Source organism: Hyla sarda, chromosome 11 (genome assembly GCF_029499605.1).
Source record: "Hyla sarda isolate aHylSar1 chromosome 11, aHylSar1.hap1, whole genome shotgun sequence".
Lineage (NCBI taxonomy): Eukaryota > Metazoa > Chordata > Amphibia > Anura > Hylidae > Hyla > Hyla sarda.
The window spans coordinates 87,719,501-87,791,589 of NC_079199.1; the positions used below are offsets into that span (position 1 = coordinate 87,719,501).

At 44.0% G+C, this 72,089-nt stretch overlaps 1 protein-coding gene across 1 annotated transcript; it reads left to right on the forward strand.

The window, feature by feature from the left end:
* The first annotated feature begins 9,420 nt into the window (after nucleotides 1-9,420).
* MCL1 (MCL1 apoptosis regulator, BCL2 family member) lies at nucleotides 9,421-15,647 on the forward strand. Its single transcript, XM_056546060.1, has 3 exons — nucleotides 9,421-9,959; nucleotides 13,411-13,658; nucleotides 14,366-15,647. The coding sequence occupies exons 1-3, from the start codon at nucleotides 9,536-9,538 to the stop codon at nucleotides 14,480-14,482; spliced, it is 789 nt and encodes a 262-aa protein (XP_056402035.1). The 5' UTR covers nucleotides 9,421-9,535; the 3' UTR covers nucleotides 14,483-15,647.
* Nucleotides 15,648-72,089: the final 56,442 nt, after the last annotated feature.

The window sequence follows — 72,089 nt, forward strand, 5'->3', positions numbered from 1 at the left end:
ACAGACCCCAGATGAGACCTCTCTATACTAATACAGACCCCAGATGAGACCCCACTATACTAATACAGACCTCAGATGAGACCCCACTATACTAATACAGACCCCAGATGAGACCCCACTATACTAATACAGACCTCAGATGAGACCCCACTATACTAATACAGACCCCAGATGAGACCCCACTATTCTAATACAGACCTCAGATGAGACCCCACTATACTAATACAGACCCCAGATGAGACCCCACTATACTAATACAGACCTCAGATGAGACCCCACTATACTAATACAGACCCCAGATGAGACCCCACTATACTAATACAGACCCCAGATGAGACCCCACTATACTAATACAGACCCCAGATGAGACCCCACTATACTAATACAGACCCCCAGATGAGACCCCACTATATTAATACAGACCCCAGATGAGACCCCACTATACTAATACAGACCCCCAGATGAGACCCCACTATACTAATACAGACCCCAGATGAGACCCCACTATACTAATACAGACCCCAGATGAGACCCCACTACACTAATACAGACCCCAGATGAGACCCCACTATACTAATACAGACCCCCAGATGAGACCCCACTATACTAATACAGACACAAGATGAGACCCCACTATACTAATACAGACCCCCAGATGAGACCCCACTATACTAATACAGACCCCAGATGAGACCCCACTATACTAATACAGACCTCAGATGAGACCACACTATACTAATACAGACACCAGATGAGACCCCACTATACTAATACAGACCCCACTATACTAATACAGACCCCAGATGAGACCCCACTATACTAATACAGACCCCAGATGAGACCCCACTATACTAATACAGACCCCAGATGAGACTCCACTATACTAATACAGACCCCAGATGAGACCCCACTATACTAATACAGACACCAGATGAGACCCCACTATACTAATACAGACACCAGATGAGACCCCACTATACTAATACAGACCTCAGATGAGACCCCACTATACTAATACAGACCCCAGATGAGACCCCTCTATACTAATACAGACCCCACTATACTAATACAGACCCCAGATGAGACCCCACTATACTAATACAGACCCCAGATGAGACCCCACTATACTAATACAGACCCCAGATGAGACCCCACTATACTAATAAAGACCTCAGATGAGACTCCACTATACTAATACAGACCCCAGATGAGACCCCACTATACTAATACAGACCCCAGATGAGACCCCACTATACTAATATAGACCCCCAGATGAGACCCCACTATACTAACACAGACCTCAGATGAGACCTCACTATACTAATACAGACCCCAGATGAGACCCCACTACACTAATACAGACCCCCAGATGAGACCCCACTATACTAATACAGACCCCAGATGAGACCCCACTATACTAATACAGACCCCCAGATGAGACCCCACTATACTAATACAGACCCCAGATGAGACCCCACTATACTAATACAGACCCCAGATGAGACCCCACTATACTAATACAGACCCCAGATGAGACCCCACTATACTAATACAGACCTCAGATGAGACCCCTCTATACTAATACAGACCCCAGATGAGACCCCACTATACTAATACAGACCCCAGATGAGACCCCACTATACTAATACAGACACCAGATGAGACCCCACTATACTAATACAGACCCCAGATGAGACCCCACTATACTAATACAGACACCAGATGAGACCCCACTATACTAATACAGACCTCAGATGAGACCCCACTATACTAATACAGACCCCAGATGAGACCCCTCTATACTAATACAGACCCCAGATGAGACCCCACTATACTAATACAGACCCCAGATGAGACCCCACTATACTAATACAGACCCCAGATGAGACCCCACTATACTAATACAGACCCCAGATGAGACCCCTCTATACTAATACAGACCCCAGATGAGACCCCACTATACTAATACAGACCTCAGATGAGACCCCACTATACTAATACAGACCCCAGATGAGACCCCACTATACTAATACAGACCCCAGATGAGACCTCTCTATACTAATACAGACCCCAGATGAGACCCCACTATACTAATACAGACCTCAGATGAGACCCCACTATACTAATACAGACCCCAGATGAGACCCCACTATACTAATACAGACCTCAGATGAGACCCCACTATACTAATACAGACCCCAGATGAGACCCCACTATACTAATACAGACCTCAGATGAGACCCCACTATACTAATACAGACCCCAGATGAGACCCCACTATACTAATACAGACCTCAGATGAGACCCCACTATACTAATACAGACCCCAGATGAGACCCCACTATACTAATACAGACCCCAGATGAGACCCCACTATACTAATACAGACCCCCAGATGAGACCCCACTATACTAATACAGACCCCAGATGAGACCCCACTATACTAATACAGACCCCCAGATGAGACCCCACTATACTAATACAGACCCCAGATGAGACCCCACTATACTAATACAGACCCCAGATGAGACCCCACTACACTAATACAGACCCCAGATGAGACCCCACTATACTAATACAGACCCCCAGATGAGACCCCACTATACTAATACAGACACAAGATGAGACCCCACTATACTAATACAGACCCCCAGATGAGACCCCACTATACTAATACAGACCCCAGATGAGACCCCACTATACTAATACAGACCTCAGATGAGACCACACTATACTAATACAGACACCAGATGAGACCCCACTATACTAATACAGACCTCAGATGAGACCCCACTATACTAATACAGACCCCACTATACTAATACAGACCCCAGATGAGACCCCACTATATTAATACAGACCCCAGATGAGACCCCACTATACTAATACAGACCCCAGATGAGACCCCACTATACTAATACAGACCCCAGATGAGACCCCACTATACTAATACAGACCCCAGATGAGACCCCACTATACTAATGCAGACCCCAGATGAGACCCCACTATACTAATACAGACCCCAGATGAGACCCCACTATACTAATACAGACCCCAGATGAGACCCCACTATACTAATACAGACCCCAGATGAGACCCCACTATACTAATACAGACCCCAGATGAGACCCCACTATACTAATACAGACCCCAGATGAGACCCCACTATACTAATACAGACCCCAGATGAGACCCCACTATACTAATACAGACCTCAGATGAGACCCCACTATACTAATACAGACCTCAGATGAGACCCCACTATACTAATACAGACCCCAGATGAGACCCCTCTATACTAATACAGACCCCAGATGAGACCCCACTATATTAATACAGACCCCAGATGAGACCCCACTATACTAATACAGACACCAGATGAGACCCCACTATACTAATACAGACCCCAGATGAGACCCCACTATACTAATACAGACCCCAGATGAGACCCCACTATACTAATACAGACCCCACTATACTAATACAGACCTCAGATGAGACCCCACTATACTAATACAGACCCCAGATGAGACCCCACTATACTAATACAGACCTCAGATGAGACCCCACTATACTAATACAGACCCCAGATGAGACCCCACTATACTAATACAGACCCCCAGATGAGACCCCTCTATACTAATACAGACCCCAGATGAGACCCCACTATACTAATACAGACCCCACTATACTAATACAGACCCCAGATGAGACCCCACTATACTAATACAGACCCCAGATGAGACCCCACTATACTAATACAGACCCCACTATACTAATACAGACCCCAGATGAGACCCCACTATACTAATACAGACCCCAGATGAGACCCCACTATACTAATACAGACCCCAGATGAGACCCCACTATACTAATACAGACACCAGATGAGACCCCACTATACTAATACAGACCTCAGATGAGACCCCACTATACTAATACAGACCCCAGATGAGACCCCTCTATACTAATACAGACCCCAGATGAGACCCCACTATACTAATACAGACCCCAGATGAGACCCCACTATACTAATACAGACCCCAGATGAGACCCCACTATACTAATACAGACCCCAGATGAGACCCCTCTATACTAATACAGACCCCAGATGAGACCCCACTATACTAATACAGACCTCAGATGAGACCCCACTATACTAATACAGACCCCAGATGTGACCCCACTATACTAATACAGACCCCAGATGAGACCTCTCTATACTAATACAGACCCCAGATGAGACCCCACTATACTAATACAGACCTCAGATGAGACCCCACTATACTAATACAGACCCCAGATGAGACCCCACTATACTAATACAGACCTCAGATGAGACCCCACTATACTAATACAGACCCCAGATGAGACCCCACTATACTAATACAGACCTCAGATGAGACCCCACTATACTAATACAGACCCCAGATGAGACCCCACTATACTAATACAGACCCCAGATGAGACCCCACTATACTAATACAGACCCCAGATGAGACCCCACTATACTAATACAGACCCCCAGATGAGACCCCACTATACTAATACAGACCCCAGATGAGACCCCACTATACTAATACAGACCCCAGATGAGACCCCACTACACTAATACAGACCCCAGATGAGACCCCACTATACTAATACAGACCCCCAGATGAGACCCCACTATACTAATACAGACACAAGATGAGACCCCACTATACTAATACAGACCCCCAGATGAGACCCCACTATACTAATACAGACCCCAGATGAGACCCCACTATACTAATACAGACCTCAGATGAGACCACACTATACTAATACAGACACCAGATGAGACCCCACTATACTAATACAGACCTCAGATGAGACCCCACTATACTAATACAGACCCCACTATACTAATACAGACCCCAGATGAGACCCCACTATATTAATACAGACCCCAGATGAGACCCCACTATACTAATACAGACCCCAGATGAGACCCCACTATACTAATACAGACCCCAGATGAGACCCCACTATACTAATACAGACCCCAGATGAGACCCCACTATACTAATACAGACACCAGATGAGACCCCACTATACTAATACAGACCCCAGATGAGACCCCACTATACTAATACAGACCCCAGATGAGACCCCACTATACTAATACAGACCCCAGATGAGACCTCACTATACTAATACAGACCCCAGATGAGACCCCACTATACTAATACAGACCCCAGATGAGACCCCACTATACTAATACAGACCCCAGATGAGACCCCACTATACTAATACAGACCCCAGATGAGACCCCACTATACTAATACAGACCCCAGATGAGACCCCACTATACTAATACAGACCTCAGATGAGACCCCACTATACTAATACAGACCTCAGATGAGACCCCACTATACTAATACAGACCCCAGATGAGACCCCTCTATACTAATACAGACCCCAGATGAGACCCCACTATATTAATACAGACCCCAGATGAGACCCCACTATACTAATACAGACACCAGATGAGACCCCACTATACTAATACAGACCCCAGATGAGACCCCACTATACTAATACAGACCCCAGATGAGACCCCACTATACTAATACAGACCCCAGATGAGACCCCACTATACTAATACAGACCCCACTATACTAATACAGACCTCAGATGAGACCCCACTATACTAATACAGACCCCAGATGAGACCCCACTATACTAATACAGACCTCAGATGAGACCCCACTATACTAATACAGACCCCAGATGAGACCCCACTATACTAATACAGACCCCCAGATGAGACCCCTCTATACTAATACAGACCCCAGATGAGACCCCACTATACTAATACAGACCCCACTATACTAATACAGACCCCAGATGAGACCCCACTATACTAATACAGACCCCAGATGAGACCCCACTATACTAATACAGACCCCACTATACTAATACAGACACCAGATGAGACCCCACTATACTAATACAGACCCCAGATGAGACCCCACTATACTAATACAGACCCCAGATGAGACCCCACTATACTAATACAGACCCCAGATGAGACCCCACTATACTAATACAGACCTCAGATGAGACCCCACTATACTAATACAGACACCAGATGAGACCCCACTATACTAATACAGACCCCAGATGAGACCCCACTATACTAATACAGACACCAGATGAGACCCCACTATACTAATACAGACCCCACTATACTAATACAGACCCCAGATGAGACCCCACTATACTAATACAGACACAAGATGAGACCCCACTATACTAATACAGACCCCAGATGAGACCCCACTATACTAATACAGACCCCAGATGAGACCCCACTATACTAATACAGACCCCAGATGAGACCCCACTATACTAATACAGACCTCAGATGAGACCCCACTATACTAATACAGACCCCAGATGAGACCCCACTATACTAATACAGACCCCAGATGAGACCCCTCTATACTAATACAGACCCCAGATGAGACCCCACTATACTAATACAGACCCCAGATGAGACCCCACTACACTAATACAGACCGTCCCCAGATGAGACCCCTGTATACTAATACAGACCCCAGATGAGACCCCACTATACTAATACAGACCTCAGATGAGACCCCACTATACTAATACAGACCCCAGATGAGACCCCACTATACTAATACAGACCCCAGATGAGACCCCACTATACTAATACAGACCCCAGATGAGACCCCACTATACTAATACAGACCCCAGATGAGACCCCACTATACTAATACAGACCCCACTATACTAATACAGACCCCAGATGAGACCCCACTATACTAATACAGACCCCAGATGAGACCCCACTATACTAATACAGACCCCAGATGAGACCCCACTATACTAATACAGACCCCAGATGAGACCCCACTATACTAATACAGACCTCAGATGAGACCCCACTATACTAATACAGACACCAGATGAGACCCCACTATACTAATACAGACCCCAGATGAGACCCCACTATACTAATACAGACACCAGATGAGACCCCACTATACTAATACAGACCCCACTATACTAATACAGACCCCAGATGAGACCCCACTATACTAATACAGACACAAGATGAGACCCCACTATACTAATACAGACCCCAGATGAGACCCCACTATACTAATACAGACCCCAGATGAGACCCCACTATACTAATACAGACCCCAGATGAGACCCCACTATACTAATACAGACCTCAGATGAGACCCCACTATACTAATACAGACCCCAGATGAGACCCCTCTATACTAATACAGACCCCAGATGAGACCCCACTATACTAATACAGACCCCAGATGAGACCCCACTATACTAATACAGACCCCAGATGAGACCCCTCTATACTAATACAGACCCCAGATGAGACCCCACTATACTAATACAGACCCCAGATGAGACCCCACTACACTAATACAGACCGTCCCCAGATGAGACCCCTGTATACTAATACAGACCCCAGATGAGACCCCACTATACTAATACAGACCTCAGATGAGACCCCACTATACTAATACAGACCCCAGATGAGACCCCACTATACTAATACAGACCCCAGATGAGACCCCACTATACTAATACAGACCCCAGATGAGACCCCACTATACTAATACAGACCCCAGATGAGACCCCACTATACTAATACAGACCCCAGATGAGACCCCACTATACTAATACAGACCCCAGATGAGACCCCACTATACTAATACAGACCTCAGATGAGACCCCACTACACTAATACAGACCCCAGATGAGACCCCACTACACTAATACAGACCCCAGATGAGACCCCACTATACTAATACAGACCTCAGATGAGACCCCACTATACTAATACAGACCCCAGATGAGACCCCACTATACTAATACAGACCCCAGATGAGACCCCACTACACTAATACAGACCCCAGATGAGACCCCACTATACTAATACAGACCTCAGATGAGACCCCACTACACTAATACAGACCCCAGATGAGACCCCACTACACTAATACAGACCCCAGATGAGACCCCACTATACTAATACAGACCTCAGATGAGACCCCACTACACTAATACAGACCCCAGATGAGACCCCACTACACTAATACAGACCCCAGATGAGACCCCACTATACTAATACAGACCTCAGATGAGACCCCACTATACTAATACAGACCCCAGATGAGACCCCACTATACTAATACAGACCCCAGATGAGACCCCACTATACTAATACAGACCCCAGATGAGACCCCACTATACTAATACAGACCCCAGATGAGACCCCACTATACTAATACAGACCTCAGATGAGACCCCACTATACTAATACAGACCCCAGATGAGACCCCACTATACTAATACAGACCCCAGATGAGACCCCACTATACTAATACAGACCCCAGATGAGACCCCACTATACTAATACAGACCCCAGATGAGACCCCACTATACTAATACAGACCTCAGATGAGACCCCACTACACTAATACAGACCCCAGATGAGACCCCACTACACTAATACAGACCCCAGATGAGACCCCACTATACTAATACAGACCTCAGATGAGACCCCACTATACTAATACAGACCTCAGATGAGACCCCACTATACTAATACAGACCCCAGATGAGACCCCACTACACTAATACAGACCCCAGATGAGACCCCACTATACTAATACAGACCTCAGATGAGACCCCACTACACTAATACAGACCCCAGATGAGACCCCACTATACTAATACAGACCTCAGATGAGACCCCACTATACTAATACAGACCCCAGATGAGACCCCACTATACTAATACAGACCCCAGATGAGACCCCACTATACTAATACAGACCCCAGATGAGACCCCACTATACTAATACAGACCCCAGATGAGACCCCACTATACTAATACAGACCCCAGATGAGACCCCACTATACTAATACAGACCCCAGATGAGACCCCACTATACTAATACAGACCCCACTATACTAATACAGACACCAGATGAGACCCCACTACACTAATACAGACCCCAGATGAGACCCCACTATACTAATACAGACCCAGCTGTTCCAAAACTACAACTCCCATCATGCCCAGACAGTCTCTAGCCTCTGTCTTTAGCTCTGGGCATGCTGGGAGTTGTAGTTTAGTAACACTGGCTGATAAATAAAATAATAACATCGTTGAAATTCCATCTACTGAAATGACGTCACAGCCCATGACATCACAGACACTTCCGACCCTTATGTCACATCATTTGATTCGTTCCTGTATTTACTTTATAGATTGAGGATTTTTTCAGTAGTTCCCAAGGAAACCACAAGTACCTTTCCCGGATATACAGACTGACCATATATGGTATACGGGGCGTGTCCAGTGACGTGCAGAGAGTGGGCGTGGCGGGCGCGGCCTGGGTCTTGTCTGTGCGCTCGGCTGTGTGGGCGTTCATTCCGAGCAGACGTACGCAGAGACAAGTTATACCGACCGCGCGATCGTTACCGAATCTATTGTAATAAGATGATGAACCCTGCGACCATTCGGAAACCCGCCAGCATTATGCCCTTCCTGTACTCCGCCGGCGGCCTGCTTCCTAAGGACGGACAGGTGGTACCGTATACCGAGCAGCCGGAGAAGGAGGGCTGGGAGCGGCGGCTGCAGCTGCAGGGGTATAACACGGACGGCTCGTTACCGTCATCACAGTCTGAACTGGACGAGGATGAGGACATGGAGTCTGTCTCCCGGGGATCCACCTCTCCTCCGCTCACCCCCAACTCCTCGTGCGCCCCCGACCCCCTCGTGGTGGAGACCCGCGCGCTGCTGAACACTATGTACAAGGAATGGGCCGGAGACAAGAAGGTGGACGGCGACAGCCCGAAGGCCCTGCCCACGCTACGGAGACTAGGGAGCGAGCTCAACGACAAGCACCGGATGGCCTTCCAAGGTGAGACCGCCGTTCCTTCCCTATTCTACTGTGCAAATGTCTGCTTTGTTTCTTTTAACGTACACTTGTATGGATTCTGCTGAGCTCCCCCCTATTTTTTTGCATTTGGTATGCTCTTAATAATAACGCTCTATGGTGAGCGGGATAAACCAAATCGGCAAAATAGGGGTGGAAATATCTTCTTAAATAACTATCGCCGCCAGAGGCCGCTGTGCGTGGCGTGTAAGCTGGCCTTGCAGAGCAATGTCTACGTGGTGCAGAGCACATAGCAGAGAGCTCCGCCTGGATGTTTGTTCCGCTCTGTAATGTTCGGTTGCAGAGCAGGTTTTGGCAATGGCTGAACAATGGTGTCAATAAAGGGTTAAACTAATACTGGCCTTTTTAGTCTTCCATTTTTTTTTTCTTTCTTTTGTATTCTCAAGTTTTATTCTAGAAGGACGATCAGTACGTGCATTGTGTGGAAGTTTTGAATGGCCGTAGCTTTATTGATATGGTGTGCTGTTACAGAACTGGGATTCCTGCGGGTTATTCATTGGCCGCGAGTGTCCGTTGGCTGTGTAAATTTGAAGTGGCATAGTTTTATTTAGATTTAGCCGTTGACACGCCGGGATTTGAATTCTGTCAGCTTTATTGATTATGGACATGGATTAGATGTGTGGAATTATTGTGGATAGGATTTGAATCCCCGAAGCTTTATTCATTTCGCCCTTTTTTGAATACATTTTAAAAGCTTTACTTGTGGAGTGATCTGAAGTTTAATAGCTTTTATTTGTGCGTATATGAATGGTATTAAGTAGTGGTCCTTGGGCCCTACAGGTCCTCCTGGGAGTTGTAGTGCAGTACTTTATTAATCATAGGTGTCCAAACTGCATACCTCCAGCTGTTGCAAAACTACAACTCCCAGTATGCCTGAACAGCCGAAGGCAGCAGGTTGGACATTTAAACTAATGGTCTTGCTGGTATTTGTAGTTTTACAAGGGTGCGGCACTGTTCGACCCTTTAAATCAGTGGTCTTCAACCTGCGGACCTCTCAGATGTTACAAAACTACAATTCCCAGCATGCCCGGACAGCCAACGGCTGTCCGGGCATCCTGGGAGTTGTAGTTTTGCAACATCTGGAGGTCTGCATGGTGAAGACCAGTGCTGTAACTCATAGGTGTCCAACCTGCGGCTTTCCAGCTGTTGCCAAAAACCCAATTGCACAGACATCCACCAGTTTTAGTAAATCTAGAGGTCCACTGTCTGGAGACTACTACTGTTGCTAAAATACAACTTTCAATATGTCTGGACAGCTGTTGACTGTCCAGGTATGCTGGGAGTTGTAGTTTTGCGACAGGTTGGTCATATGGGCTAAAGGTCATGAGGGGGATGGTAGTTTCACAATGGTGAGACACCCTTTGACCTTACAGGTTATGCTGGGAGTGGTAGTTTCATAGTTGGGGACACTAGTGTGTGGGTGGTATACAGTCTGTATCTCCTGTACTTTGCCCCCATCATCAGTGTAACCTTTGATTGTCTGGCACAGGATCTGGTGATACAGTAAGTTTATCACAGCTGTGGATGTGGTCCGATAAGGTCCTGGTTCCTGACTGGAAAAGTCCCATGATAGGATTTATTAGGACACGTTGCCTTTTAACCTTCCTCTTCCGACCCAGTCTATGAAGTTTAGAGAAAACTTTGCCCCAACCTTTCAGCTTTGACCAGCAGTAACCCCGGCTGTTTTGCAAGCTGCATCCTGTTTGAATTCTTGTATAATTTATGAGTGTCCCTGCTGAATAATGTATTATTTCTCCCGTCCTCCCTCCCCCACCCTCCACATTCCTATTGATTTGTGGTATTTTTCCAGAACTGACTAGAATGCTGGCGGTTAAAGCGAAACTTTCTTTTTACATCCTGTTTGGCCGACTCCACAGATGGCGGAGGCAGAAGTGATAACTGATCCATTCTTTCTGTTCACAAATTGAGAATAAAATCCTATAAGTCCCCCCATAAGAAGGCACTATGAACAGGGTCCATATACCTGGAGCTTTATTAGTTTACCAGACTGACCGATACTTACATTTTATATTAAATATAGAAAATAATCTTAATATATAAATATATATATAATTATGCTACATGTTGGATATCTCTGATATAAAAGTGCACGTTGGTGCCATAGAAATATACAGAAATGACTGAGCATAGACCAGCACCCAAGACATCCATTCAATATCAATGGAGGTAGATCTATATCACGTATATAGAATATATGCATAAATACAATATATGTATAAATACAAATCAAGAAATGATTTGCATCACATGGCTCTTGTTGGTGCTGACTTTTTACTGGCACCAATTCTGGATTTGTAACTATGTATAGAGCCCTAGAACATTCCTGCTCTACTGCTGCTCCAATAGATCAACAAGGCTTTGTAGTCCAGAGCTGCAATCACAAATCTGAGCTGAAATCTTCCCCCAGCATTCCTCCCCGTCTCACTTTTAGACTATGCCTCTGCTGCAACAGACTTGCAATTAAAGGGGCAGTCCAGTGGTGAAAAACTTATCCCCTATCCTAAGGATAGGGGATAAGTTTGAGATCGCGGGGGGTCCGACCGCTGGGGCCCCCCGCGATCTCTCTGTAAGGGGCCCCGGCTCTCTGCCGAGATAGCAGGTGTCGACCCCCGCACGAGGCGGCGGCCGACACGCCCCCTCAATACATCTCTATGGCAGAGCCAGAGATTGCCGAAGGCAGCGCTTCGGCTCTGCCATAGAGTTGTATTGAGGGGGCGTGTCGGCCGCCGCCTCGTGGGAGGTCGACACGCCCCCTTCCCGCGGGCTGTCGGGGCTCCGTACAGGAGATCGCAGGGGGCCCCAGCGGTCGGACCCCCCGCGATCTCAAACTTATCCCCTATCCTTAGGATAGGGGATAAGTTGCTCACCACTGAATCACCACTGGACTACTCCTTTAATTAGACATTTTTTTGGTCCAGAAACGTTGCATTTTTTTCAGCAACATGTGAACATGACAATAGCTAGCTCTGTATAAGGGGATCTGCATTCAGGCAATGTACAGTGCTATGGTGTAGGAAGGTAACTCCTCTTTATGAAATATTCATCCAGGAGATTTTTCTGTCCTTTTTGGGCCTGATCTTTAAATCTAAGCCTTTGTATTATGGCATTAAAGTCCAGGGATGAAGCTATGATATCTGCTCATGCTGGATCCAGGTGACGATCTCTAATGGCCTTGGCTTATTGACCTCCTAATTGGAGCATTTTATGGACTGATGTCTTCTAGTGGTGGCCATTTGTATTTACTAAACTGGCTTTCTATATGGGTCATCTTCCTATGCCTCCATCTGGTGGGGGCCATGTCTGTGCAGGAACATACTAGTCATATCTGCTTCGGTGTCTAGAGAGAGCATGCGTGGATCTAGAAGTATTCAGTTTTTTTTTTCTTTCCTTTCAGGTATGTTACAGAAGTTGTCTATACAACGTCATGAAGACATCCAGAAACTTTCTGAAGTTCCATCTATGGTCTTTAGTGATGGGATTACGAACTGGGGCCGTATTGTTACCCTCATAAGCTTTGGTGCTTTTGTCGCAAAACATTTGAAAAGCATACACATGGAAAACTGTATTGGCCCGCTAGCGGACAGCTTCACCGATTATCTCATGACCCACAAAAGACAGTGGATAATAGATCACAATGGCTGGGTGAGTATTGTGCACATTACAAATCTTTGTTCTGTGCTAAGACTGAGTACATGCCCTAAATCTGAAGCTGCCCAATACTCATTTGTTTCCTGAACATTACGTAGATTCATTATACAGAAAAACTTTCACCATGTAAAACCAGGTAGAATGTACACCTTTTATTTGGTGACTTGAATCCACACTATCTACATCCTTGTCAACTGGACAAGTAGAAGTGTTTTCAGATCTGAATCTACACCAGGCGTTCTTGAAGCTGCACACTGACAAGAGTGAACGAGATCAGGTTGTTAGCAGTGTGACCTTAGGCTTTGGGCCTAGACAGTCAGTCATGCAGAAGTAAAGTATTGGAAATGGTCTTTACAGTTTTAAACCTTGTAAAGATTCCTTTTTTCTGTTTCCTTTTACTGGGATGTCAGTCAACGGCGCCCATTGCTATTTGAGAACCAGCCTGGAACAATTTACAATTACTGGGATTGTAGAGTCATTCATATAGAGCTTTGATATGACTTAAAATGGTAAATGAGCTATGTAGACCAACTCTATAAAGCTTAATATTTCCATTTAAAACCAGTGCTCTTTGGACTTCGAAAGGCAGCCCAAGTGGAGGACTAGTCTTCAGTACCACCCATTGCACACACAATGTTTTGTAGGGACTTTAGTGGTCATGTTGGCTGTGCTGAGAATCTAAGTTTCCCTTTATTTTCCAGGATGGCTGTGTTGAATTCTTCCACGTTGAGGACTATGAAAGTGGTCTAAGAACTGTGTTGATGGCCTTTGCTGGTGTTGCTGGTCTTGGAGCAAGTCTGGCTTATATGATCCGGTGAACGTCCATTTGTTTTTAAGAACGTTCTTAATGATTAAACACAAAATTTTCATTTGTGTTTCCGGACTCAACCTGGCAAAAGTTGGGTCAAGTCGTCAGAACTGAACATCGGCCCTCACCTGCCATTCAAGATCGTCCGAGGGCCATAACAAGGAGAAGCTTGGGCTTGCGGATATGCCGCAGAAGTAAAGGTTGTTTTCCTTTTTTTTTTTCTTTTTTTGACATTGACAAAGACAATGTGTAAATCCTTTATTTTTTTCCAATAAATTAATATATTTTCACAAAAGGTGTGAAAATTGTCTTAAATAAGTAGTACCAGTTGGCTTTTAACACCAATGGTGCCCAAATGGTAAAGCCTCGAACTGGCACCAGTAGCGTTGAGACCCAATAACCAGTACTTACACTCCATATTTTACCCCCTCATATAGTTAGGGTGTAAATAAATGTAAAAAAAAAAAAGCTTTTTGTAAATATTGTACAAATGTATAATCAGAAATAATGTACAGTAACTCTTATACAAAACAAAGCACAAAAAAAACTAAAAAAATAAATAAAATATATAACAAAACAAAAAAACTTGGCCAAATCAGAACGGGAATAGAACCTGTTGCTTTCATGTTGAGAATAATGCACTTTGGAGTTTTGTTTCTGTGTTGAACTTTAGATTGTTTAAAGTTAGACCTCAGAACCCTTCGGAAATGGGGGGGGGGGGGGGGAGGGAGAAGAGTTTCAAAAAAACTGAATCTTGATTTTCTTTCAATGTTTAAAGGGTCAGGGACTGTGACAGAGTGATGATTGACAATCATTCTGAACTCCCACCCGCTCAATCTTTAGGCAGTTTGTGAGCAAAGTGACTCCCTTTTGTTGGACAAAGATCTGCCCTTTAGTCTCCCTATGACCAATAACTTGCCGCAGGTTGTAGAGTGGCAAAAAAGTGCAGGAAGCTCACAAACATTTATTTTAAACCACTTCCTTACAAATCTGACTTTAGTATTTTCTATCCTCATCTTTTTTGTTTTTTCCTCCAAATAAATAATTTACTACTTGGGTTACATTAACCCTAGGTGTTTTTTTTTTTTTTTTTTTTTTTTAATTTGTTCAAATAATGCACCTGTTAAACATGGATTCAATGTTCGGCCATAGTTAACACGGCACATGGTGCTACAATTTTGTTTACATAAATAAAAAAGTTATTTTCAGTATGTTGAGTTAATTTGACTCTTTAGAATGAATGGGTTCCAGCTGTTTGTTTCTACTGCGAAAAGTCTAAATCTATAATCTGGGGCGTAGTGCTTCTGTGTACGTTAGGCTAGATTCACATTGCCCATGTGCACCTACCTGTGTCGTTTGTCTGTGTCGTTTGTCTGTGTCGTTTGTCTGTGTCGTTTGTCTGTGTCGTTTGTCTGTGTCGTTTGTCTGTGTCGTTTGTCTGTGTCGTTTGTCTGTGTCGTTTGTCTGTGTCGTTTGTCTGTGTCGTTTGTCTGTGTCGTTTGTCTGTGTCGTTTGTCTGTGTCGTTTGTCTGTGTCGTTTGTCTGTGTCGTTTGTCTGTGTCGTTTGTCTGTGTCGTTTGTCTGTGTCGTTTGTCTGTGTCGTTTGTCTGTGTCGTTTGTCTGTGTCGTTTGTCTGTGTCGTTTGTCTGTGTCGTTTGTCTGTGTCGTTTGTCTGTGTCGTTTGTCTGTGTCGTTTTGTTGGGTTTTCCCTGAATTTTCGATGGAGCTCATATAGGTAATCCAGACGGCAATGTGAACCTTGCTTTTAGAGTGTGTGGCATTTGGGAACATCAAGTCAACATTACAACCCTGAATTGTCGCCAATGCTCAGATCTGAAAAACTTCCTATGACATCTAGAAGAGCCCAATGTGCCTGCAGGAGGAACCCTGAAGTGTTGTGCCAGGAAGAGCAGGCAAAAGTCTTTTAAATCAAGAATAAGTTTGTGGATGGAAGTAATAGGTTTTCCTATGTCCACAACACTTGTACACCTGTAGTAGGGGCTCCGAAATCCCCAGCATGATCTTTTATGTATTCTTAAATTGATCACTCTCCTGCAGCAGGATCTGTTTATGGCTGTGTTCACACGCTATTACCTAGCAGCGGGTTTCCCTGCCATTCATCTGACATTATTCCAGACTGTCCGCACCCATTCAAATGATTGGTTGGTAGGGTAACAAGCAGTGGGAAACCCGCAGCTAGTTACTAGCATGTTGACTCTCCCTAAACTTTGTAGCCAGCACCTACAGCGATCAGGATTGGCCAGATTTTTCATGCAAGTCTGTCCTGGTCGCTTTAGTCGGGCTGTGAGGTTATGGGAGGTTTAAACAGAAATCCTGCTGCCAGAATGTGATTGGATTTAGGCTTTAAAGTAGTGTTTTCCAACTAGTGCGCCTCCAGCTGGTGGCTGTCCAGGTATGCTGGGAGCTGTAGGATTGCAACAGCTGGAGGCACACTGGTTGGAAAACACTGCTTTAGATGGGTACTCCGGTGGGAAACAATGTGTTTTTTATTTTTAATCAACTAGTGCCGGAAAGTTGAAACAGATTTCTAAATTACTTCTATTTAAAAATCTTAATCCTTCCAGTACTTATCAGCTGCTGTATACTCAACAGGAAGCTTTGAATGTCTGACCACAGTGCTCTCTGCTGACACCTCTGTCTGTGTCAGGAATTGTCCAGAATAGGTGCAAATCCCCATAGCAAACCTATTCTGTTCTGGACAGTTCCTGACAGGGACAGAGGTGTTAGCAGAGAGCACTCTTGTCAGATGAAAAAGAAAATAATTTCCTCTGTAGTATACAGCAGCTAAGTACTGGAAGGATTAACATTTTTAAATAGAAGTAATTTACAAATCTGTTTACCTTTCTGGCACCAGTTAATTAAAAAAAAAAGTGTTCCAGTAGAGTACCCCTTTAATTTGACATTTTTTTCATTTAAACAAACCTTGCATATACATTTTATTTATGCTGTCTTCCTCTTTTGCCAACATAGTCTGGATTTAGAAAGAAGGAAGATGATTCCCCACCCCCTCTCCCCCAGCTATCGTCTCTGCCCTTTCCACTTCCTTATTCTTTTCAGTGTTTTGCAAGTTCATTTTTAAAACCTGAGCCTCCAGTATGCGGAAGGAGTGTTATAGAGCGAATAAGTATTCAGCCAGTCACTAGTTAATGAGTAGGTTGGGTGACGATGTGCCGGCCTACGCAGGTGAGAGGCGGTATAGCGGGGCTGACTTGGCATAGGACTATGTACTGTTTGTGCTTTCCGTGTGGTTTTTACAAGCTTGTACCTGCTGAAGTGATGTCGCTGCCAGCAGTGGAAGAGTTGTCTACAAAACACTGAACGGCTGCGCTGTGTACACAGTAAATGTTTTTGGTGTTGGCCTAATATGAAGGTATTACCAGGACATAAGACAAATCGGGAAATCAGATTTGTGAATGGCAGCTCTGGAGGCTTACGATACAGTAGGTATGAGATTATAGGCAAAAAATTGGAAATCCGAATTTGGACCATGCAGAGAAGGATGCGCCCTGTAGTGTCCATTGAACGGTATGATCCTGTGCGGCTTTGTCGGACTTCTGATAATGCTCATAGGCCGAGGGTGAAATTCGCAGAACATCTGCATGCAGGACGTTTACTGTAAAGATGGCGCCATGTGCAATGTGACCATTTGTTAGGGGATGGTTGGGATTCCTCACCGTATGGCGTCAGCTGCTACTGTGTAGGCGACAGGTGCACTTTGATACTCCCATCCTCCACCACGTTTTATTTTTTTTCCCCCTTCTTCCTCTAAAGCTCTGTTTGGAGTCTTGAGCTGCTCTATCTGATCTCTTTTGAAGACTATATTTGCTTTTGTATCTTGTTTGACTCCACATCAAAGCTGCCTGTGCAGCTGGCTGCTTCTCATGTTACACGAACGGCCATTTCCTGCCGTCTGCCCCATAAACCTATAAGTTGTGAAGATCGCTGCAGCCTTGAAGCGTGATATCACAGATCCTGATCCATCTGCTGCCGTACGTCATGTGCCAAAACAGTGAAAGAAAGGGCTGCACCGCGTCTTGGCCTAAGAGACCCTTAGAGGCCCCCTTATGTCTGAGCAAGTAAACAGTAATCTCCCTCTTATACAGAACCACCAGACATTTCAAGAACAGCTAGCTTTCTTTTCAGACAATTTTGATACTTGATAATCATAGAAGAATCCTTTTTCTAGTGGTGGTTCCCACTCTGGTGTCCAAGTACGTTCAGGGGTACGTGGGGGGGGGGGGGGGGGTGTTGGGAATCTAATGGCAGCTGCAGATACCATATTTTTCGCCGTATAACACGCACTTTTTCTTCTTGGGGAGAAAAAGTCGGTGCGTCTTATACGGCGACTACACCCCTATCGCAGCGGTCCCTGCAGCCATCAACGGCCGGGACCCGCGGCTAATACAGGACATCACTGATCGCGGTGATGCCCTGTATTAACCCTTCAGACGTGACGATTAAAGCTGACCGCCGCGTCTGAAGGGAAAGTGACACTAACCCGGCTGTTCAGCCGGGCTGTTCGGGACCGCCGCGATTTCACCGAACAGCCCGACTGAATAGCCGGGTTAGTGCTTACAGGACACCAGGAGGGACCTTACCTGCCTCATCGCTGTCTTCTCCGTTCCGGGATCCCCTGTATGGCCGGCGCTCTCCTTCCTTGTCGTCGCGTACGTGCGTAACGACGTGATGGCGGCGACTGAGAGCGAGGATACCCGTCCGCAGCAGAGACATTCCAAGGCGATGGGGGGACACGGCGACAGCGATGGAGCGACATCCAGGGCAGCGGTGACGGGTCCGGAGCGGTGGGGACACGCGAGTATTACCTCCTATGCAGTGGTCTTCAACCTGCGGACCTCCCAGATGTTGCAAAACTACAACTCCCAGCATGCCCGGACAGCCATCGGCTGTCCGGGCCTTCTGGGGGTTGTAGTTTTGCATCATCTGGAGGTCCGCAGGTTGAATTGGGTTCAAAATCTTTATTTTTTTTTTATTTTGCACCTATAAATTGGGTGCGTCTTATATGCCGGTGCGTCCTATAGAGCGAAAAATACGGTACTTGTCACTGCTTCTAAAGTAGTTCTGGCCAATGCTACCTAATCTTAATGTGGCAGAGGGCCACTTTAAGAGAAGTGAATAGTGGCTGCTTGTACGTGATGTCACTGCCTGAGAAGCAGAGCCAGTCTGTATAGGTGAAGGACGATCCTTCATCAGCATAGTTGTTATTCTGGACCAGGGATCTACTGCTGTTGGACATGTATAGGAACCTACAACTACACTGCTCAAAAAAAAAAACATTAAAACAACTCAATGTAACTCCGTCACTGACACTTCTGTGAAATCCCACTGTCCACTCAGGAAGAACACTGATTGACAATCAATTTCACATGCTGTTGTGTAAATGGAAAAGACAACAGGTGGAAATTATAGGCGATTAGCAAGACACCCCCAATAAAGGAGTGGTTCTGCAGGTTGTGACCACAGACCACTTCTCAGTTCCTATGCTTCCTGGCTGATGTTTTGGTCACTTGAATGCTGGCGGTGCTTTAACTCTAGCGGTAGCATGAGACGGAGTCTACAACCCACACAAGTGGCTCAGGTAGTGCAGCTCATTCAGGATGGCACATCAATGCGAGCTGTGGTAAGAAGGTTTGCTGTGTCTGTCAGTGTAGTGTCCAGTGCATGGAGGCGCTACCAGGAAATGTGGGGAAGGCCGTAGGAGGGCAACAACCCAACAGCAGGACCGCTATCTCCGCCTTTGTGCAAGGAGGAGCACTGCCAGAGCCCTGCAAAATGACCTCCAGCAGGCCACAAATGTGCCACTCAAACGGTCATAAAAAGACTACATGTGCGTGGGATGAGGGCCTGATGTCCACAGGTGTAGGGGTTGTGCTCACAACCCAACACCGTGCAGGACATTTGGCATTTGCCAGAAAACACCATGGTTGGCAAATTCGCCACTGGCGCCCTGTGCTCTTCACAGATGAAAGCAGGTTCACACTGAGCATGTGACACCGTGGAGAACGTTCTGCTGTCTGCAGCATCCTCCAGCATGACCAGTTTGGCGGTGGGCTAGTAATGGTGTGGGGTGGAATTTCTTTGGGGGGGGGGCACACAGCCCTCCATGTGCTTGCCAGAGGTAGCCTGACTGCCATTAGGTACCCAGATGAGATCCTCAGACCCCTGGTGAGACCATATGCTGGTGTGGTTGGCCCTGGGTTCCTCGTAATGCAAGACAATGCTAGGCCTCATGTGGCTGGAGTGTGAGGAAGGCATTGATGCTATGGACTGACCCACCGATTCCCCAGACTCGAATCCGATTGAGCACATCTGGGACATCATGTCTCCCTCCATCCACCACAGACTGTCCAGGAGTTGGCGGATGCTTTAGTCCAGGTATGGGAGTACATCCCTCAGGAGACCATCCCCCACCTCATCAGGAGCATGCCCAGGCGTTGTAGGGAGGTCATATGAGCACATGGAGGCCACACACACACTACTGAGCCTCATTGTGACTTATTTTAAGGACATTACATAAAGTTGGATCAGCCTGTAGTGGGTTTTTCCACTTTGATTTTGAGTGTGACTCCATATCCAGACCTTCTTTAGTTGATAAATTTGTGAGATTTTGTTGTTAGCACATTCAACTATGTAAAGACGAAAGTATTTCATACTTTCATACTTCATTCAGATCTCGGATGTGTTATCTTAGTGTTCCCTTTATTTTTTTGAGCAGTGTATATGGGGCAATGGAGACCAGTTTAGGCTCATTGGGTTATTTTTATCAAAGCTGTCGAACAGGAAAGTTCTGTTGTCCATATATTTCATCCAATTTTGCTATGAGCAAAAGTTTATTTATTTATTTATTTTTTGCAAAGTTTTGCCCCATTGTGTGGATTGACAATCTGCAGTCTACCTACAGCATGCACTAGCTGGTGGGGGAACACTGGTGTGGATGGTGGACACAACAAAATCTGTTGGTTCTGATATCTTTGTTTTTACATGTTTGACCTAGAACCGCAGATAAGGCTTCACTTCCTGCTCTGCCCAGACAACCTTTTTTTCAACCCGAGACACACAGACAATAGCTGCAGAGACAGCATTTTTTTTCACCGAAAAATATACAATTTCTTAAATCGATGTATACTACAAATATACATATATGATGAAATCTCCCTTAGTGGACACCTCCTAACAGTGGACAGTTTTTAATTTCCCGGCAGAGTGCCACAGGACTTAAAGGAGAACTATGGGATTGAAAATTTTATCCCCTAAAGATAGGGGATAAGTTTCAGATCGCGGGGGGGGGGGGGGGGGTCGGACCGCTGGGGCCCCCCACGATCTCCTGTACGAGGCCGCGGCTCTCTGCATAGAGAGCGCGTGTCGACCACCGCATGAGGCGGCGGCTGACACGCGCCCTCCATTTACTGCTATGGGAGAGCCGAAGCGCTGCCTTTGGCAATTTCTGGCTCTCCCATAGCAGTGTATGGAGGGGGCGTCTCGGCCGCTGCTTCGTGCGGTGGTCAACACGCCCTCTCTAACCAGAGAGCCGGGGTCCCAGCGGTCAGACCCCCTCGATCTGAAACTTATCCCCTATCCTCAGGATAGGGGATACATTTTTCAATCCCATAGTTCTCCTTTAATGTATTTGCACCCTCCAAATAGGGGACATTCCCAATAGGGGACAGAAGACTCCCAATAGAAGACAACCAGGCTTATGTGCCGCCCTACCTTGTACACAGGGCTGCTGGCGGGGGGGGGGGGGGTACAGCTAATACCCCAGTAAGTGGCTCGGGTTCCCAGGGGGCCCTGGCACCTGCTGAACCCCCATGTAGCAGACTCAGCACACCCCTTGTGCCAAATCATTCCTCCATTCCCTCATCCCCCCTGTTGTTCTTACTACTTACCTGGCAAGCTGGCAGTAATGAGTGATGTTCCTCTGCGCTTCACTCAGTGAGGACAGTGACGGCCGTGAGCAGCGGCGGCTGCCCGGAGTGACACTCCTCTGAGCCTCACCGAGCGCAGCGGCAGCTGCCCGAAATGACGAGTGACGGCCGTGAGCAGCGGCGGCTGCCCGGAGTGACACTCCTCTGAGCCTCACCGAGCGCAGCGGCAGCTGCCCGAAATGACGAATGACGGATGGAGCGTCACTCGTCACTACTGCCAGCCGCCGCTGCCCTCATTGTGTAAAGCGCAGAGAAGCGTCACATCGGGCAGCCGCCGCTGCTCAAAGCTGTCACTGTCCTCACTGAGTGAAGCGCAGAGGAATGTCACTTGTCACTGCCTGTTGGCCAGGTAAAAGGTAAGAACGGGGATGAGGGAATTGGGGAATGATTTGGCATTAATGATTTGGCATTACTTTTCCTAATTGATTATATTGTTGAGATTTTTTTAAAGCCTTATAACGATGCGAAATTATTTATATTTAGCTTTTTATCGTGTTTTGTAGGTAATTACACTCTGGAGTGAGTACAGAACAGTATTCTGTCATTTAGAAAGATGTTTAAGCCTGTGTTCCCAATAGAGAACATCTCGCAATAGTGGACACTTTTTCATTCCCCATGAGTGTCTGCAATTGAGAGATTCTACTATAATAATATTATTTACATTCTATCAAAAGTTTTAGTTAACTACAGGTACACTTTAAGTAAGCAAATATTCTGAGGATCCGTTTCCATCAGAATCCACATTAAAATGGAAAATCGTGTCTTCAAAGCAGGCCTGGCCCTTGTTCTAGACCAGTGATGGCGAACCTATTTGAGCCCGAGTGCCCGAACCGAATTAAATCAGAATACACATTAGGGTTGGCAGTATAGTTCCCCCCCACAAAGTTGGCAGTATAGTTCCCCCCCACAAGGTTGGCAGTATAGTTCCCCCCCACAAGGTTGGCAGTATAGTTCCCCCCCACAAGGTTGGCAGTATAGTTCCCCCCCACAAGGTTGGCAGTATAGTTCCCCCCCACAAGGTTGGCAGTATAGTTCCCCCCCACAAGGTTGGCAGTATAGTTCCCCCCCACAAGGTTGGCAGTATAGTTCCCCCCCACAAGGTTGGCAGTATAGTTCCCCCACATTAGGCTGGCAGTAAAGTTCCCCCCACATTAGGTGCGGCAGTGTTCCCCCACATTAGGCGCGGCAGTGTTCCCCCACATTAGGCGCGGCAGTGTTCCCCCACATTAGGCGCGGCAGTGTTCCCCCACAGACATACAGCCTCCAGCCATATACAGTGTATGTCTGTGTCGGAACACTGAAGATGACGTCCCGCTGGTCACTTACAATACGCGCATCATCCTCGGTCCTCCCCGATGCTCTGCTTTACGGTCACACGCACACAGTGTTGTCCCTGCGCGATCTACCTCCTGGCGGTCCCTGCGTTTTTAAAGCTAACGCGGGGCCGTAGAGAGGTAACCGGGACATCCCTGTGTCCCGAAATGACCTTTCGGGACACAGGGATGTTCCGTGCAATGGTGTCAAGAGTGCAAAGTGTAGTTTAGTTTGATCGAGGAAATACATCCAGCAAAAGGGAGTCCAGTGGATGTAAACAACTTATAAATGAAAGGGATCATAGGTGGATGCAAAGACTTCTAATGAACCGTGATCCGGTGGTACAGTCAAGCAGATTGCAGCATAATACAATGCAGGCTTCCAACTAATATGTCTGAAGGCACATATTGCCCTTTCTTCACACAAACAGGTTATAATACTAGATGTCCAGTTCCATTGCCAATGCCGGATCAGTGGAAAACATCACCTGGTCAAATTAACCCAGATTTCTGATGCACATTGAAAAACTATTTTTTATGAACTGGTGCCAGAAAGTTAAACAGATTTGTAAATTACTTCTATTTAAAAATCGTAATCTTTCCAGTACTTATCAGCTGCTGTATACAACAGAGGAAGTTCTTTTTTAATTTACTTTCTGTCTGACCACAGTGCTCTCTGTTGACACCTCTGTCCATGTCAGGAACTGTCCAAAGCAGCATAGGTTTGTTATGGAGATTTTCTCCTACTCTGGACAGTTCCTGACATGGACAGAGGTGTCAGCAGAGGGCACTGTGGTCAGACAGAAAAGAAATTGAAAAAGAAAAGAACTTCCTCTGTAGTATACAGCAGCTGGTAAGTACTGGAAGGATTAGGATTTTTAAATAGAAGTAATTTACAAATCTATTTAATTAAAATAAAAGACTCGGAAGCTCTGAACATTTAGTTGTACTATCACTGTTGTTTGTATTCTTTCTGCATAATAGAATAAATTTAGATTTGGTTTTATTCTTGTCCCCTTATTTCTGGATTGAGTTCCCTTATCCAAAGCATACTAGAAGATGTCTGATCACGGGAGTCCCATCGCTGGGATCCCCCGCGATCTCCATGCGGCACCCGGTGTTGTTTTAGAGCGTTGGCTGCAGCGCCGGAGACTCATGACGTCACAGTCACGTCCCGCTTGCGACGTCATGGCCACGTCCCTCATTGGAAGTCTATGGGAGGGGGTGTGACGGCAGTAGACTTGCATTGAGGGGGCGTGGCCATGACATCACGAACGTGCATGACCAAAACGTCACAAGCCTCTGCCCTGCATCACCAGTTATCCGACAGAGCAAAGTTCGTTTTGTGCACCAGATGTCTGGAGTGCCACTTCCGAGATCGCGGGGGTCCCCAGCGACTGGACCCCCGTGATCAGACATCTTATCCCCTCTCCTTTTGGTTAGGGGATAAGATGTCTAGGGGCGGAGTATCCCTTTTAATCCAATCATGGACTCTTTGAGACGAACACCTAAAATTGCACAAAAAAGTGGCCTTCTAGGGGGTGGTCTTCTCAAAGAATATGGCAAGTAGCCATAATTGATGATGGAACTGAAAATTGGTCACAAGAAATCGGATATGGAAAAGGGAATGGTCTGCTCAAAGAGTCTGTCTTTTATATAGAGGATTCACTCTATATCCTACTACAATTTTAAAACTACTTGTTCCAAAGAGTTCACTTATTAAAAATCCCAACATCATTCTAAACAAAGGGCCATTCATTCCCAGGATGCTGAGATTAGAACTTTGTGTCAGAGTTTTCCAGTAATGGAAATCTCAGCGTGATGCCAAAGGGGTTTGTTACTCTATGGAGCACCTCCCGGCTCTGGAAATTGTTAAAGTTTGAGCTCATGGTTTCCATAGATGTGATCTTCCAATGTGTCTATGACATATTTTGGACTGTATTTAATTTCCACTTTACAGAAGTCCTGCACAAATCTGTTGGGAGACGTCTCCACCTGGATCATGACATGACTTTTTTTTTTTGAAGAGGCCACAGGTTCTTGACACACGTTCTATTGTTGTATATAAAATACTATTAGGACCATAGCCAAAAGCCGCCAATATATGGAAACAGTTCTGTTATTTTTTCCTTTAAGTTAGAATTTCCAAACTGCGTCTGGGAACATGTACAACGTTGTGACCAGGTGATCACCCATGGAGCAGATCCGACCCAAATAACCCTTGTGAAGCGGTATGAATAGAGATTACAGTATGGAATGGGAAGAGGCTCCCCGATTCAACCCTAGTGATAGCTACTACGGGTGCTGAAGATTATGATAGAAGACACAACATTCAATCTTTTTTTACAACTGTATTTATGAATTTTTAAGTTCTAAAAAATGATATAATACTTCATACATCAACATGAAAAAAAATGGTTATGCAGTAAGGCAAAAATAGAAAAATATTCTTCCTCCCGAGAAAATTGGCAATATTCATAAAGAGTTAAACATGTTCTACTGTTCGGTTGCCCACCCTGTCCAGCATAGGTCTGGTCACCTATGTATGGAAGAAGAAAAAGATCACACCATTACAAGTAAATCATTCACCAAGATTATGAAGAGCTCTTAATGGTTCACACATTCCAAAAATATTTCACTATGGATGACCAACTTTACATACATTTGGCTTCTGAATGCGACATACTACTCACCTTGTCGGCTAGCATGCCTTTCTCTTTTTTTTACATTCCCCTATTATAGTCTGAATGTTCTAAAATATCCCCGGTATCTCTGGTACCTGTTGCCATGGTATTTAAAATGAATTGTTAACACAGCAATGAGGTGTAGTTATGCACCACTCCTTAGTCATATGTTTTTATGGCACTCAGCCCTGTACACAAATCACCGGTCCTGTCATAAAAACCACATCCTATGTAGTCTTTGAAGCTAAACAGAGTAAAGGGTGGGGTAAAGTAAGTGGAGAATTTAGCGAGAAATGTAAGCCTGTTTTTGGTGTAGAAAAGGTCTTATTTTGCTAAAAAAATTTCCGCTTCCTCCATCTAAAAAATGTGGGAGGGTCTTAAAGGAGGAGGAGCTTAATGCATGTACAGTGAAAAATCCACAAAACATATTAAGACTCGTAATAAATTTGGCACATCTTGCTCCAGAACACTTTCCATTTGGACCAGCATTTAATATGATCATTTTTCCAGCCTAAGAATATAAGGACACCTGACCATCCCAGCTACATAAGCTTGTTGGACATCCCATTCCATGGATATGGAGATTAGCCTCCTTTTGCAGCAGCAGCGTCCACTCAGCAGGGGTCCACAACGTGGAGGCTATCCAGGAGGCCTGGCGCCTTATGAATTGTTTTTAGGGCACTGTATGGTTGGTCAGGAACCACCTTATCATCAACAGGGAGGACATGTCTTTTAGGGACTGCGGCAGGTTCATCCACTGCACAGCCCGGGCGTCAATGACGAAGAGGAATGAAGACTCCTCTACTTCCCCATGTCCCCCTGAAGTTATTGCCCAGTAGTTTGGCCCTGTGATCTGCCCCACCCTCTACTCCCATAGTCTCCCATGCCCCCATGACCCACACCCCTCCTTCAATCACAGATTGTATTGTTTGGTAATTTCTAATTTGGTGTTTTTCTCTTTCAGGATTGAGCGGATTGTTAGAGTAGCATGTATAGCTTAGGGAACCTGTATTGTACTGTCTGGCTTTGTGTGATTGTAATTTATTGTATGACGTATAATGACCGAACGATCAATAAAGCTCTTTCAGTAACGCCACTCATCTGGGAAAGCTTTCCACAAGACTTTGGGTTGTCCCCGTGAGAACTTGTACCTATAGAGCCAATAAATCTATTAGGTCAGGTACTGTTGTTGGATGATAAGGTTTGGCCCTCAAGTTTTTCTCTTAAGTTATTTAAGTTATGGTAAGGAAAAGTGTATAACATGAGGTTAAACCTTTAAAGGGGTTGTGCGCTGCCCTGACTTTCGGAGCTCCGCTCACAGCGTCCTGAAGTTCATTACTCCGAACGCTGTGTGCCGGCTTTTGTGTTCACGGCCGCCGGGCGTGACGTCTCGCCCGCCCCCTTGTGACGTCTTACCCGCCCCCTCTACCAAAGTCTATGGGAAGGGGGCGTGACAGCGGTCGCGCCCCCTTCCGATAGACTTTGGTAGAGGGGGCAGGCGTGACGTCACAAGTGTGAAAAATATGAGGTGGCTACTACTGGATCCGAGTAGCTAACAAACTATCAGCCCAATAACTGAGACAGCTGAGACGGAAGCCATAATATAGAGGTAATGCAGCGGAGGTGCTAGGACAAACGAAAGGAAAGTGGTATAAATATCAAATGGCATAAAGCACACAATAGTTATCCGCAGTCACCGCAAGGCAAAACCGACTGCTCCTAAGTAGAGATGCCGAGACGTCCGGGAGGCGAGAGATGCATGGCGTTCAGAAAGGCCATCACCGGTAATTTCGCGCACACAGCGCTTCGTCCGGCCGGACAAAGCGATGTGATTAGATTTGCTTTGGACTTGATAAAGGGAGGAATCCCGAAAGCTTGTCTCTACAAAATGCTGTTAGTCCAATAAAAAAGGTATTACAAGATACTGCAACATTTTATGATTTGCATCTGTATCACTGGACTAATACGGCTACTCAAATTTACTATATATATGCTGCACTTCTTTATTCCTTTTTCATGGTAAAAGGGGTAAGTATCCCCCTTGAAGAGGGGCACCATTTATAGTGTACAGCTCAATCACACCACCTTTACAGGTATCATTTCCTAAACATCAACTTTAGCTCTAGTTACAGAGTCTCAGAAACTGATTGGGATTTAATGCCAAACTAGAATTCTCCCCAGAAGGAAGGAGAACCCCTCTGCTAACAGCACTGGTTCGGACTGTTGCCCTCCATCAGTACAGAGCAGGGTGTTCTGGATTGGCTGGTGAGAGGCCTGTCACCTAAGCAAAAGGGGTAAGTATCCTTGAGGAGGAGAACCATTTCTGGTGTGTGGAGATTCAAAGGTACCATCACAGGTAGAATTCACATATTAACAGCTTTTAACTTCAGTTAGGGAGTCTTAGAAACTGATTGGGATTTAATGCTAAGCCAGAATTCTTCCTAGAAGGGAAGAGGACCCATCTGTAGACAATGCTGTTTCAGGGGTGTTGCCCCACCTTAGTACAGACAGGGCCGCTGTTAGGGCGGGGCAACCTGGGCAGTTGCCCAGGGCCCCCATCCAAAAGAGGGCACCCTCAACATATTTACAACCATACACACAATACTGTATTTTGCCACGATTTGCGCTAAATCGCGGTAAAATTGCTGTGTTTTTGCAAAAATCGTGGCAAAATACAGGCAGGGCCAGATTTGTCATTTTTCAGGCACTGGCAGGGCCGATTACAACCCTGACTGGCAGCAGCTATGGGACCCATGGCCGCACTTACATCCCTATGCTCTACAGCCACAGGCTGGTTTAGACCTGCAGGAGCGTGTTGATGACATCACAGGTCCGTGTTCCCACCAGTGTGTTCCCCTTGTCTCATAGACTGCAGGTGTAAACCAGCCTGTGCAGTCTGTGGGGAGACACGAAGAATAGAGGAGTGCTGAGGAGCCTGCAGAACAAGAGGGAGATGACAACTCTTCTCCCTCTGCTCTTTACAAGTTACTCAGTGCTATCATCCTGTCCGCTAACACCGGCACCGCTGAGGAGGAAGGAAGTGTGAGGACTGCCCCCCACACCAACAAGCGGGACTGCAGGCAGTGACAGTGGTGGATGTAAGTAATTGTCACAGTCTGCCTGTGATTAAATGTAACAAAATTGTCCTTAGTGTGTCCTCCCCTCCCCATGACAACCCTTCTAGTACTACTACTCCCAGCAGCCTGCTGCATCAGTCTATTAGTCTAACATGAGCTACAGTACAGCAGAGCCTTATGTTAATGTTGCTTGCCAGACTGTAAATGTACAATATACAGTGGGGATCAAAAGTTTGGGCACCCCAGGTAAAAATTTGTATTAATGCCCATAAAGAAGCCAAGGAAAGATGGAAAAATCTCCAAAAGGCATCAAATTACAGATTAGACATGTCAACAAAAGTTAGATTTTATTTCCATCATTTACATTTTCAAAGTAATAGAAAACAAAAAAAATGGCGTCTGCAAAAGTTTGGGCACCCTGCAGAGTTAATTTCTGGTACTGCCCCCTTTGGCAGGTATCACAGCTTGTAAACGCTTTTTGTAGCCAGCCAAGAGTCTTTCATTTCTTGTTTGAGGTATCTTTGCCCATTCTTCCTTACAAAAGTCTTCCAGTTCTTTGAGATTTCTGGGCTGTCTGTCACGCACTGCTCTTTTAAGGTCTATCCATAGATTTTCAATTATGTTGAGGTCAGGAGATTGTGAAGGCCATGGCAAAACCTTCAGTTTACGTCTCTTGATGTAATTCCCCGTAGATTTCGATCCAAAATTTGCTGAAATTTTATTGAATCCGTTTTTCCTTCGGCTCGTGAGATGTTCCCTGTGCCACTGGCTGCAATACAACCCCAAAGCATGATTGATCCACCCCCATGCTTAACAGTTGGACAGAGGTTCTTTTCATGAAATTCTGTTCCCCTTCTCCAAACGTACCGTTGCTCATTCCGGCCAAAAAGTTCAATTTTAACCTCATCGGTCCACAGAACTTGTTTCCAAAATGCATCAGGCTTGTTTATATGTTCATTTGCAAAGTTCAAATGCTGATTTTTGTGGTGAGAGCGTAGAAGAGGTTTTCTTCTGATGACTCTTCCATGAAGACCATATTTGTACAAGTATCTCTTTATAGTGGAATAGTGTACCACAACTCCAGTGTCTGCCAGATCTTTCTGGAGGGATTGTGCAGTCAAACGTGGGTTTTAAATTGTTTTTCTCACAATCCTGCGAGCTGTTCTGTCTGATATTTTTCTTGGTCTTCCAGATCTTGCTTTAGCTTCCACTGTTCCTGATGACTGCCATTTCTTAATTACATTCCGAACAGAGGATATTGACATCTGAAAATGTTTTGCTATCTTCTTATAGCCTTCTCCAGCTTTGTGAGCGTCAACTATTTTCAGTTTCAGATTTCTAGACAACTGCTTAGAAGAACCCGTGGTGCTGATTGTTGGGGCAAGATCAGATGAGTCTGGGCATTTAAAACCATTGAGATTGACATCACCTGGTCTTCCCAGATGATGATTGAGAACAATCCATAACACTGGCAGGTCTCAGCTTTGCAAAGGGGGCAGTGCATGCTATAAATTCTGCAGGGTGCCCAAACTTTTGCAGACGCTTTTTTTTTTCCTCTGTTATTTTGAAAGTGTAAATGATGGAAATAAAATCTAACTTTTGTTGACATATTATAAGAATGTCTAACCTGTAATTTGATGCCTTTTGGAGATTTTTCCATCTTTCCTTGGCTTCTTAATGCACATTAAGACAAATTTTTACCTGGGGTGCCCAAACTTTTGATACCCACTGTAAACTACAACTCCCAGTGGGGTATTTTTGTGTGGCCTATGTAATTACTCACCAGATCCCTTTAATGGGGTTCCAAACTGTTCCAAACGCTGGAGACGGCGCCGGGAGCTTGTGACGTCATAGCCCCCTCCCATAGACTTGCATTGAGGGGGCAGGGCTATGATGTCACGAACTCCCGACACCGGCTCCAGCATTCCAAACGCTGAGCAGCAGAGTACAGACAGGGGAGGAGGCATAGACAGGGAGACCACACTGGGTGTTGTAGTCCTATGTTGTATAATACATTGTACCTCTAGAGTTCTTTTTAACATATGACTATGACGCAGATCAACTGGTGCCAGAAAGTTAAACAGATTTGTAAATAACTTCTATTAAAATTTTTTAATCCTTCCAGTACTTATTAGCTGCTGTATATAACGGAGGAAATTATTTTCTTTTTGGAACACAGAGCTCTTTACTGATATCACGAGCACAGTGCTCTCTGCTGACATTTCTGTCCATTTTAAAGGGGTATTCCAGGATTTTTTTTATTTGACTATGCTACAGGGGCTGCAAGTTAGTGTAGTTAATAATATAGTGTCTGTACCTGTGTGTGACTGTTTTCTCACAATTCTTATGTGATTTTCACCCCACTATTTATTTTTAACAGCATACAAAATGTCTGTTGTCTCGGATTTTTCCCAGCTTGAAATGCGGCCGAGACCTGACTCACTAGTCAGCTGATGACAGGGAGCCTGTCTGCTTCAATGGGTGGAGCGATCGCTTGGTGGGAGAGAGATCAACCTGCAACTAATGCAACAGCTGTAGGCACCCTGATTGAAAACCACAGGTCTTTTGTTTCAATGGGTGGGGCGGCTGATGTGTGGGAGGGAGGAAAATGGAATTGTGGGATTTGTAGTCAAAAAAAGAAAAGTCAAACAAGAAATACAAGTTCACAAAAAGCTAGCCACAGTGTTATGGTAATCTCACAACATAGCCATTTAGCCCCAAGACAAGCACAGATCCTTCCTAAGCATGTCCATTACTGTCTGCCAGGTACCTACTAAAATCACCTTATGGTGGATAACCCATTTAAGAACTGGCCAGAGTAGGAGAAAATCCCCATACTAAACATATTCTGCTCTGGACAGTTCATAACATGGACAGAGATGTCAGCAGAGAGCACTGTGGTCATGATGCCAAAAAGAAAATAATTTCCTCTGTAGTATTCGGCAGCTAATAAGTGCTGGAAGGATTAAGATTTTTTTAATAGAAGTAATTTACAAATCTGTTTAACTTTCTGGCACCAGTTTTCCACCGGAGTACCCCTTTAAAGGGATTATCCAGATGGAGGGTTTTGTTTTTCTAGAAGCATGCCCATTCTATGTTATATATGGAAAAAAAAGAAACCTTTACATACCCCCCAGCGCTCCTGCGGTGCCTCCGATATCCCATTCCGGTCCCTAGCTGCAATCCTCTTGCTAAGTATACTAGTATTAATGGTGGTAATATTGTACGGCTTGGTTAACACTTATGAAGCTCTGGGCATATAAATTGCAGTCGGAGTTTCAAACTGCGGCCAGACCCCAAAGATGGCAGTGTCCGGATCACCAAATAGTGAGAATAGAGAAATATTTCCTATCTGGATGGTAGCCCAAATATTCAACTACTTTAGTATTGAAAGAGCTTTATTCATCATTCAGTCGTCATTACACGTCGTACAATAAATTACAATCGCACAAAGCATGACAGTACAATATACAGCACAGGTTCCCTAAACTATACACCGTACCACATGCTACACCAACACTCCGCTCCATCACTCTAAACTACTTAAGTGTGGATTTCAGATGACTACACAACCCCACTAGTATTCTGTATTTACATTTGTGTTCCGGTGCTTTTCACCCCCAGTATTGTAACTTAATGCTACCCCAGGCTCGGTGTCATTGAAATCATATTCCTTTGCATGAATTTCCCTGTCCCACGAGTGTAGGATTTCATTTACTTCAATAATCCAGCGTTACGATATGAAAGTCCGTGAAATGAATCTTCTTTGGCCGTGTCCAAGGCTTATGTTCTCATACTGATATTTCCCATGAAAAATAATTCTGATGGTGATGTTTTTGTTTTTCCTCCGTCACTCAAAAACATTCAGGTGCAGATGTCAGGGTGCTCCTATGCTACTGTGAAAATAACTCGGTCCAGATGGTTTATAGAAATCTGTCCCTAAATAGTGCCTACTATGTATTCTCCCCCATATAGACCTGATTTATTGGGTAGTAAACAAGAGCAGACTTTGGGAGCATGTAACAAGGTAATGGTTGTGTGGACCCGCTATATTACTGAACCGTTTTCGGTTTGTTTAGCACGTTGTGGCCGGACAAAAAATTACCACTTGCACCTTGTTTTTTTTTTTTCGGAGCCCTGACACAGCCTAAGTACCTTCTTGGAGTCCCCCTTTATCCTGCTCCAAAATGCGGAAGCAGGTTTTCTGTTGCCGGAGGGTACCAGGTTGCTTTCTAGTGGGGGTATCAGGTGGCACCAATGCAAGGCATCAGGGGTCAGGCAGTCCGAATCAAGTATTAGAGGGTCAGTATTAGGGCGCATTCACACCATGTTTTTGCAATACAGCTCTCATATACGTTTTCAATGTGGAAACCGAATGGAACCGTATTGAAAACCGTATGCCAAAAGATGCATCAGGTTGTGTCCGTTTTGCATCCTGTACAGTTTTGTCCGTTTTTTTCCCCGTACCCAAAACGGGGCCTACCATGGTTTTTGGTCTGGGTGAAAAACTGTATTAAACCGTATAAGTTTTTTTTTTTAACATGGGAGTCAATGGGAACCGTACAGAACCGTATGTGCGTACGGTTCCTTCTGGTTTTCACCATACGTTTTTTGACTTTGCACAGTTTTTTTTCTTGTAATTTCAATCAAACAAGTGAAACTTTATTCAAAATGGAGTGAAAAGTTAAAATCAGATAAGTTTTTTTTCTTAAAAAACGGATGCAACCGAACATCATTTTCAAACCGTATACATTTTTTTTAACTGTATACGGGTTGAAATTTGTACACATGTTTTGATACAGTTTAGTCCGGTTTTGAGGAATCCGTTTTTCATCAAAAACCTGATACGGGAACTGTATTGCAAAAACGTGGTGTGAATGCAGCCTTATAGACAGGGATTAGGCAGAGGCGGTGATTGTTTCTATTTATTAGAGATTGTCACTGTCACAAGACCCCCTGACACAACCTCTACTGTAGTAATGATGTGCAAAGCCTGGAGGAAATGTAAGTCTTTAATACAGTGTAAAGGATATAGGTCGTACTCTTCTCTATGGCATAACCCTGTCTTGTCAGAAGTGTCTCTGCTGGAGGGCGTTTTGGGACATTAAAGGGGTACTCCGGTAGAAAACATTTTTTTTAAATCAACTGGTACCAGAAAGTTAAACAGATTTGTAAATGACTTCTATTTAGAAATCTTAATCCTTCCAGTACTTACCAGCTGCTGTATACTACAAAGGAAGTTATTTTCTTTTTGAATTTCTTTTCTGTCTGACCACAGTGCTCTCTGCTGACACCTCTGTCCATGTCAGGAACTGTCCAAAATAAAATGGAAGAGCGCTCCATAGCGTAAAACCACCAAAGTAAGGTCCAATTAATGGATTTAAAAAACCCTTACCAAAGGCGGTTGTGTGAGCTCACACACATCAATGGTCAGCGTGAGTGAGTATTAGGTCCGGTCTGCAGCCTCCCCAAACGTACGACCAGTGCAAGGTGTAGACTACCAAAGAATGATGGGTTTCAGCGGCGCTGACCAGGAGTGGACACATCAGGTGAGTGAAAAGAAGTTTTATTGGAACAATGCAACGCGTTTCACCGCACTTGCGCAGCTTCCTCAGGTATCTTGCCTGATGAAGCTGCGCAAGCGCGGTGAAACGCGTTGCATTGTTCCAATAAAACTTGGAACTGTCCAAAGCAGGTTTACTAAAAATAGTATTTGGTGTAATCTACAGACCCCCTAATATCACTGAAGAGATAGAAGTTCGGCTTCATAAACAAATAGAGAGGGCCGCCCGGGCAGGTACAGTGGTAATAATGGGAGATTTTAACTATCCAGATATAGATTGGGGTCCGGGGTTGGCTAAAACTACAAAGGGGCGACAATTCCTAAATTTATTGCAGGATAATTTTATGGGCCAGTTTGTGGAGGACCCAACAAGAAGTGATGCCTTGTTGGATCTGATCATTTCCAACAACGCAGAGCTGGTTGGTAATGTAACTGTGCGGGAAAACCTTGGTAATAGCGACCACAATATAGTTACTTTTGACTTAAAATGTAGAAAACAAAGACAGGCGGGGAAGGCAAAAACATATAACTTTAAAAAGGCAAATTTCCCTGGGCTGAGGGCTGCACTACAGGACATAGACTGGGGGGAGGTGTTCTAAAATACTGATGCAGAAGGTAAATGGGACATCTTTAAATCAACTCTAAATAACTATACAGCTAAATATATACCAAAGGGGAACAAATATAAACGATTAAAACTAAATCCTACATGGCTGACACATGATGTTAAAAGAGCAATAAACAACAAAAAAATAGCCTTCAAAAAATACAAATCTGATGGGTCAGCTATAACATTTAAACAGTACAAGGAGCATAATAAAATCTGTAAAAATGTAATAAAAACAGCAAAAATTCAAAATGAGAGACAGGTGGCCAAAGAAAGCAAAACTAATCCTAAATATTTTTTTAGATATATAAATGCAAAAAAACCAAGGACAGAGCATGTAGGACCCCTTAATAATGATAATGGGGAGGTTGTCACAGGCGATCAAGAGAAGGCGGAGCTACTGAATGGGTTCTTTAGTTCTGTATACACTATGGAAGAAGGAGCTGACATTGGCCAGGTCAGTGCTGGTAACACATCATGTAATGTACTGAACTGTCTTAATGTAGAGATGGTACAAGGTAAGTTAAGTGATATAAATGTAAGCAAATCCCCAGGACCGGATGGACTACACCCAAGAGTTCTTAGAGAGGTAAGTTCAGTAATATCTGTACCCTTGTTCATGATATTTAGAGATTCTCTGGTGTCTGGTATTGTGCCAAGGGACTGGCGCAAGGCGAATGTGGTGCCAATCTTCAAAAAGGGCTCTAGGTCTTCCCCAGGAAACTATAGACCGGTAAGTTTAACGTGCATTGTGGGTAAATTGTTTGAAGGACTTATAAGGGATTACATACAGGAATACATAGGGGATAATTGTATTATAAGTGATAGCCAGCATGGGTTTACTAAGGATAGAAGTTGTCAAACCAATCTAATTTGCTTTTATGAAGAGGTGAGTAGAAGCCTTGACAGAGGAATGGCTGTGGATATAGTGTTTCTGGATTTTGCTAAAGCGTTTGATACTGTCCCTCATAGACGTCTGACAGGTAAGTTAAGGTCTTTGGGTTTGGAAATTTTAGTTTGTAACTGGATTGAACACTGGCTCATGGATCGTACCCAGAGAGTGGTGGTCAATGATTCGTACTCTGATTGGTCCCCGGTTATTAGTGGTGTACCCCAAGGTTCAGTACTGGGACCGCTGTTGTTTAATTTATTTATCAATGATATAGAGGATGGTATTAACAGCTCTGTTTCTATCTTTGCAGATGACACCAAGCTTTGTAGCACGGTACAGTCTATAGAGGATGTGTATAGGTTACAAGATGACTTGGATAGACTAAGTGTCTGGGCATCCACTTGGCAAATGAGGTTCAATGTGGATAAATGTAAAGTTATGCATCTGGGTACTAATAACCTGCATGCATCGTATGTCTTAGGGGGGATTAAACTGTCAGAGTCACTGGTAGAGAAGGATCTGGGTGTACTTGTAGATCACAGACTACAGAATAGCACAATGTCAGGCTGCTGCTTCCAAAGCCGGCAGGATATTGTCATGTATCAAAAGAGGCATGGACTCAGGGGACAGGGACATAATACTCCCCCTTTATAAATCATTGGTACGGCCTCACCTGGAATATGCTGTTCAGTTTTGGTCACCTGTCCATAAAAGGGACACTGCGGAGTTGGAAAGGGTGCAGAGACGCGCGACTAAACTAATATGGGGCATGGAACATCTTAGCTATGAGGAGCGATTAAAGGAGTTACAATTGTTTAGTCTTGAGAAGAGACGTTTAAGGGGGGATATGATAAACGGCCCAAATATAATGATATATATTATCAAATATATGATAAACGTATATAAGTATATTAATGGCCCATACAAAAAATATGGAGAAAAACTGTTCCAGGTTAAACCCCCCCAAAGGACGAGGGGGCACTCCCTCCGTCTGGAGAAGAAAAGGTTTAGTCTCAAGGGGCGACACGCCTTCTTTACCGTGAGGACTGTGAATTAATGGAACGGTCTACCTCAGGAACTGGTCACAGCAGGAACAATTAACAGCTTTAAAACAGGATTAGATACATTCCTGGAACAAAATAAGATTAAGGCTTATGAAGAAATATAAAATCTCATCCCTTCCCCAATATCGCGCCACACCCCTACCCCTTAATTCCCTGGTTGAACTTGATGGACATATGTCTTTTTTCGACCGTACTAACTATGTAACTATGTAACTATGTAACTATGGGGATTTGCTCCTACTCTGGACAGTTCCTGACATGGACAGAGGTGTCAGCAGAGAGCACTGTGGTCAGGCAGAGAACAAAATTAAAAAAGAAAATAACTTCCTTCTTGAGCTAGTTGATATAAAAAAAAATAGTTTTCCACCGGAGTACCCCTTTAAAGCAGTGTACAAATTGGTGCATTCCTATCTGAATAGTGTACCAAAATTTTTAACTCAAATTCATTCTGTGTTTACAGAACCTCTCAATTCTTGCAACATATAGGTATGAGATCTGATTTTTGCTACCCCTACTGCGGAGCCAATGATATCACTATCTTCATCTAATGTGGGACTATACGGATTTGAGGCCTTTTTTGGGATAATGGCCATTATTTACTAAGTGGAATGGAGGTTTCTTTGTGGGTTTTAATTCCCTACAATTTATTTCCCAAGGTATTTACTAAGGTTTCCCTACATTTTCCTGTTTTTTTTACACATGTTCTGATCTGTCTGGTTTTCCTCAGTTGAAATCCACCACATTTTCTTTGAAAACCTTAGTAAATATGTTGGGTTTTTGTGAAAATGTCGGGCACACGCCCCTTTTCTGTGACCACGCCCCTTTCCACAACGGCCACGCCACTTTTTCGGGTTTTCTTAGTAAAATGGAGAGTTAGTCGGGTTTTTTTCAATTCTGGCTCAAATTTTGGCACAGACAGAATTTCTGGCGCAATGCGCCAGAATCTGGCGCACAACCCGACAAAACATGTCGGGTTTGCAATAGTAAATGTGGGCCAATGGGGGGTATTTATAAAAAGTGGAGTAGGTGAACGTCTTTTTACTCCATTAATTGATGTAGTAGAAACTGTGTACCTGCACCTAGTCTATTACATGGCGCAGGGCCTGTGATAAATCTGGTGCTGATCACATTTCTTACATCAGTACTCCACTTTGTATGGACTTATTAACCTGTGCGACATTATAATAACGCTGGCCACAGTCATTTTGTATGCTGTTTTTTATTTGGTGGTGATCTGCGTCCTTTTGGGTGCTTTGCGCCAAAGCATTCAACTTTTTCAAAACACTGCAGTTTCATAAATCCCAGACCACAGCAAAAACTCAACTAAAAACATGTCTACCACAGCAAAAAACAAACAAAAAAAGCACGTAAATGAAAAGCAAAATGCAAAAATTGCACTGCGCCAAAATATTGCAGCAAATGTATTCAGGGAAACCTGAGCAAAATGCTTCATAAATACCCCCCACTGTTTAGGATCCAGTGTGATAGTGATCGCAAAGACAACAAATGTGTGTATGTGTGTGTGTGTGTATGTATGTATGTGTGTGTGTGTGTGTGTGTATGTATATATGTGTGTGTGTGTGTATGTGTGTGTATGTATGTATGTATGTATGTATGTATGTGTGTATGTATGTGTATATGTATGTATGTATGTGTGTATGTATATATGTGTATGTGTGTGTGTATGTATGTGTATATGTATGTATGTACGTGTGTATGTTCCAGCATCACGTCCAAACGGCTAAAGTTATTAACATGAAACTTGGCACACATGTTACTTATATGTCAACAACAAACATAGGATAGGGGATTTAACCCTTACCCACCCCCATTTGCCAGGGGCGGGGTTTATGTTTAAAGTCCCATACAAGTCTATGGGAAATATATGTTTCTGCATAACTTTCAAACGGCTGGAGATATTTTGATTATACTTGGTCACATGTTACTTATATGTCCACTTAAAATATAGGATAGTTAATTTAACCCTTAACTACCCCCATTTGTGAGGGTCGGGGTTTTTGTTTACAGTCCCATGCAAATCTATGGGAAATGAATGTTCCCATATAACTTCCGTACGGCTGGAGATATTTCAATAATACCTGGTACACATATTACTTATATGTCAAATAAAAAGATATGATAATTAAATTAACCCTTACCTACACCCTTATATTAAAGATGGGCTTTTGTTTCAAGTCACATGCAAGTATATGGGGCTTACAGTACCTTACTCCACAAGCTCCGCTCTGCATCTCCTGGTGAATGTGTCAGTCCGGCTTGCAAGCCACACCCCATCTCACAAAGACACGCCCATTGTTTAAGCCCCACGCCTTTTATTCTCTACCCTTTTTGTGCATCTGGCTTGCTTGCAAATCACGCCCAGTCCCACAAAGCCACGTCCTCTTCTATTTTCAGCTTACAATATCACAATTCAGTCCCATCTGAGGACAGGATATGAGGACGGCATATGAGAACAGGATATGAGGGCAGGATATGAGGATGGGATATGACAACAATATATGAGGATGGGATATGAAGTCAAAAGCTTCATCCTGTGTTCTTGCTTAGCATAAATCCCAATCAGTTCTGAGACTTCTTAACTGGAGCCTGAGCTGTTTGCAGGACACACTACCTGTGCAGGTGGTGTGATGAGCTGATTTGCATATTTTTGTACCCAGGAGCCCACGGAGTGCTATATGGCCTACTTGAATCTCCGTCTTACACCAGAAGTGGTGTCCTCTCCCTGAGGAAAGTACTGACCCCGTGTGTATATATATATATATATATATATATATATATATCTAAAAGGCTTCATAAATACCCCCACTGTCCCTTTAAATTAACAGATGAGTGTACCCTAAGGGTTGGGACTGGAACTACAGGTGCAAGAAACAACAGCTGGCAGCTGAGCCAATGGCAAGGGTAAGTGACAAGATGCCAGCAGGAGCCGCCTGCCAGTGCTATTGTTTGTACAGTCTAACCTTATTTACCCTCTACACACGCCATATATAACAGTACAGATCTCAAACTTTTATCAAAGTTCCAAAGTTGCCATACTCAATTATATCAGATAGTTTTGAGCAAAATAAAAAGAGTTATAAAAGAGTTAAGAATTTCCCATGGGGAAAACATTTTGGATACATTGTATGTCAGTTTCGGATAAGGAGCCATTTTAATGACACATCATTAGGACCCAAAGGTAATTTACAACTAGGGTCCGGGTTGATTCAAAAATGACCTAGAAGAGCCAAGAAAATGAAGGTGAATTTTGAGTCTTGATTGACCCTAATTTATGTAGCGGAAGTCTGGAGGACATGACCATCTCCTCCAAACCTCCAAAGTAACATGGAGGTCCCTAAGAGTAGCAGATGCCGGTGGGAAGTTACCTTTGTTCTCCCTATAACCTGCACTTGTTATAATCCGGAGTTAATGGACCGTCTATCGATCATCTATATTTCTATCTAAAAATATGTATTACTAAAATGTGTTTATTCTTTTATAGAAATTTACTACACTTCCCTTACCGTGTGGTGACTTGTGAGTTAAAATACCTGGCAAAGGCTTAAAGTGCCATTCTGCCTCCCACACATGGGTGAATACTGTCTTTGTGAAGTCATCTTATGCTCAGCAGTGCAGGAATTTCCTTGTGTACTTGCGGCTTCCAGCTGAATAGATTATCACCCTAGAAACTCGCAAATTTTACGAACATTTGCATAACGTTGCCTTGCTGCATGGGAGGTTGTCCAAGTAAACCTGTATGTGCTTTATAATATACGCAGCACCGTGTTATAGATTCTCACAGAATGTAAGGAACAAGAAAATTATGTTTTATTGTTTATACATAAAATGCCAGGCTGCCCATTTTGTATGCAACGACTGGACTTGTCCTACTTAAAGGGGTAGTCCAGTGGTGAAAAACTTATCCCCTATCCTAAGGATAGGCGATAAGTTTGAGATCGCGGGGGTCCGACCGCTGGGGCCCCCCGCGATCTCCTGTACAGGGCCCCGGCTCTCCGGCCAGATAGCGGGTGTCGACCCCCGCACGAAGCAGCGGCCGACACGCCCCCTCAATACATCTCAATGGCAGAGCCGGAGATTGCAGAAGGCAGCGCTTCAGCTCTGCCATAGAGTTGTATTGAGGGGGCGTGTCGGCCGCCACTTCGTGCGGAGGTTCCCGCAGGCTGTCGGGGCTCCGTACAGGAGATCACAGGGGGCCCCCAGCGGTCGGACCCCCCGCGATCTCAAACTTATCCCCTATCCTTAGGATAGGGGATAAGTTGTTCACCACTGGACTACTCCTTTAACCCCTTAAGGACGCAGGACGTAAATGTACGTCCTGGTGCGGTGGTACTTAATGCACCAGGATGTACATTTACGTCCTGTGCATAACCGCGGGCATCGGAGCGATGCCCGTGTCATGCGCGGCTGATCCCGGCTGCTGATCGCAGCCAGGGACCCGCCGGCAATGGCCGACGCCCGCGATCTCGCGGGCGTCCGCCATTAACCCCTCAGGTGCCGAGATCAATACAGATCCCGGCATCTGCGGCAGTGCGCGATTTCAATGAATGATCGGATCGCCCGCAGCGCTGCTGCGGGGATCAGATCATTCAGAACGCCGCACGGAGGTCCCCTCTCCTTCCTCCTTTCGGCTCCCGGCGTCTTCTGCTCTGGTCATAGATCGAGCAGACCAGAGCAGAAGATGACCGATAATACTGATCTGTTCTATGTCCTATACATAGAACAGATCAGTATTAGCAATCATGGTATTGCTATGAATAGTCCCTATGGGGACTATTCAAGTGTAAAAAAAAAATTTAAAAAAATGTAAAAGTAAAAAAAAAGTGAAAAATCCCCTCCCCCAATAAAAAAGTAAAACGTCTGTTTTTTCCTATTTTACCCCCAAAAAGCGTAAAAAATAAATTTAATAGACATATTTGGTATCGCCACGTGCATAAATGTCCGAACTATTAAAATAAAATGTTAATGATCCCGTACGGTGAACGGCGTGAACGTAAAAAAAAAAATTGCTACTTTTTTAATACATTTTATATAAAAAAAATTATAAAAAATGTATTAAAAGTTTTTTATATGCAAATGTGGTATCAAAAAAAAGTACAGATCATGGCGCAAAAAAATAGCTCTCATACCGCCGCTTATACGGAAAAATAAAAAAGTTAGAGGTCATCAAAATAAAGGGATTATAAACGTACTAATTTGGTTAAAAAGTTTGTGATTTTTTTTAAGCACAACGATAATATAAAAGTATATAATAATGGGTATCATTTTAATCGTATTGACCCTCAGAATAAAGAACACACGTCATTTTTACCGTAAATTGTACGGTGTGAAAACGAAACCTTCCAAAATTAGAAAAATTGCGTTTTTCTTTTTAATTTCCCCACAAAAATAGTGTTTTTTGGTTGCGCCATACATTTTATGATATAATGAGTTATGTCATTACAAAGGACAACTGGTCGCGCAAAAAACAAGCCCTCATACTAGTCTGTGGATGAAAATATAAAAGAGTTATGATTTTTAGAAGGCGAGGAGGAAAAAATGAAAATGTAAAAATTAAATTGTCTGAGTCCTTAAGGGGTTAAAGGGGTACTCCAGTGAAAAACTATTTTTTTTCTCCCGCTGCAGAAAAACCTGTGCGGGTTACGCTACCTTTCATTTTAACGGATCTGCAGACCTGTCACTATTACGGATTGTCCATGTGCCCAAACAAGTGCATGGTTGTGTAGCTCGCAGTGGAAACCTACTTCTAGTTACGAACCTGTGAACGTTCTCCTAAACACCGAAAATATTTCTTAGAGATCTTAGATTTGGACCCTGATACGTTTGTGTTATGGCCTTAGATGCTTTTCCCCTCATTGGGATCTCAGGCCGCATGATCAGTAACCTAGTGCTGTGTATTCTGTATCACAAAACAGAGCAAACCAGGAAAATCTTTGGTCATGCAATTCCGGGGCCCCATATTTAATTTTGCCCAGGGCCACACTTAGTCTAAACCCGGCCCTGAGTACAGAGCAGGGTGTTTTGGCTTGGCTGGTGAGAGGCCTGTCGCCTAGGCAAAAGAGGTAATTACCTCCTTGAGGAGGGAACCATTTATGGTGTGTTAAAGGGGTATTCCAGGAAAAAACTTATATATATATATATATATATATATATATATATATATATATCTCAACTGGCTCCAGAAAGTTAAAAAGATTTGTAAATTACTTCTTTAAAAAAATCTTAATCCTTCCAGTATTTATCAGCTGCTGAAGTTGAGTTGTTCTATTCTGTCTGACCACAGTGCTCTCTGTTGACACCTCTGCCTGTCTCAGGAACTGTCCAGAGTAGGAGCAAATCCCCATAGCAAACCTTTCCTGCTCTGGTCAGTTCCTGAGACAGACAGAGGTGTCAGCAGAGAGTACTGTGGTCAGACAGAAAAGAACAACTCAACTTCAGAAGCTGATAAGTACTTGAAGGATTAGGATCTATTAATAGAAGTAATTGACAAATCTATTCTGGAGCCAGTTGACATAAAAAATCTTTTTTTTTACTGGAATACCCATTTAAAAGAGAACTGTTCCTAGCAGTGGAGAAGGTAGGTACTATCAGGCACCAAATTCCCCCATGGGCTGATATTTACCTGCTGTCCACCAGTCGCTGCATGGAAGCTGCAAAGTTTTACTTTTGAAATGAAAGAGCTCTATTTGATAGGTTCCCTGGTTTGAGAGGCAAACTTGGTTCCCATTCCAAATGTATAGGCCCTAATATACAGTGGGGCAAAAAAGTATTTAGTCAGTCACCAATTGCGCAAGTTTTCCCACTTAAAAATATGAGAGGCCTGTAATTTACATCATAGGTATACCTCAACTATGAGAGACATAATGAGTAAAAAAATCCATAAAATAACATTGTCTGTTTTTTAAAGAATTTATTTTCAAATTATGGTGGAAAATAAGTATTTGGTCACCTACAAATAAGCAAAATTTCTGGCTCTCACAGACCTGTAACTTCTTCTTTAAGAGTCTCCTCTGTCCTCCACTCATTACCTGTATTAATGGCTCCTGTTTGAACTTGTTATCAGTATAAAAGACACCTGTCCACAACCTCAAACAGTCACACTCCAAACTCCACTATGGCCAAGACCATAGAGCTGTCGAAGGACACCAGAAACAAAATTGTAGACCTGCACCAGGCTGGGAAAACTGAATCTGCAGCAGCTTGATGTGAAGAAATCAACTGTGGGAGCAATTATTAGAAAATGGAATACATACAAGACCACTGATAATCTCACTCGATCTGGGGCTCCACGCAAGATCTCACCCCGTGGTGTCAAAATGATCACAAGAACGGTGAACAGAAATCCTAGAACCACACGGGGGGGGGGGGGGGGGGGGGACCTAGCGAATGCTCTGCAGAGAGCTGGGACCAAAGTAACAAAGGCTACCATCAGTAACACACTACACAGCCAGGGACTCAAATCATGCAGTGCGAGATGTGTCCCCCTGCTTAAGCCAGTACATGTCTGGGCCTGTCTGAAGTTTGCTAGAGAGCATTTCAATGATCCAGAAGAGTATTGGGAGAATGTTATATGGTCAGATGAAACCAATGTAGAAATTTTTGGTAAAAACTCTACTTGTCGTGTTTGGAGGAAAAATAATGCTGAGTTGCATCCAAAGAACACCATACCTACTGTGAAGCATGGGGGTGGAAACATCATGCTTTGAGGCTGTTTTTCTGCACAGGGGTCGGGACAACTGATCCGTGTAAAGAAAAGAAAGAATGGGGCCATGTATCATGAGATTTTGAGTGAAAACCTCCTTCCATCAGCAAGGGCATTGAAGATGAAACGTGGCTGGGTCTTTCAGCAGGACAATGATCCCAAACACACCTCCCGGGCAATGAAGGAGTGGCTTCGTAAGAAGCATTTCAAGGTCCTGGAATAGCCTAGCCAGTCTCCAGATCTCAACCCCATAGAAAACCTTTGGAGGGAGTTGAAAGTCCGTGTTGCCCAGCGATAGCCCCAAAACATCACTGCTCTAGAGGAGATCTGCATGGAGGAATGGGCCAAAATACCAGCAACAATGTGTGAAAACCTTGTGAAGACTTACAGAAAATGTTTGACCTCTGTCATTGCCAAAAAAGGGTATATAACAAAGTATTGAGATGAACTTTTGTTATTGACCAAATACTTATTTTCCACCATAATTTGCAAACAAATTCTTTAAAAATCAGACAATGTGATTTTATGGATTTTTTTTCTCATTATGTCTCTCATAGTTGAGGTATATGTATGATGAAAATTACAGGGCTCTCTTAAGTGGGAGAACATGCACAATTGGTGGCTGACTAAACACTTTTTTTGTATTTTCTCCCTCTCCTATGGACAAAGGATAAACTGTATAAAGGTTTTTGTGCTCGTCTTTTTCTGGAACTACTAGCATAAAAATAATAGCTTGCTCTTGACACATCTACTTCATATTTATCTCTTACGCTTGTGAGTCGTAAAAAAAAGGCGTTTATTTGGAGTCATGTGACTTCATGTACACTACGAATGACTTTCCATTATTGTGGTATCTTGATGGGATTGACAAGCTTTGACCAAATAGCTACATGTAAGACCTCTACATGTTGGATGGCATTTCCTTGAAGAAAAACAAATTAGAAAAAAAACATCTATGACCTTAAAATTCAGGTTAAAGGGGTACTCCCGTGGAAAACTTTTTTTTTATCAACTGGTGCCAGAAAGTTAAACAGATTTGTAAATTAGTGCATGAGAAGACAAAGAAAAGTCGGCACTCACCGGGTTTCCAATTCAGCAGATTTTATTGCACGTTGCTCACAGCCATAGTACAATTCTTGGGGAGACGACGGATGGTACGAGGGGGGTACCACAGAGAGGCCTCTCTGTGGTACCCCCCTCGTACCATCCGTCGTCTCCCCAAGAATTGTACTATGGCTGAGAGCAACGTGCAATAAAATCTGCTGAATTGGAAACCCGGTGAGTGCCGACTTTTCTTTGTCTTCTCATGCACTGATGGTATATTCTATATGAGTCCGAGCACCACCGTATCCCCACTCCGCTGCAGCGACTTAGTGTCCACCCGCTTTGAGGGTCAGAAATTAGCAGTGCCGAACTACTCATCTATACGCTATAGATTTGTAAATTACTTCTATAAAAAAAATCTTAAAATTTCAAGTGCTTTTTAGGGTCTGTATACTACAGAGAAAATGGTTTTCTTTTTGGAACACAGAGCTCTCTGCTGTCATCATGACCACAGTGCTCTCTGCTGACATCTCTGTCCCTTTTATGAACTGTCCAGAGTTGGAGAAAATCCCCATAGCAAACATATGCTGCTCTGGACAGTTCCTAAAATGGACAGAAATGTCAGCAGAGAGAACTGTGGTCGTGATGTCAGCAGAGAGCTCTGTGTTTCAAAAAGAAACTGCTTTGTGCAGTGGGCACTAAGACAGAGTGGTAAATGAAGTTAATATTAATTAGCCGGGCTAAGCACTGAACAACTCTGACATCACTGTGCCCAAGGCCGGGATCGTAGCCCCGCCCATGCCCCGATTTCTCATTTACATATTCTGAAAAATAAAGATATCTCCTCAATGAAACAACGGATCCGGACACAGAAGGTACCATTTTAATCAGTGACAGATTTCCTTTAAATAAGGTTTTCCAATATTAAAAGAAAAATAAATTACAGCGTGGAAATACAACAAAATACACTATGTTGTTTTTGCTCTACTAAAATATGGTCGCTGCTGGAAAAATTTAGCATTACATGGAAGCCATTCAGATATAATACACTGCTCAAAAAAACAAAGGGAACACTTAAACAACAATGTAACTCCAAGTCAATGACACTTCTGTGAAATCCCACTGTCCACTCAGGAAGCAACACTGATTGACAATCAATTTCACATGCTGTTGTGCAAATGGAACAAAAAGGTGAAAATTATAGGCAATTAGCAAGACACCCCTATAAAGGAGTGGTTCTGCAGGTGGTGACCACAGACCACTTCTCAGTTCCTATGCTTCCTGGGTGATGTTTTGGTCACTTTTGAATGCTGGCGGTGCTTTCACTCTAGTGGTAGCATGAAACGGAGTCTACAACCCACACAAGTGACTCAGGTAGTGCAGCTCATCCAGGATGGCACATCAATGCGAGCTGTGGCAAGAAGGTTTGTTGTGTCTGGTAGAGTAGTGTCCAGAGCATGAAGGTGCTACCAGGAGACTGGCCAGTTCATCGGGAGATGTGGAGGAGGCCGTAGGAGGGCAACAACCCAGCAGCAGGACCGCTACCTCCGCCTTTGTGCAAGGAGGAGCAGGAGGAGCATTGGCAGAGCCCTGCAAAATGACCTCCAGCAGGCCACAAATGTGCATGTGTCCACTCAAACAGAAACAGACTCCATGAGGGTGGTTTGAGGGCTTGACGTCCACAGGTGGGGGTTGTGCTTACATCTCCAACACAGTGCAGGACGTTTGACATTTGCCAGAGAAAAGCAAGATTGGCAAATTCACCACTGGCGCCCTGTGCTCTTCACAGATGAAAGCAGGTTGATACTGAGCACATGTGACAAACATGACAGAGTCTGGAAACGCCGTGCAGAACGTTCTGCTGCCTGCAACATCCTCCAGCATGACCATTTGGTGGTGGGTCAGTAATGGTGTGGGGTGGCATTTCTTTGGGGGCCGCACAGCCCTCCATGTGCTTGCCAGAGGTAGCCTGACTGCTATTAGGTACCGAGATGAGATCCTCAGACCCCTTGTGAGAACATATGCTGGTGCGGTTGGCCCTGGGTTCCTCCTAATGCAGGACAATGCTAGTGGAGGCCACACACACTACTGAGCCTCATTGTGACTTGTATTAAGGACATTACATAAAGTTGGATCAGCCTGTAGTGCGGTTTTCCACTTTGATTCTGAGTGTGACTCCATATCCAGACCTCCATGGGTTGATAAATTTGATTTCCATTGATAATTTGTGTGATTTTTGTTGTCCGCACATTCAACTATGTAAAGACGAAAGTATTTCATATGATTAGTTCATTCATTCAGATCTAGGATGTGTTATCTTAGTGTTCCCTTTATTTTTTTGAGCAGTGTACATATATAGAGTGCCACCTCTGTTCTGGCTCAAAAAGAGAAGTATGGAGTATGAGAATTCTCTTCTCCTTGCCCATCTATAAAGTTATAAAGATACACGTTGAGAAGATCTGATCAGTCTCCAAATTTCTTGGTAGCTGAACTAAGGCTTGGTCTCAGAAGCGGCAATAATATTGCCAAATAAATCTATAATCTACAGCAGTGACAAGTTCTTGGGGCTCTTTGGATCCACTTTACATTTCATGACTGTCATGTATTCGCGAATAAAATTTGCATTGCGAATATTCGCGAGCAACACTACTAGTTACCTTCTAAGTATGTAGGCCCCACTGGATCATGGGTTGTTGTCTATGCTCTGGGGCTCTTCAACTGCTTATTATTGATTGGAAATACTAAACATTTACATGAAGATGGGATTGGCTTGGATTTAACTCAAATCTATGGTGTAAATTCCCTGAATTTTATTTTTACATTATTTCTGGAAAGTTAAGATACACAAGGGAAATCTTTTCTGTGCACCTTTTCTTACTGGACAATCTGCCCAAAAGTAGAGAAGGGGCAATAGACCACCTCATGGTAACAGAACGCTTTCCCATGGATAGCATAAACCTACAAAGGCTTTCGCTCACAGTGTTATCAGTTATAAGGGGCAGGATATGTGGACACATTAACTTCTCAAGTGCACTTGAAAATAATAATACCAAGACAAGGATAAATACCTCTTGGTTGGAACTGTGTTTCCTACTGTTCTTAAAGGGGTTCTCCGGCTCTAAGACATCTTATCCCCTATCCAAAGGATAGGGGATAAGATGTCTGACTGTGGAGGGTCCCGCCGCTGGGGACCCCCGCAATCTTGCATTCAGCACCCACCTCGGTAAGCTGCACGCCACACTGCCAGCTCAGAATCTGCCATGTGGCGACCACGGGGCCGGAGTATTGTGATGTCACAACTCCGCCCCGGGTGACGTCACGCCCCACCCCCGCTATGTAAGTCTATGGGAGGGGGCGTGACGGCCGTCACGCCCCCTCCCTTAGACTTGCATAGCGGGGGCAGGAGTACTTTAAAGCCTAAGGAAATGAATAGGACTACTTAAAATATGTGAAACAGTAATGTGTGCTGGACTATAGGAGTCTAATCTTTAGACAGTCGTAGTTTGAACCAACAATTTGTTGGCTTAAACTGTGCCAGAATCATTTGCCAGAATTGTAAACATTTTTTGTACAAGGTTTGGCATCGTAACCTTCATTTTTAATAGTAAATTGGGGTCATTGTGTTTTGCTAGCCTAAGGATGTGACCGGGAAATTCTGAAACAACACTGACATTGAGAATAAAGCCTTTTAAATAAACATTGATGCCGGGAAACCATTGGATTTTGGGTACTTTTTAGTCATCTGGTCAGTGACGAGATAGCAGACACTAGTTTCTTTTTCTAGAAAAAGGAACTAAAGCTAACACAGAAAATTCAATAATTTCTTATGTACTCGAGATTCCGTCCCATTTATATAGTTGGCATTTTAGGTAAATAAACCTGCATGTGCATTGCAAAAATATCTCGTCTAGAGTGATGGAGCGGAGTGGTAGCGTAGTATGTGCACGCTCTGTTCTGTGGTCCTGATGATTCAATAAAGTAGCGTTTTTATTCTGTGGTGATGGAACCTATTTTCTTTCTTTATCTTATCTACGCGTGCAGGTGAGGGAGTGAGCTGGACATCACTTATTATATATATTGTATGACTTGTAATGACGACTGAATGATCACCCAAGCTCTTTCAATTAACTCAGCTTCTTTACCAAGGCAGTGGTTGTCTTTGAGGTGTGTTTGGGGCAGTTATGTTGGAATACTGCCCTGCGGCCCAGTCTCTGGAGGGAGAGGATCATGATCTGCTTCCGTATGTCACAGTACATGTTTACATGGTTCTCTCAATGAACTGTAGCTCCCTAGTGCAAGCAGCACTCATGTAGGCCCAGACTATGACACTCCCACCACCATGCTTGACTGTAGGTAAGACAGAATTGTCTTTAACTGGTTGTCTCCACACGTGCTTGACACCATCTGAACCAAAAAAGTTCATCTTGCGCTCATTGGACCACGGGACATAGTAATCCTTTTCCTAGTCTGATTGTCTTCAGTAATCTGTTTTGGGGCTTTCTTGTGCCTCATCTTTAGAAGAGACTTCCTTCTGTGACAACATCCATGCAGATCACTTTGGTGCAGTGTGTGGTGTATGGTCTGAGCACTGACAGGCTGATCTCCACCCCTTCAATCTTTGCAGCAATACTGGCAGCACTCATAAGTCTATTTACCAAAGACAACCCCTGGATGTGGCATTGAGCACGTGCACTCAACTTCTTTAGTAGACTATGGCAAGGCCTGTTCTGAGTGGGACCTTTCCTGTGAAACTGCTGTAGCTCAGTTTCAGGATCTTAATAGAATAAGCAAAAAATATTGAGGAATGAGCACGACCACAGTATCTATCAACTTTACTATCTCCCTTAAGTGCATCGAAATAGACTTACTTCCTGCCCCCTCAACTACAAGTAAGGCTGCATTCACATCTCGGTTTTACACTACGGGTGCCGGATCCGGCTGGGGGAGGGGCAAACCGTGCACTCCCGTACCCCAGCTGGACCAGCGCTGAACTCCATTCACTTTAATGAGCCGACCGGAGCTCATTTTTGACCCGTATCCAGTTTTGTGACTGGACCTAAAACCGTAGTATACTACATATACCTTCACAAGTTCATCCACACCAGCCGTTCTGTACCAGGCACTTATGGCTCCAGGATTAAGTTCAGTAGTGCTTACAACTTTTATTTTCAAAATAAAACACATAATATTAAATAAACTATGCCATCTTGGAGAGCCCAGACATCAATGAAGAAGACAAGTGAAGACCCCTCTACATTCTCATGTCCCCCTGATGTTATTGTTTAGTAGTTTGGCCTTTTGATCCACCCCCTTCCTACTATCATGCCCCTCCCCAATCACAGAATGTAATGTTTGGTTATTCAAATTTGGGAGTAGTGACCCCATGTAATGAATGGTATGTAGAACAAACTTTTTCCCTCACTCTTCTGAGCACTAGCCATTTATGTCCCGCTAGGATCGGGGAAATTTCATAGATCCAGTCGTATGTCCGGGCTGTACTTCACAAGGAGCATCCACTTATGTATTTATTTTTATGTCACTGTGTCCACCTTTTGTGTTCGTTTGTACACTAGGATTGGTCAGGGTGCAGTAGCCATTCTGGGTGTCCCACTTGCCAGTCTATATTAGAAGTAGAGCAGGAAAAAACCCTCAGGTATGGCGCTGCAGACTCTTGTAGACAGATGAGGCGGATGCCAAAGGTAATAGGAAAGTCCTCAGCAGGACATTTTATTAAAAAAACAATAAAATGGACAAGATTACGCATTTCGGGAGGATCCCTCCCTTCCTGATCTGAGGAAGGGAGGGATCCTCCCGAAACGCGTAATCTTGTCCATTTTATTGTTTTTTTAATAAAATGTCCTGCTGAGGACTTTCCTATTACCTTTGGCATCCGCCTCATCTGTCTACAAGAGTCTGCAGCGCCATACCTGAGGGTTTTTTCCTGCTCTACTTCTAATATTGACTCCCAGGACGACTTGTTTCCTCCTGCAACCCATCGGCATAGCAGCGACTCGTACTACAGTACCCAGATTATATCGTGGGTGATATGCTTTTTTGCATAGATCTCAAGGTGAGCGGCCATCTATAAGCCCCGTGGGGTTCCCCCCCCCCACCCACCACCCGATCTATTGAGGGTAAATACACGAGGCGCCGTCCGTCGGTCCTTTCTTTTCTTTTCTCTACAGATACTTGCCAGTCTAGGGGAGGTGTGTGTGGCCATTAGGTTCCTCACCTCCCTTCCATGCCTGGGTATCCTTGCTTCGGCAGGGATGGGGAACTGGTTCTAATATTTCCTCAGTGGATAACCTGCTTAATTCCTACTTGTTTGCCCGGAGCATTTATGATCCCTGAGTAACTTTGGTGAAAGGGGACATTGTACCTGGAAACTTGTAGTAGCCTTTCGGCCTGTTGGGGCCTCTATCCTTTTGGAGAAGGGCTTACGATAGACCGCATCCTTTTGCACAGCTTTTGTGTGAACACGTTTGCACTTGGGTGACTGAGAGCATGCTCCTCGGCTTCTAGAAAAAGAAAGAAAAAAGGTATTTTATTGTATACTTCCCCATGTCCCCCTGATGTTATTTGATATTATATATATGATGTAGTTTGGCCCTGTGTTCTCCCCACACCCTTCCCCTATCACTGATTGTAATGTTTGGTTATTTGATTTGAATTTCTTTTTCAGTATGAAGCGGAATGTTAGTGTAGCATGCGGTGCGATGTATTGTACTACCATGCTTTGTGTGATTGCAATTTATTGTATGACTTTTACTGACTGAATGATCAATAAAGCTCTTTCAATAATGGTTATTTTATTGTATGTTTTATTTAAAAAAATATTCATAAGAAATACTGAACCTAATCCTGGAACCATAAGTGCCTGATACAGAACGCCTGGTGTGAACGAACCTGTGAAGGTATAAGTGAGAGCTGACTTGGAGTTGAGGGGAGAAGAGAGATTCCTCCCCTCTGAAGTAAGTCTATCTCAGTGCACTTATGGGAGACAGTAAAGGAGATAGATACTGGCCCTCATTTACTTAGAAAATCGGGTTGTAAGTCTATCTTGCTTTCTTACCCGACTGCTTTATTCCCCTGGTATTTATTATTATGTCACATCCTGTTTGTCGCACGTGGTTTTGGTTTCCAACTCCTCTGAGTTGTCGGGAAAAAATCCACAACAATTCAACAAATTCGGGTTGGAAACCTTTATAAATACGTGGGAAAGCTCAGAAATGTCGGGTTACGCCCCTTTTTAGGGTTTAGGAGAATCCACATCGGGTCCGTTGGGAAAAAATGTCGCAGACTGGCACACGATACAAAGATGCGCCAAAAGAACCCGACAAAACAAGTCGGGTTTAGAATAGTAAATGAGGGCCACTGTGGTCATGCTTGCTCTACAATATTTCTCTGTTATGTTGTTGTAGAGCAACAATTCTTTTTTTCAGATCCTCGGAGAGTTCTTTGCCATGAGGTGCCATGTTGAACTTTCAGTGACCCAGCTGGGAAAATGGCTACTTGGGCCCAATTTGGACATTTTCACTTGGGGGTGTATCCACTTTTGTGACCAAGGTTTAGACATTACTGGCTGTGTGTTAAGTTATTTAGAGGGGACACAACATTATACACTGTTATACAGGCTGTGCACTCTTCAGTTAAGCCCGCAGAGCAGTTTAAGGCTTCTTTCACACTGACGTTGTGCCCTGTCGGAGAATATCCATCAGGCACTTTTTTTTTGTGCCTTAACGGACGTTGTTTATGACGGGGGCACAACGGGAAACAATGGGTCCCGACAGATCCCATTTACTATTATGGTGTCCGTTGGGCTCCGTTGTTTTTCGATGGGAGTAGGGGGAGGAGAAAAACATTGCATGATGTAATTTTCCTCCTGCTAGTCTCCCCGGCTTCCCCGATGGACATCACATTGTCGTATCCGAACATCAGTGTGAAAGAAGCCTTATTGAAGCAGACGATTTTGTTGAACTTCCCCGTCATCCGCGCTCTCCGTCGCCGCCATCACGTCGCTACGCACGCCGCTCCTATTGGATGACGGGACGGCGTGCGCAGCGACGTGATGACGACGATGGAGAGCGCCGAAGATGCAGAGGATCCCGAAGAGGAGGCGCCGGAGCCCCGAGAGTAGGTGAGTGACCATCACCGGAGCTCACAGGGCAATGTAAACGGCTATCCGGTGGCAGCTGAAGCAGTCTGCGCTGCCGGATAGCCGTTTATGCGATGGCCCGGACATAAAAAAGCATCGTATGTTGATGCTGCCTTGAACATGCGATGGCCTCTGAGAAGCCATCGCATGTCGAAATTATCGTGTGTCGGGGCCATCGTAGGTCGAGGGGTCACTGTGTTCATTTGTGGAGGAGTAAACTGCTGCCAGTCACCTGGAGGCATCTTATCTCCAGGAGGAACAACGGGGTTGGGCATTAAAATTTAACATGAGAGTCAGGAGCCTTTTCTCAAATGTGTTTGGGGGACTTATGTCTCAGGTTCCTGTTCTCTTCACATGAGCCCCTTCCTGGCCCATGTTACTTCACACAGGACAACACACTTTTCTCTGTTCCCACCAGCTATCTGGCAACTGCTTCTTTTATATAAGGTTATGCTCTCAATGGATCTAACTTACATCTAGTTTTCCAGACCAAGTAAACAACCTCCCTTATTATTGTGCACTGTAATTTACTGTCAAATGCTGCAACGCTACCAAGAAATCATAAACCTGAGTTGGTGTGGTCAAGGAGGTTGGATCTCTGCTGGATTTTCCCTATATTTCACGTCTCTTTAATCAAAGCCTATTACAGTAAGGATAAAGAAGAAATTATTAACTTAGAAAATAGCTAGCGGTCAATACTTACGTAAGGGAGAGTACCAAAATTACCATTCTCCTTCAGAGTGATAGGTAAAACGTGTCACCTGGCAAAAATCCCCAGAACGCCCACTTGTAGAAGTTCCATTTTATACAGATGTGGTCAAATGACCTAAAACTGATTATTTTTTATAATGATACCAGTAAAGTACCGTATATACTCGAGTATAAGCCGAGTTTTTCAGCACGATTTTTCGAGTGAACTCTCCGTTTGTAAATCCCTTCTCAGTGGTCTTCAACCTGCAGACCTTCAGATGTTGCAAAACTACAACTCCCAGCATGCCCGGACAGCCATCGGCTGTCCGGGCATGCTGGGAGTTGTAGTTTTGAAACATCTGGAGGTCCGCAGGTTGAAGACCACTGCGGCCTTCGTCATCATCCAGACCCCCCTTTAGTTTTCTACTCACCTCCCCTCGGTGCGAAGGAAAGGTGAGCTGGTCCGGGCCATCTATGCTGCAGGGACCATCCGGTGGGAGGGTTAGTCGTTCTGGGCTGTCCATTTTCACGGGGAGGCCCTCTTCTCCGCTCCAGGCCGGCCCCGGACTAGTGATGTTGCCTTGACAATGACGCACAGGGACGTCCGTGTGCAGCAGACGTCCCTGTGCATGAACGTCCCTGTGCGTCGTCAAGGCAACGTCACTAGGCCGGGGACGGCCCGGAGCGGAGAAGAGGGCCTCCCGGTGAAAATGGACAGCCCGGAACGACTAACCCTTCCCACCGGACGGTCCCTGCAGCATAGATGGCCCGGACCAGCTCACCCTTCCTTCCCACCGAGGGGAGGTGAGTAGAAAACTAAAGGGGGGTCTGGATGATGACGAAGGCCGCAGTGGTCTTCGGTGGTGAAAATGACAGGGTGATGATGACGGGGGTGATAATGACAGGGTGATGATGATAAGGGTGATAATGACAGGGTGATGACGGGGGTGTTAATGACGGGGGTCTGGATGATGACAGGGGGGATGATGTATTTCCCACCCTAGGTTTGTAGTCGAGTCAATAACTTTTCCTGGGTTTTTGGGGTGAAATTAGGGGCCTCGGCTTATATTTGGGTCGGCTTATACTCGAGTATATACGGTACATGGAAAATGAATAGCTGATATATAAATCTTCTTGACTTAAAAAGAATAAAGAGTGAACAACTGATAAAACATGGCAGGTCTTTTATTTATGTAATGTATGGAAGTATTTGGATATTAAAATTTATTTGATTTCAATGTTGTTTCCTGCCACAAAGCACTATGGTCCCATACTGGGGTATTGGTAGTCATGCAGAAGTAGTAGTCACACCAAGGCTCTGGTGCATGAGGTGGCCAAAAAGACCTTCAAAGGAGACACCAGAAATATAAATGATGGGGGCCTCAAAGATTTTGCATTGGGGTCCAGGCTCTAAATTATACCCCTGGTCCCATGTCTGAGTCTACAAAATGTTCTCGGTTTCTGAAAATGAATTAGGAAGAACCAAAAAGAAGTGAACAGGACTGAACTGTTGTCTAAGTGATGAGCCATGTTCTACTCGACTGACCCTAGTGAATTGGCCCATATCTCACTCACCGAAACAAGTATCCCTTTCCAATTCAGGGTTTCGTCTATGATGTAAGTGATAGGGAATTGGTCCTGGCAAACAACAATGTCTATTTAACTTCCATGATTTGTGTTCTCTGAGCTGCCAATGTCTGAATAATACAAAATATTTGTTCCTTGTGTAAAGTAAATTTACCATTTTGCAATTTCACTTTCGCCTTGAGTTGTTCTTTGTGCCTTATGATGCATTCCAATGTAAAATAACGCTTAGAGCTTTAATCATCTAAGTCAAGAAGGAAACCCACGCAAAGCCTACATCTCATACCTCATTGTTTCACTTTTACGGTCTATACCACCACAGAAAACTGTAGTGATGTCTCAGGGAAATTGGGGGTGGGGGACGTTCAGGTCAAGTATTTATCTCTGTGGTTAAATGGAAGATATGATTCACTACTATAGCATTTATATGTAGCTTAAAGGGGTACTCCTGTGGAAAACTTTTTTTTTTTCAAATGAACTGGTGCCAGAAAGTTAAACAGATTTGTAAATTACTTCTATTAAAAAATATTAAGACTTTCAGTACTTTTTAGCAGCTGTATGCTACAGAGGAAAATCTTTATTTTTTTTATTTTAATATTCCTTTTTTGCTTGTCCACGGTGAACTCTGATGTCCGTATCAGGAAGTGTCCAGAGCAGGAGAAAATCCCCATAGCAAACCTATGCTACTCTGGACAGTTCCTGACACGGACAGAGGTGTCAGCAGAGAGCACTGTGGACAAGACAAAAAAAGAAATTCAAAAAGTAAAGAATTTCCTCTGTAGCATACAGCTGCTAATAAGTACTAAAAGGATTAAGATTTTTTTTTATAAAAGTAATTTACAAATCTTTTTAACTTTCTGGCAACAGTTCATTTAAAAAAAAAATGTTTTCCACTGGAGTACCCCTTTAAATAACAGTTTCTGTTGTTCTGTGACAGACAATAATTCCCAAAAAGGGGTCCAAATACACTCTCTTACAAGACCCACCCTTTTATTACATCTCTATTGTTGTCTTTACTAAATTAGCGAATAGGAGGGGCAAAGTGTTGTACTGTAGCACGTGCATCCCCACACCAGATCAGGGTTAGGTAAGCTGCAGCTACCTCCGTGCAATACAGTTTGACTTTTTACATGATCCATTGTGAACTGAACAGCCATGGGAGGATTTTTACCTCTGACTCTAAGGCAATCTTTGATACCTGATATGCAATAACTTACGGGTATGTGGTTGTTGTTTTAATTATTTTCTTTTTCACATGTCTACCCTGAGCCTACACTTGGGGTTTAAGCTCTTGGCTTATTTTTCATAGTAACATCTGCCGATTCTCCACAACCGCCTGCAGGTGTGGATGCATTGTTGTCCAGCTAACCCTGGTTGGACAAGGTCACAATTCTTTTTTGGACATTTGTGATATGCACTCTATATTTGTTCACATTTTCATATTTCTTATGACCCATTTTTAACACTGTGGCCTTTCCAAATGTGCTTGTTAGCGATCTTATTTATTAGACTATTTTGGATGACATCTGTATCCCCATATGGGATGAAGCATGTTTAGGAGCACCCAGGCCATCTTCTGCCTCTATGGAACTGAATTGATTGACAATGTCCAGCTTTATTTAAAATCCACAATCACAAAATAAGAAAAGAATTCTACCTATGCCTCTAGCATTATAAAGCCACATAACTTTAACACCCCAAATTTGAGCTGCCTATTTAATCGCCCAATAAGTTACATTTTTGAATAGTAGGATGGGCCTGGTATGGATGGCACAATGTATTCAGCTTCAGGTGCTGGCATGTACCACCCCATATATGACGATGATTTACCTTTACGTAAATCAAATAATGACATCAATTTTGGCTGACATTAGGAGTCTTCACTTTTTATTTACTGGAATATTCTGCACTGGGAATTTTCGTGTGTTGTTGAGCATTACTTCATGCACTGACAGTCTGTTTTTCCCTGTAGGTATTTTGACTTACTGCCCAGAAACATTTCCAGCTAATGATTTCTTTATTTAGTCACTGGGTCCTGGTAAACAACGCTCCAATGCACATTTCTGCTAAGAGCCAACTATCTGCATTGCAGACTTCTAAAGGGGCACTCCGGTGCTCCAGTGTTCTGAACATTTTGTTCAGAACGCTCGGAGCCAGAGCCCATAATAGCGACGTCACGGCCATGCCCCTCTTGATGTCTTGCCACGCCCCTTCAATTCATGTCTATGGGAGGGGGTGTGTTAGCCGACACACCCCCTCCCATACATATGAATGGATGGGGCGTGGCCGGGACATCCCGATCCCTGCCGCAGGAACCCTTCATTCTAAACAAACGGGAGATCACGGGGGCACCAGCAGCGGGACCCCCACGATCAGACATCTTATCCCCTATACTTCGGATAGGAGATAAGATGTCTAGCCGTGTAGTACCCCTTTAAGCCTAGAAGTACCAAAGGTGAATGCAGGATGTCAGGTTAAAAAAAGACAGATTTAAATATGATAAGGTGAAATTTGCATAGTGAATTTGGCTAGGCTCTAACTGCAGTATGCAAAATCAATCATATACCAGAGTCTTCTACCAAGGCAAGACAAACGTTGCGTAGACAGCTCTATCAAGATTCCTGTTAGTAAATAAAAGGGTAATGGTTGGTTAGAGAGATGCCTTAGATGCCGCTCAAGGTGAGTACTGGGTATGATCCAGAGATCAATGGTGTGGATGCTTTTTTGGAAAATTATTTGCAAATCCAATCAATTCCAAAAGGAAGAAAATTGTCTCATACTACCCAAAACAGGGTCTCCTCCCGATAGAGGCTCCTATCTGCAAACCAGGTCGGTTAGAAATATACTTTGATGCAGCTCGGGAAGGATAGTGTTTCTCTAATGTGACTGGGCATTGATATAGTGTCAAGCAAGATGATCAAAACTGCAGAAGAATGTAGAAAGGAAGTAAATGAGGTGATAATGGTGGGTCTTTGTTTTTTATACTGTCTTGCAGTCTAAGGCTAAGAGTTTAAATTTGACCAAGAAAATATCTTTTCTATGGGGACATCATGGTGAAAGGAACATCATGGGGACCACTACAGCCTAGATCCTTGGATATAACTCTCTCACTACCACTGATAGTTAGGGTTAATGAAATTGGCTCCGGAAGGAAGTATATGTGGCATTGCAGTGTTCAAGGAGATATATTTATTACTTTCCCTTTTAATGATGGTTATATGGATCTATGCTGGGAAAAAGTCAGTCCTACTCTACAGTGCATTGGAAAAGTATCTAGAAGATCAATCATCTATTTAGATTGCCGGAAAATAGAAACAAGTGCGTTTGGCACTGCCGCTAGACAACCTTCTATTGGCCTTCCCGTTTATGGCTACCCAGTAACTCCAGATTGCATACAAGTTCTAGTGTGGATTACCGTGTGTGGGGTGGTTCTGTCCCAAATAATGCACAAAGCGCTGGATAATATCCAGGGGTCAAGTCCTGGGAAAAAAAGCGTGGGAACTCACTCTAGATTTCCACTTAAAGGGGTACTAGACATCTTATACCCTATCCAAAGGCTCATGATGTCACAGTAATGCCCCCTCAATGCAAGTCTATGGGAGGGGGCTTGACGGCCGTCACGCCCCCTCCCATAGACTTGAATTGAGGGGGCATTACTGTGATGTCACGAGCCTCTGCCCTGCATCACCAGTCATCCGGCACGGAGCGAAGTTCGCTCCGTGCACCGGATGTCTGGGGTGCCGCAGCCGAGACCCCCGCGATCAGACATCTTATTCCCTATACTATGGATAGGGGATAATATGTCGAGGGGTGGAGTAACCCTTTAAGGGCTAGTCCTGCAGGACTCCTGCTAATGGGAACTGCATTCCTGCTGTGGAAAAAGTGCGGGAACTCTGACGCCATGAGTTCCTGCAGGACTTGAGCCCTGATAATATCACAGTAGAAAAGAATATAGGATGCACCCACCACTTCGGATGCAGATAAAACTTTCTTTTATTGATGGAAAATATAAGGGGACATGTGCAGCATAATGGAGGACGGGGAGTGCAGGAAGTTGCAGACGCTTACAGCCGTTTCACCCGCGCATGCGGGCTTTGTCAGACCACACCTGTCAGTGACGTGGTGCAGGTAAATACCTTCTAGCAGTATACAACCAGAGAAAAAAGTACGAAAGAAAAATAATGAAAAAAATTGGCAATGTCCAATGGTGGATGGAGAGGAGGTGTTAATTCTCCGGTGTGGATCAATAGTGGTGCATCACGTCTCAAGAAACAAATAGGCATGTATGCCATAGAGAAGAAAAGGAAGCGGAGCACTCACACAATCACAGGTCCTCAATTCAGGCTGCAATAACCCATGATAACTCGTGATGTCATAGCCCCGCCCCCTCAATGCAAGTCTATGGGAGGAGCTCCCAGCTCTAGCATTCAGAACAGTTTGTTCCAAATGCTGAGGAGCTGAGTACCCCTTTAAGGAAGATTCCCTATCAGTCACGTCACTGAATGGGTGTAAGGTCGTTTGCTTGCTGATCAAAGGTGTCTATGGTACTATTAACACGCGCGCAATCTCAGGTGATTTCGGTAACTTCTGCAGGGAGGCAAAGGTGGAATTGGGGGGAGCTCAGATGGCGGCCATGGTCCGTATTGCGCCAATTGGTGCTTCGTCAGGCCGTATGGCCTGACGAAGCTCCCATTGGCGCAATACGGACCGTGGCCACCATCTGAGCTCCCCCCAATTCCACCTTCGCCTCCCTGCAGAAGTCACCGAAATCGGGACCTCCGTTGTTGCAGCCTGAATTGAGGACCTATGATCGTGTGAGTGCTCCGCTTCCTTTTCTTCTCTATGTCATACATATCTTCTAGCAGTCACCTCACTGAATGGGTGTTTCCAAATATATTATGTGACCTAAAACCATGACATTAAAAACATAGGTTATAGGTATATTAAATAAATAAAGCTTACAGAAAAATACCAAAGTCTATTTTATCGTTGAGTCCTAAATCGCCCTGGGCCATAGTCCGCAGTATCCAAACTGCTTCTGCTTGCTTTTTCTGTCGGTACCTTCTTTCATAGGGAATTTTTCTAGTCCGAAAAATTTCAGGTCTAATGGGTTTCCTCCATGTTCTTCATTCATATGTTGTATGACTCGAGGGGAGCCTTTTTTAGATTTTAAGGAGTATATGTGCTCCCGAAATCGTGTATGCCTAGGACGGGTGGTGCTACCCCACGTAGAACCGTCCACAGTCGCATACTAATACATATATATATATATATATATATATATATGTAACATAATTGGTTCGGCAGCACATAAAATCCTTAACTGTTATGTTACAACCACCTAGATTATAATTTCTTCCATTAACAAGCTGGGGGCACCATTTACAACTACCACACTTATGATTACCATTATGTATAGATCTTTTTAGGGTGCGTTCCCACAGGGCGTATATGCAGCGTATTTCACGCTTCGCAAAATTTACGGCAGCAGCGGGAAATACGCTGCGTATTCCTTGCTCACTATACACACAGGGCTTTCCGGCGGCAGCCCTATGTGTGCAGTGAGTTTTGGAGACAGGGCCATGTGCCGGCGTGTCTGCGACGCGCGGCTCCGCCTCCAAAACTCACTACACACATAGGGCTGCCGCCGGAAAGCCCTGTGTGAATAGTGAGCAAGAAATACGCAGCGTATTTCCCGCTGCTGCCGTAAATTTTGCGCAGCGTGAAATACACTGCGTGTACGCCCTGTGGGAACGCACCCTAAACCAGTTTTCGTTTTTGTTACTATATTTACTTCTTGTAAGGGCATCGCCCAGATTAGGTACCCCATTTAAATGCTATAAGGGGTCTGTTGGCACTATATTCATCAAAAGATGGGTCTCTCTGAATAAGGTACCAATTTTTCTCGAAAACGTGTTTGATTGCATTTGATATAGGGCTATGTTTAAACGTAAAACTAAATCTATGTTTATTCTCGTTGTTATGTATATCATTCTTTTTGTGTAGTTGTTTCTTTTTAGGATTGTTAATAAGCTTATCTCAGTCCTGTCTTCTGGCTCTGAGATAAGCAGTGTCTAAAATGTCCCTGGGGTAACCCCAGGATAAGAGCCGGGATGTAAGGTTGCTTGCTTGCTGATCGAAGGTGTCTATGGTACTATTAATACGCCGCAATCTCAGGTATTGCACATAGGGCACTGCTTTTTTTTAACCTGTTAGAGGTGGTAACTTTTTTAATGCAGCAGGGAATTTACTGCAGTGGGCTTTCTAAAACCCACTACTGTTTATAGGGAGTCTTCCTTAAAGGGGTACTCCGCTCTTCAGCGTTTGGAGCAAACTGTTCCGAACGCTGGAGCCGGGAGCTCCTCCCATAGACTTGCATTGAGGGGGTGGGGCTATGACATCACGATTTCTCGGCTCCAGTGTTCGGAACAATTTGTTCCAATCACTGAACAGTGGAGTACTCCTTTAAAGGAGTACTCTGGCGTGCACTATTTTCCTTTTATCCCGTCCGGGCTGAAAAATAAAACAAAACACACTTTCTCTTACCTGCCAACGAGCCCCCGGAGCTCCGGTACAGGTGTTCGGTCCCCGGGCTGTATTCTTCTTACTTCCTGTTAGCCCGGCACGTCACGGAGCTTCAGCCTATCACCGGCCGCAGCGATGTCCCGCCTTGGCCAGTGATAGGCTGAAGCTCCGTGTGACGTGCCGGGCTAACAGGAAGTAAGAAGAATACAGCCCGGGGACCGAATGCCTGTACCGGAGCTCCAGGGGCTCGCTGGCAGGTAGGAGAAAGTGTGTTTTCTTTTATTTTGCAGCCCAGACGGAATAAAAGGAAAAAAGTGCGCGCCGGAGTACTCCTTTAACTTGTAGCAGAACATCTAAAAATTCTAGTTCTGTATAGCTTGTTTTGAAAGTGAAACAAAGATTCAGGTTATTGGTATTGTTCAAGTAATCTACAAACGTAGTGAAATCTTTCTCTGATCCTGTCCGTACAATTAGAATATCGTCCATAAATGTTACATAATTAAGAATTTGTGGGCGGAATGGATTTGTGCTTGAAAATACAAAGTTCTTTTCTACTATGGCAACGTGTAGATTAGCCAGGGTACAAGCTACTGGTGTACCCATGGCTACACCATTTTTTTGGGTATACCTTTCTTCATTAAACTGGAAAGTATTATTGGACAGGACAAGAGAAAGCGCCTCAATGCTAAATTCAATACATTCTTCACTCTTATCTGATGTATTGAGAAGTTCTGAGATTCCATGCTTTTTCTTGATTAATGTTGGTGAATAGACTTTCAATGTCTATGGATGCTAGGAGGCGTCCTCGTTGCCAAGGAATTTTACTAACTACTTTGAGGAATTAATTTGTATCTTTTACCATTGCTGGTATTTCTTTTAGAAGTCAGTGCAAAGACTAGAAACAGAAACATAGAATGTGTCGGCAGATAAGAACCATTTGGCCCATCTAGTCTGCCCAATGATCTGAATCCTATCAATAGTCCCTGGCCCTATCTTATATGAAGGATAGCCTTATGCTTATCCCATCCATGTTTGTTTAAACTCCTTCACTGTATTTGCAGCGACCACTTCTGCAGGAAGGCTAATCCATGCATCCACTACTCTTTCAGTAAAGTAATACTTCCTGATGTTACTTTTAACTAGTCTATATATTTTGAAAGTGGTTCAGTTAGAGACCCCACACCGGACACAATTGGTCTTCCAGGTGGGGCCTCTAACTTTTCGTGTATCTTTGGCAAGAAGTACCATTGAGGGTACTTAGGAGTAGTTGGAAATAGTCTTGTGGTGGTAGCATTAGTTTTGACACCGTTTTCTACACTTTTTCTCAGAATGGTTTGTAATTTCGTTTGTGCCTTTTTTTTTTATAGGGTTAGTGATACGGTGTTCATAGTTAATAGGGTCTGATAGCTGGTCGGAGCACCTCCTTTTTGTAGTTCCCTTGTCGGAACTTTTAATAATAACATTAGGTAAAGTTTTAAATATTTTAAGAGATTTATTTTCGGCTGGTGTCAAATTAGGACCATCGACGGGATATTTTAATGCTTTGATATAATCTAGGATATCATCATGTTGAAATAAATCCAGGTTACTGCCTGATGTAACAGGTGGATTAAAGGTCGATTTGACACCTGCAGAAAAGAACTCTTTTTTCCCCCAGCGTTAATAGGTTTATTCACATCTGCTCCCAGTAGCTCGGTCAAAGCTATCAAACATTCTACTTCAGATTCACTCAGGTTCAATAGAGGGCTAAAGCCTTTTGCTCTTCCCAGAGCTTCCACAACTACAGTATAGTATTTTTAGTTCTGATCTAAGACCAGAACCAGCATTTTACGGGCATAATCCTGGTGGATTTGTTCCCATTTAGCAATGAAAGTTGGATTATCTAAAAATTGCGATGGATCCTTATAGTTGCATGGTCCTCTTGGGACTCTGCCACAGTCCTTATAAGATTTTAAGGAGCCAATGTTCCAGAATAATCTTAGTTCCCTTTCAGCAAGCTGATTCATTTTATATTCAAGACTTTTTGTGCTCATTAAGTGTAAGCTGTCTTCGGCATCACACTGTGAAAAGAACGTCTCAGCGTCCTGCCTCCCTGCTGCAAAAACTATTTCCAGCTCTATATTCGCTGTGTCTGAACTGGATGCAGTATCAATTTCCATTGCATGGATGGTGCTTGGTCGTTAATGCTGTGGGATCTGGCTGTGAACAAACTTTATTCAGGTTCGGATATACTGGAAAATAGAAACAGGTACGTTGGGCACTGCCGCTAGACAACCTCCTATTTGCCTTCCCATTTATGGCTGCCCAGTAATTCTGGATTGCATACAAGTTCAGCCCTTGTTGAAGAAAGGTCAGATTGACCTCATCATAGCAAGTGTCATGACCAGGGGGTGGACAGTGAGAGTGAGTCCTAAGCTGTCTCTAGAAACACTCTCCCTGCCTACTTGCCCATTTGCCCTAAACGGCGGATCAACAACCTGGAGCCGGTCCCTCCCTGCGTTAAAGTGCAATGGGCGTAAAGGTACACAAATAATAATGTATAGAAGAAAAGAATCACAGCGCAGCACTCACCCTTTCCAGTGATTTTTTAAAGATCCATAAACAATCCATGTGGTGATCCAAGTACAGTGAGGTTCGTGGGGAGGACAGGAGAGAGAGCTCCGAGAAGCCCTTACGGCAACGTGACCAAGCGGTTTGTGCCGCGAAACGTTGCCGCAAGGGCTCCTCGGAGCTCTCTCTCCTGTCCTCCCCACGAACCTCACTGTACTTGGATCATCACATGGATGGTTTATGGATCTGAAATAAATCACTGGAAAGGGTGAGGGCTGCGCTGTGATTCTTTTCTTCTATATTGTCGCATCTCTGCCTAAGTGCCATTGCACCACCCAAGTGTATAGTACAGTTACCCCCGATAACAAAGACTATTGCAAAACCCGGTGCCGAGCACTTTCCTTCTCTGTATACATACAAATAATAATGTACATTGTCAGGGACAAGCCAGAAACATAACGGGAAAACAACCAAACAACCAGATAAACCAGGCAGGATATAAATATACAAACAGGGTAGGATATAGCGTACTAACATACAGTTCAGAAACCGGAATCAAGACAAATGGCAGATATGAATAAATGAACAAGACAATAAATGGATTAAAACAAAGAACACTGTTCACACTGGACACTGAACAAAGAACAAACTAGACTCCCCACTCCAAACATGGAGGGACATCAATACCAAAGCCATATAGACTCCTAGCAAGCGCGCACACTCCACCGTGTGATCAGGATACTGGCCTAGATGGAAACAGAAATATAATACACTGAACATTAGACTGAGAACGGTTAATGAGGAATATTACAAAACCAAACTCCATTATATGGAGGAATACGGGTCAGGACTCTAAACAGGAATACTAAATACAGCGCACTGGTACAAGCAAGGCTCACAGTGTGAACACAGACTAAGATAACAAGATACTAAAAGCTGACAGATATACTCAAAACCAAGCAGACTAAAATCGATATCATAACAGGAATCAACCATGGTTGAAACTCGTGTTTTAAAACCACACTCAAGCTATTATCGGCTGAGAGCATTAACTCTTCCAACCCAAGGAACAATTAACACAGAACCTGTTCACACTTAAAAACAAAGTCTGAACAGGGCCTAAAATGGAAAAATGCAAAAACACAAAAACGGACATTACAGCAAGAAGGGATGATGATGTGGACTAGCAGAAGAAATGGTCTATTTATGCACACCCTGATTTCTCGGTTGTATAAAATCTACTGTATGAGACAATGGCTAGAGGTAAACCTTAAACATACCTATTTCTTCTATACTTGTTTTTGGAAAGATAGACAGATGGAAAGTAGTAACAATCAGACAACATTTGGTCTATTGAAGATAGGACATTTATTCAGGGATTTATTCTGACTGCCATATTAGGATTAGGAATTTTTTTTCCCATAGTATGAGGCATTTGGCATCAGCCTGATAAGGGTTTTTGTTCCTTCCTCTGGATCAACACAGTAGGGTTTTTGGTTGAACTTGAAGAACTCTTGTGTCTTTTCAACCTTTCACTTTCACACATTTTATGATGTTGCCACCTTATGCTTAACTTTAAAAAAAATCTATCATTCTGCACTTAATACTCCAGAAAATGTGAAAATGGAATTTTAGAACTTTCTTTTTCTAATTTACTAAAAATTAAAAACTAGCATTTTGCACAATCCTATGCTATAACACTTGAAATTTAGCTTGGGGGAGGGGGGGGGGCACTCCCATTTCCCTGAATGGACGGGATTGGAAAAGACACAGCACTTCCTTTATAAGGTCTGACATCTGACCATATATATCAGAGCAAACAAGCTGATTGGGATATAAGGACCTTGGTAAGAGAGATAAACAACGATGGTCACTCTGGGTGAGCTCAAAAGATCCTGTGTGGAAATAGGAGATACTTTCCCATAAACCATCGCTGTAGGACCACAAAGAAACCTAAAACCTAATAAATAAAAAAAACACATAAAATCCCGCCTGGAGCTTGCAAAAAAAGCACCTAAAAGATTCACAGACTGTGAGAAACAAGATTTTCTGTCAAACTTCCAGCAGGTCAACCATCACTGCAGCCTCCACCAATCTGGGCTTTACGGCACTGCTCATCACCTGCCCAAAACCATCTCTACAGTGGGGGCAGCATCGTTTTGTGGGGTTTTTTTCAGCGGCTGAGACAAAGAGACTGATCAGGGTTAAGGAAAGCTGAATACATCAAAGTACATAGATATTCTCTATGAAAACCTTATCCAGAGTGCTCTTTGTCATTATGGGTGGGGGTAAATTAGAATTTTATTTTTATTTAAAGGGGTACTCCAGGGTAAGTGTCCAATCACTAGGGATCAGACCGATGGAACTTCCTGCGATCTTCTGCCTGCCACCCCTAGTGCACCGATGACTATTAACCATGGCATGAAACGGTGGCCAACATGCCTCTCTATGTATCTCTATTGTTCACATTGTTGGGTTCATGTTAGAGAGTATATCTCTCCCATAGATATACATGGAGGGGTGTATCGGCCACACCTTCATGCCGTGGTCGTCAGTAATCCATCCACAAAGTGAAGGTCGCTCTGTGCATGTAGAGATCTGGGGTGCCGGATAGGAGAACCCGGTCGTCCCAGCAGTCAGACACCCCCCCGTGATCAGACACTTAGAAGATGTTCGGCAGAGGAGTATCCCTTTAAGGCCTCAACATAACAAAATGTAAAAACCATGAAAGGGACTGAAAATGTTTTGAAGGCATTGCATGTTACTATGTAACTTCAATAGGACTGGTCAACGATCTAACATTCATCGCCTATCCTGTGGATAACCCATGTGACAGAACTAAGTCCCACAATCTCCTTTCATCTGCAGAAATGTATACACGCTATCTGCAAACATTTCAATGTGTGACCATGTAAGGCTGTATTTTAAGGGGGATTGTTTTGTCTTATGCGCGGAGAATTCTTCTCCCCCTATCCTCTGAGCTAGTATTTAAGATCTTACTCCAGAAAAACCACTTGAAAGTCTCTAAGTTTAGAATGCCATTTCTGTCGGATGACATCATTGTTTTCATCCACGGAGAATCCAACCACAGTGAAGGAGCTTTCTGTGCTTTATGGATTAATATTTCAGCCGTGTATGCCAATAGGGGTCTGGTTACATGTCACTGGCGCAGTGTGGGAAAGGAAATTCTTTCAAGGATTTTTTTTTAGCTACAATTATCGCTAATGCAAAGTTGTGTATGAATGTTACAATGGATCAGAGCCCAGGGAGGACACATTTTTATAGAAAATGGAATTCTATGAGAGAGACAGACAAATCATACATTGACCCTCTAACATCTGGACCCTTCTGCGACATGTTATCATCGTCGTCAATTTTTTAAATCTTAAAATTTCCAATAAAATCAATAAAAAATAATATGTCACAATGGGATGGATTTTTTGTTCTGTTTATTTAAAAAATGCTCACACATCGAAAAAATTGTTCACTCTATGGCATGATTTGGCTCAAAATGATATAGCTACAGTATACACATCAACACAAGGGATTGTTTGATTTTATTAGGAATTAAAATTACAATGTGCTATAAAGGTATTTAGAAACCTGCAAGGTGATAGCAAGGCAATTTTTGGGCTCTCACTTCTGTTATTGAGCCTCCCGAGAGTCCCCTCTATCGTGCACAGTACTTCAAATTCTCTATCCTTCAGGGGGTGGGGCCATGGCAGAGCAGGGCTAGGCTGTTTGCTAGCAGTATTCACACCTGGACTTCTTTTTCCTTACTTCTCTAGCCAATCACAGCACTATGTGCTGTGATTGGCTAGAGAAGTAAGGAAAAAGAAGTCCAGGTGTGAATACTGCTAGCAAACAGCCCAGCCCTGCGCTGCCGTAAGTATGCACTGGGTTTGCAAGGTACTTTCTGAGCAGAAATTAAACTCCTGCAGCACAGCAAATGAGGGGTTACACTAGGCAAAGAACTACTGCTGCAGCACCTTGGACATACTGCAGAAACATATGGGACAGCCGCTTTATGAGTTGTCAGAAGGAAGCCTTGATTTACCTTCCAGACACAGTGTAAATCATCTTCAGCAAGCAGACTGGCTCAGCTTGCAGGTACACAGCCCAGGCTTTCTCATGCTTTCTTCTCTCCTGCACACAGCACATGCTAAGCCATTCCTTTTCCTCCTGTAATTTGTCATAAACTTTTAGCAATCAGACTATCAAATGGGGAAATTAGTTTGAAACGATAGTGCCCATTTAAGTATTTTCTAAAATCATCTTCATTAAAATGCTACAGTTTTGTGTCATCAGACACGTGTCCCTATGGCTACAGACTGCAAACAAAGCCATTTGTAGTCTTCTGCAGGTCTGGTCTGGTGGATGGAGTGGTACATAACTTCCAAATCAGACTACATAGAATCTGTATGTAGTCTGTAGCCATGGCAATACACAGTAGGCACGCATGGGACTGTATAAACAAAACAGTAAAGTTTAGATTTTATGCAAAATTGCTCCATTTTTCCTTTAGATACACTGAAACAATATAAAAAGTAGCAAAAAAGGTAAATATATCTGAAATTAATTAAACTAACATTTATTGAAATTCATTGGAACATCATCTTACAAATGGTATAACATATGTTTGATCATCTGCCTAAACCATTGGTCAATCGATTTGGGTTAAAAATCATCCGATTATATTCTTATCCTATTGGGTCACTCACTGTCATTAGTCAAGTACTTGGCCCTATATCATGTAACAAGATATTAACCCCGCGTCAGTAATAACTGTGTATTTCCCAATATACTCAGCTGGTGCTCCAACATGTTTGTCTTCTGATTTATGGACATTCAGTCATAATGTAGCAGAGGATCAATCACTGTCCTAATATGCTGACACATCTTTGTAGACCCTTCATACACGCAACTATAAATATACTGATGCTTCGTGTTCCAGTTGTTGATGCTGCACGTCTGTGGGAACTATTGATAGTTTGTCTTGTGTTACATTGGGCGCCAGCAAATCTCCTATATTTTCTCTTCGTAAAGTTTCCAGTTAGCTCATGGGATTGTGTTACAGATATGATCCCACAGTAGAGCAGCTTTGCTCATTCTCACCCATGTCATTGTGATAGAAATAACCTTTGTTGCGTCCCTGTGGTCAACATGCAGACCAAAGGAATGAAATATGGGAACAGTACATACTTCATGTTAGGCATGCCATCCAGGGGCCAGGGGCCCGTCTACAACTGACCTTCAATGGTCAGTAATACGTATGGGTGTTGGAACCTGAAAATATCAAATTTGTAAAGGTGTATACAAGTACTTTACACAATTTATTTGTGTCATATCAAGTAGTGAAACAATTGCAGTTACAATTAAGGCTTCTTTCCCACTGCCGTTACATCCCGTCAAGAACGGCCATCAAACTCTGTCTGTCACTTTGAGGGGGCACAACGGCCAACATCGGGTCCCCATGGACCCCATTTCAGTCAATGGGGTCCATTGGGTGCCACTGTTTTTCAGTGGGAAAAGCGGGAGAAAAAAAAAAGGTGCAAGCTATCTCCCACTATTTCTTCCGGCGCCATCACACTACTGTTGTAACACTCACGTTTCAGAAGACAGGAACTCCGGTGGATGTGGATCCGCTGGACCTGTGTGGCAGATGACTGAGACTGTACCAGGGAGTGAGGTCTAAAGTGCCGCTGGTTTTCACCAGAACCCACCGCAAAGCGGGATGGACTTGCTGCGGCAGGTGGCACCCAGGTCGCTACCCCTGGCACGGCTCGACCACACAGGCAGCTGAGGAGATGCGAGGCACAGGATGGATAAGGCAGCTAATAGTCAGGATGGCAGAAGGTCAAGGCAGGTGATACAGTAGCATAGTCAGGATGTAGCAGGAGGTCAATAGGCAGGCGTCAGAGGAGCAAGGTCAAGTCACAGAGCAAAGGATCAGATACACGGCAAGGCAACTCTCAGGAATGGTTTCTCTCAGGCACAAGGCAACAAAGATCCAGCAGGGAAGTGAGGAGGGTGGAGGAATATATCAATGAGCCACAGGTGGATTACACTAATGAGCGCACTGGCCCTTTAAATGTTAAAGCTCCGGCACGTGCACCCTAGTGGACGGGGACACATGCACTGGACCAGAGAGGTAGAGAGGAGAAGCACCAGGTGAGTGACAGACT

Bases quoted from the DNA above. Each gene is read 5' to 3' on its own strand.
- MCL1 (XM_056546060.1), top strand. From the start codon at position 9,536: ATGATGAACCCTGCGACCATTCGGAAACCCGCCAGCATTATGCCCTTC. The intron at 9,960-13,410 runs GTGAGACCGCCG...CTTTCCTTTCAG, and splicing joins GCACCGGATGGCCTTCCAAG to GTATGTTACAGAAGTTGTCT. The intron at 13,659-14,365 runs GTGAGTATTGTG...TTTATTTTCCAG, and splicing joins TAATAGATCACAATGGCTGG to GATGGCTGTGTTGAATTCTT.